The following is a 72089-nucleotide window of genomic DNA, read 5'->3' on the forward strand; positions in this document are numbered from 1 at the left end:
GTTCCAAAAGTTGAAGCAATTGGACATGATGAAGCCGATTCAGATAAAAATGCCAAACCCTCTGTCAAAGAAGCTTGATTTTTCTCAAAGGTGCGCATATTACTCAAATGCCCCAGGGCATGACACAGAGAAGTGTTGGAAGTAAAGAAAGCAATTCAGAAGCTTATTGATGCAGGTGACATTGTCATGCAAAATCCAGATGCAACAGACACTAGCCAAAGTAAGCCGCCTAGTCGTAATGAGAGGCATATGTCGAATATGACTTGTTTTGAAAAGGAATATGAGAAGTCTTCTGAGATCCTCAGAGGTCCGCGCGTTGCAGAGTTATCAGTGCCATCAGAAGTGGCTCTTAAGAACGAGCCCGCGAAGGGAACCCATAAGCAATTTGTTAAGAACAACGAGATGGAAGTTGGTGGAGGTCCCAGTAATGTTGATGCCGAATTCAGTGGCTAAGATGCCGAACTTGGCAATTGGAAAGACACTCCTTTCTTGGTTGGTCAGGGAGGAGTTTTGGTGGTTCATTTTGTTATCATTTCTGTTGTCAGGGTTATTTGCAGGGTTGTAATCCGGATATTGTCTTGTGTCAAACCCTCTTATCCTTCCATTTTTGTCATAATGGTTTGTTTAGTATTGTCTAGGTTCATTTTAGGTTTGTTCCTAGGTTGTACCCCAGTTGTTTTATTTGTTTTGTTATTCAAACCATTTCACCGTTACTCTAATGCAAATCCGGTCTTTTATTATTTCTAGCCATCTTTTTGTTTAGTTCTTTTATCATTTTGTTCAGAGCCAATTCTAGTGACATGACATGCGCACACAGTTTGGGCCTAATCTTAAAAGTTAATCATAAAACCATTGAAAGGTGATCGGAACATTTAAAAGAAATAAGGACGGTTTGAGATTATTCGGAGCTCGAGTCATGTGGAACTGGGACAAGTAAAACATAAAGAAAACTGTTAAAGGCAGGATTCGCCAAATTGACATGAGGGTCGAGAGTGAGAGTGTTGCCCAACGGTACTTTAGAGATGATAAATGAAAAAGTAAATGTGTGAATATAATTGTCAAGTCCAACACCATCAGAAGAGGCTACAAATCTTTGTTTAATTGTGTTGTTTGCACTTGGCATGTTTTGAATATTGGAATGACGAAGGCATTTTATTCTGCTATCTAAACACTTTATCCTTTGTTAACCCTTTGAGCCTTATTGGTTTTCTTTCATACCCTCGTTCGGAATCAGTAGCAACGACTAGAAAACACGAGCATGAAAAAAAAGGAAAAGAAAAAAAAGAAAAAGAAAACAACAGAAACAACAAAACAACAAAAAGAGAAAGGAGAAATGAGAAAAAGAAAGAAAAGAAAAGAAAAAATGATAACAAAAACAAAAGAAAGTCAGAGGAAAACAAAGGAATTGGGAACTACATTTGACCTGATTCCTCAAAGAGGATACGTAGGCGCCTCACAGCTCGGTCATAGTGTGCATAGTCTAACATAGTATAACAAAAAATAAAAATCCCCAAGCAAGAAACTGGGGCAGAAGTTGTGTTTGATCTGGTTCCGAAGGTTGTAAATTTTGAACCAAAATTGATTCGTTTTTGAGCCACTAATACCCTTTCTTTCTAGCCCTATCCAAAACCCCACGTTACGGTCCAAAGAAAGACCTTTTGACCAATCTTCAATAAATGCCAAGTTAGACAAATGAGAGAGTCTTACCGGCGAACACTCTGATCTCCAGCAGAAAAGACTCTGATCCCAATAGAAAAAAAATATGAGAGGGTTTAGCGGTAGCACCCCAATCCCCAGCTGGAAAGTGATACAAATGAGAGAGTCTTACCGGTGAACACTCTGATCTCCAGCAGAAAAGACTCTGATCCCAACAGAAAAGAAATATGAGAGGGTCTAGCGGTAGCACCCCAATCCCCAGTTAGAAAGTGATACAAATGAGAGAGTCTTATCGGTGAAAATCTTCACGGGCACCATAAGGCGATGAAAGCTGAGAGAAAAAACAAAATGAGAGAGGCTAGATAGTGAAAACCCTTCGGGCACTACAAGTCGAATAAAGATTGACAATTAGATGAAAATCACCAGACGAAAGTGGTGAAAGGTGATTAACGACGGAGGATAGGCCATATGTGCATGTCATGACCATTAGAGTTGGTATCCGCATTTGATAGATTTTTATTTTATAGTTTCCTCATTAGAGAGTCATCTCTTTCCTTTGTCTTTTATTTTGTTCCTTTTTATATTTCTCCTATCATAGAAAAAATTCCCCAGTAGAGTCTGTTTGGTCAGAACAAGTGAGAAATGACTTCAAAATCTACCATCAGTTTTCCAATTATGCAAGACGAGATCTGACTAGTACATCCAAGTGTTATAGTCAGTAAGGAACAAGCGCGAGGCTAGTGTCAAGAAAGATATCCCCCAACAAGAGGGAACTGACAAAAGGATGGACGAGTGTCAAGAGGGATATCCTCGCCGAAATCAAAGGTTATACACCTCAAGGCCAAGACCCGTGGACAAATCAAGAAAGAACAACGCGGAGAGCAATGGGCATGATTTGGGAAATTCATATGAGACTAAAAGGTCGGGGAAATGCCAGTTTCCGAGCTATGCCACAAAAGAAGAGGGATATCTCCAGCAGAAAAGGTTGTTTTCAGTGACACGAATAAACAAAGAAAGTGGTTAATCAATGAACATACAAGATCTTCAAGTAAAATCAGTTGTCATGAAAATACATAAGGTCAGATAAGGAGACTGGGAAAATGGTTAAGAGGTTTGGGAATAAGGAATCGTCAAGAAGGTCGGAAGGTATCAGCCCAAGCTTCAAGATGGACAGACAACGCATAGATGGAGAATGATTGATGACATCCCCAGCAGGAGTATCGCAACCAACAACCACGTTTTAAACTGACCAAATTTTCTTTGATTTGAAGCAGGGACAGGGAATGCTACCGGTGACGGAAAGATGCGCCACAAGAAAGATTGTCAAACTGGGGCAGAAAATTTTCGTTCATTTCGAAAATTTTCGGGAAGTATAACAAAGGTTTGGTGAAAAGCGGTATCCCCAATAATTTTTCGGGAAAAGGCAAAACGAGTTTTAAAGGGAGGTAGTCTTCGAAGGAAGAAGATAACAAAACAAAGAAAAAATAATAATAAAAAAAATATAAAAAAAAATAATAAAAAAAAAACTAAAGAAAGATTTTTTTTTTAAAAAAAAAAGAAAAAAAAAGGAAAGACCAGTTTTGCAAAAGGAAACAGTTTGCAGAGGAATGAAACATCCTACTTAAAGGAAGTAGTCTTGGAAGGAGTAAGATAACATATTTTACTCAGCAGAGTTATCCACAGCAGTGTTATCCCCAGCAGTGTTACTCAGCGGTTTGCAGTGTTATCCCCAGCTGATCATCGAGATGTAGAAGCATCCTCGACAGATTTTCGACCAAGTTCCAAGAGGATCGGACAGCACAGAGTGGGGAAGGAAGAAAAGGAAAATTCATCCCCAGCAAAATAATCCCCAGCAAGTTTTGATAGCGTAATGAAACATAGAGCGGGGAAGGGAGAAAGGGAAAAACCATCCCCTGCAGGAGTGGCACGACCACTCACCATGTTTTAACACTAACAAATTTTCTTTGATCTGAAGCAGGAAAAGGAAAACTTATTAATGGAGAAAAACATGCCACAAGGAAAAGCACCAAAACTGGGGCAGAAAATTTTCTGCCATTGTCGAAAATTTTCTCGGAGGAACGAGGAAATCAATTCACATTTTAAGGGATAGCAAAACAACGCGATTTTAAGAAAAACAGCCGGAGGTAAGACAATTTCAAGTTTTGAAGATGGGTCTATCCTCCCTCGAATAAGATATTTTGGGTTCATCCGCCCTCGAATAGGATATTTTGGGTTCATCCGCCCTCGAATAGGATATTTTGGGTTCATTCGCCCTCGAATAGGATATTTTGGGTTCATCCGCCCTCGAATAGGATATTTTGGGTTCATCCACCCTCGAATAGGATATTTTGGGATCATCCGCCCTCGAATAGGATATTTTGGGTTCATCCGCCCTCGAATAGGATCTTTTGGGTTCATCCGCCCTTGAATAGGATATTTTGGGTTCATTCTCCCTCGAATAGGATATTTTGGGTTCATCCGCCCTCGAATAGGATATGATGGGTCTATCCGCCCTCGAATAGGATATTGAATCTATTCGACCCGAGTGGTCCGGCTTGTATAAACATTGCCAAAACATATATTTTCATAAAGCATTGCCAAATGTATTTTTTAAAAAAATGTTGTTGAGGTCAGGAGCCCCCCTGAAGAACAGAATGACGATTTATTTTTAAAGTTGTTGTCGAGGTCAGGAGCCCCCCTAAAGAACAGAATGACGATTTATTTTTAAAAAAAAGTTGTCGAGGTCAGGAGCCCCCCCTGAAGAACAGAATGCCGATTTATTTTCAAAGTTGTTGAAATCTCGCCCGCCTGAAGAAAGGAATGGCGATTTATTTTTAAAAAACATGTTGTTGAGGTCAGGAGCCCCCCTGAAGAACATAATGGCGATTTATTTTTAAAGTTGTTGTCGAGGTCAGGATCCCCCCTGAAGAATAGAATGGCGATTTATTTTCAAAGTTGTTGAGGTCAGGATCCCCACTGAAGAACAGAATGGCGATTTATTTTCAAAGCTGTTGAAATCTCGCCCGCCTAAAGAAAGGAATGGCGATTTATTTTTAAAAAAAATGTTGTTGAGGTCAGGAGCCCCCTAAAGAACAGAATGGCGATTTATTTTTAAAGTTGTTGTCGAGGTCAGGAGCCCCCTTGAAGAACAGAATGGCGATTTATTTTTTGAAGTTGAGTTGTCGAGGTCGGGAGCCCCCCCTGAAGAATAGAATGGCGATTTATTTTCAAAGTTGTTGAAATCTCGCCCGCCTGAAAAAAGGAATGGCGATTTATTTTTAAAAAAAATGTTGTCGAGGTCAAGAGCCCCCTGAAGAACAGAATGGCGATTTATTTTTAAAGTTGTTGTCGAGGTCAGGAGCCCTCCTGAAAAACAGAATGGCGATTTATTTTTAAAAAACGTTGTCGAGGTCAGGATCCCCCCTGAAGAACAGAATGGCGATTTATTTTCAAAGTTGTTGAAATCTCGCCCGCCTAAAGAAAGGAATGACGATTTATTTTTAAAAAAATGTTGTTGAATTCAGGAGCCCCCCTGAAGAACATAATGGCGATTTATTTTTAAAGTTGTTGTCGAGGTCAGGAGCCCCCCTGAAGAACAAAATGGCGATTTATTTTTAAAAAAAAAGTTGTCGAGGTCAGGAGGCCCCCCTGAAGAATATGATGGCGATTTATTTTCAAAGTTGTTGAAATCTCGCCCGCCTGAAAATAGGAATGGCGATTTATTTTTAAAAAAAATGTTGTTGAGGTCAAGAGCCCCCCTGAAGAACAGAATGGCGATTTATTTTTAAAGTTGTTGTCGAGGTCAGGAGCCCTCCTGAAAAACAGAATGGCGATTTATTTTTAAAAAACGTTGTCGAGGTCAGGATCCCCCCTGAATAACAGAATGGCGATTTATTTTTAAAGTTGTTGAGGTCAGGAGCCCCCCTGAAGAACAGAATGGTGATTTATTTTCAAAGTTGTTGAAATCTCGCCCGCCTGAAGAAAGGAATTTTTTTAAAAAAAATGTTGTTGAGGTCAGAAGCCCCCCAGAAGAACAGAATGGCGATTTATTTTTAAAGTTGTTGTCGAGGTCAGGAGCCCCCTGAAGAACAGAATGGCGATTTATTTTTAAAGTTGTTGTCGAGGTCAGGAGCCCCCCTGAAGAACAGAATGGCGATTTATTTTTCGAAGTTGTTGAAATCTCGCCCGCCTGAAGAAAGGAATGACGATTTATTTTCAAAGTTGTTGAGGTCAGGAGCCCCCCTGAAGAACAGAATGACGATTTATTTTTAAAAAATGTTGTTGAGGTCAGGAGCCCCCTGAAGAACAGAATGACGATTTATTTTTAAAAAAAAGTTGTTGAGGTCAGGAGCCCCCCTAAAGAACAGAATGGCGATTTATTTTCAAAGTTGTTGAGGTCAGGAGCCCCCCTGAAGAACAGAATGGCGATTTATTTTTAAAGTTGTTGTTGAGGTCAGGAGCCCCTCCTGAAGAATAGAATGACGATTTATTTTTAATGTTGTTGTCGAGGTCAGGAGCCCCCCTGAAGAACAGAATGGCGATTTATTTTTCAAAGTTGTTGTTGAGGTCAGGAGTCCCCCTGAAGAACAGAATGGCGCTTTATTTTCAAAGTTGTTTTGAAGTTGGGAGCCCGCCCATATAACAGAGGAATACATTTCAGTCTTTAAATATCAAAGTTTTGAAGTTGGGAGCCCGCCCATATAACAGAGGAATACATTTCAGTCTTTAAATTTCAAAGTTTTTAAGTTGGGAGCCCGCCCATATAACAGAGGAATACATTTCAGTCTTTAAGTCTCAAGTTTTGAAGTTGGGAGCCCGCCCATATAACAGAGGAATACATTTCAGTCGTTACATCTCAAGTTTTGAAGTTGGGAGCCCGCCCATATAATTGAGGAATACATCTTAAGTCAGTAAAGCAGAAGAATACAACCGGAATCCCCAGCGGGAAACAACAAAAATCCCCAGCAGAGGAAGGAAGTCCAAGACTCGATGGAAAAATAATGCGAAGCTCCCAAAAAGGACATAAGCAGGTCGAGATCGACAGTCAAGGGAGAATACAAGACAAATCAGAAGTAAAGAAATGCCAGAAGAGTCGCCAAGACATCAAAGCAACAAGAGACACAAGAACATGATTGAAGATCTAGATAAGATTTTGTAATTCATAGACTATGGTCTAGTCTAACTTTGTGTTTTCTTTTAGCACGGTGTAATAAGGTGGTCGGCAAGCAGTAATAACAGCATGCAACAGCAGTAACATTGCAGTCCCATGGTAGTCCCAGCTATCAAAACTTCCCAAACTACATTAACCTGATTCCCTTCTAGCCAGGGATATGTAGAAAACCTTTGAAACAAAGGTTCGGTTAAATCTTTTTCAAAAAAATGTTTCACACGGAGTACTCAGATGGGCAAAAATCGCTCACTTTATCTTTGCACGAAAACTCTTCGTGTTTTCGGACAAAGAGGGGCAGCTGTAAGCACGTGATTTTTGCCCTATATGAGAATTACTCCCAAAAAATTCAAATAAAATAAGTTTCCTTTGTGTGCAATTTTTGAATTTTTTGTGGCACTTTTGGATAATAAAAATATAAAAATATGTCGCGTTTGCATTTAATATTTAATTAAGTTTGTTTCACAAAATAAAAAAATCATAAAAAATAACGTTCGTTGCATTTTTAGCATTTAACGTCCAAATTGTGTGATTTTATCGTTAATTGCTATTTAAATGTGCGATAATTGTTGTTAGAAGTTAATTAGTTTTTATTAGATAATTTTGAGTTTTATAATTTAATCTTAGCATTTTTAGCTTTATTAATTAGGAAATTGAATAAATAGAAAAGAACAAAAATAGAAAAAGACCGGATTGGCCCTTTTCTTCAATTTTAAACCACAGGCCCAAAGATACCCAACCTTCCCCTACGACCCGGTCATTTCGACCCGGGTCGACCCAGTCCATAACCCCAAAGACCCAACACCCCTATCTCCATATCTTTCATTTCACAAAAACAAAACCCTAAAACACTAAACTACCCATCCCCCTCTCTTCTTCTTCTTTCTCCTCCTCCTGCTCCAAGCCCCACCTCCCATGGCTGCCCCTTCCCCTCCATCCTCACGTCCAAACAGACCCCTCACGTCGTCATCTCTTTCTTCACCTCCAAACGACCCCTCCAATCGCAGGAAAAAACCAGTCGACCCCCCCTCCCCGGTCCGCCATTGACGAGTTGCGTCAACCCCAAGCTCCACCGCTGTCGCTGCTTCTGCTCAACTCATGTCCCATGGCTGCCCAAACCACCACCATCTACGCCAAGCAACACAGCCACACACAATCACCATGGCTGTTGCGTCATCTCCCTCAGCTCACATCCAAACGAACCACCATAACACCATCGCTGCTGCTGCGTTGCTGCTCCTTCTTCTTCGGCAGCCACTACTGCTGCTTCATCCATGAACGTCGCCTCCATTAACAATCAGCAGTCCCTTCGTCGACCTCCCATGGCTGTTGCTCCTTCTTCTTCGTCGTCTCCCTCAGCTCACGTCCAAACGAACCCTATCTCTTGCTTTGCTGTGAACCCTTCAGCAGTTTTCATAGGGTAAAATGAGCCTAGATACTGCCAGAGCAGAGCTTGCCCTTGCAGTCTTGTACTTGAACAAAGTGGGGAAAGGGACAAGATATGTAGGGCTATACAATATGGTTCAAAATGCCTGAGTAATGGAGAGCCTGGCGCTGCACAAAATGTCGACAAATCAACTAGCTTAGCAAGGAAAGTGTTTCGTCTTTTCAAGTTTATCAATGATCTGCATGGTCTTATTAGCCCAACTGCCCCAGGAACCCCACTTCCTCTCATCTTGTTGGGAAAGTCAAAAAATGCATTGTTGTCAACTTTCTTGTTTCTAGATCAAATTGTGTGGCTTGGAAGGACAGGCATTTACAAGAACAAAGAACGCCCAAGAACCCACCCTACTCCTTCCACGCACACACACGGAGGAAAAGCAAAGCAGTCCGGTTAAAGTCCAGCAAAGTTCTGTCAAGGTCTCGTTTGGTTTTGTTTGAGTCCGTTGTTGTGCGTCGTTCGACGAGGTCCAGTCTGAGTTCGTCAAGGTTAAAGAGAAGGTGGGTTTTCATTGAAGTCGAGATCCATTAGGTCGTTAGCAGTCTTGGTTCGAGTTCGTCATTGTTCATTTCCGGTTAGTGGGTTTTAAGTTTCATTTATGTCCGTATTTTGTTTGATATTCTCGGATTTGAAATCAATATATGTTTAATTCTTTTCTTGTTTGTCGTTTATCGTTTTTTGATTATTTCTTCAGATTGTTTTATGTTCTTGTTTAGTTTAATATAGAAATTGTTGGTTGTAATGTTGTTAGATTTAATTTGAAGTCCAATTGATTATTGAGTTTAGTGATTTGAATCTGTTTATTTGTTTTGTTTAAGTTTAATTTAAATTTGAGCTCAGTGATTTGAATATACTTGTTTATTATTGTTGTTGAATCTGAAAATAGGTTTGTTGTTAAAAAATATTGTTCAGTCAAAATAATTCCAGTTGTTTCTTTGTTGTTCATCATTTAGTTTGAATTTGTTGTTTGAATTTGATTAGGAATTGGTTATAGCTGCTGTATTTTGGTTAGAATGATTAGGTGAATTGGTTGTAGCTAATGGGGGTAGAATGGTAAATTACAGTATTTCCAGGGGTAAAATGGTAATTTCAGTAATTTCAGAGGGGTATTTTTGGAATTAAAATTCTGAACAATTATTTATTTTGAGTGATCTGTCCATTAAGCTAATAATATTAAAATAAGGTATTAAAATAATATAGTGGGGGACAAGACATGTGGTAGTGGGGAATTAATACATTATTTAATATAGTGGGGGACAAAGCCTGCGGTAGTGGAGAATAATAGAATTAATTAAAGAAAAGATATGGGTTAGTGGGAACTAATGTATTTGTTTAATATAGTGGGGGACAAAACATTAAGTAGTGGGATTAAAAAGGGGGATGAGTGGAGGATAGTGGGATTTAATTTAAATAAGGAGAGTTTGGCTATAAATAGAGGGGCTAGATTGGAGAAAAGGAGGATTCCGAAAATAGAGAAAAAAAAAAGATTCCGAAAATATTAGGGAGAATTCCGAAAATATTAAGGAGGATTCCGAAAATATTGAAAGGGGATAGGGGATTGGTTGAATATTGAGAAACAATTTCGAAGGAGATTCGAAAGAGATAGTAGTATACACCCGATATACAATCCGCATACACTAGATATACAGAGGGGTCAAGATTTAAGAGTTAAACATTAAATGGTCTTTCAATCTAAAAATGATTCACTTTGTTTCTGCCCATTGATTGTTGTTGGTGTTTCGGGATTTTCATTTGATTTGTTTCCTTAAGTTTGGTTGGTTATTTGCTACTACTTCACTGGTTGTTGCTAGATTTCTGCTCGGTTTTTAAATCTGTTGTTGGGTGTTGCTGTTGTTGTATGCTACTACATTTCTGCTGATTTTCCTTTTCTTTTGCTTCCAATATCATGTACGCAACTGACACGCTGGTTACTGTAAACTGAAACATGAAGCATGAATATGAAATGAAGAGTTAAAGTTCTGAATTTATCTTAGTTATATTCTGAATTTTATTTGTATATGTACATTATTTAGCTTCCTAATATCATAATCATGTAGTTGTTTAATATATATAATGGAAGATCTGACAGTAGCTTAATGGACGAATTGTCTATGTATTGCTAAAAAATAAATAAATTGTGTAGTAACTCTGTCCAGTTAGTTCGTTATTGTTGGATGATTATCATGTCTCAAAAAGCATGTTAGCTGATTTAGACTATTTTTAAACATTCAATAGTTAGCTCATTAAACGAATAAACCGTTTCGGAACTTGTAGGAATATTGTTTAGTTAGATACTATTGGTTAATTTCAGCATGTAAATGGTTTAGGATTAAAATTAGATTGCCAAGTTTTTTTTAAATTTGACAAATTGTGAGCATGCTTAGTATAATGTAACTAGGTAGTAACATGGGAATGAGATGACCCAGGTCCAGTTTTGTGCCATACACGTTGGGCCTGGGTCCACGTTGGCCAATGGGATGTCCATATTATGTTTACATTCTGATTTAACAAATTGTGTTCGGAAACCGACTATAACAACTCGTAAGCATGTAAATAAATTAGGACCTTTTCTCTTTCATTTTTTAGAGACAAATTTAATAGGAAAAATGTAGGCACTTTAGGATTATCCTTTTAAAATAAATGAGATGAGCCTCGCCCAATAAAACGCACAAATTGCGGGGCCCTCGATAAATGTTTAATTGAATACTTAGACTTCGGGATGGGCCGTTTAGCAAATTTCACGGCCTTCCCCCAAAGTAATAAAGCATTAGACTCTTTAGGCACGATTTTAATAATACTACATCCCTAAATTCGGGTGCGCATTTATGTGACCCAAATCCAAATCTCAATGGAGTCAAAATGTGTTAACAACCACGGGTGCATTGATTGCGACGTGGTTTGAAACTCATTTTCACGACGTTGCAATTCTATAAAAAAAATAATAAAAGCGGTTTAAAATTGATAAAAGCACATAAATTATAATATGTATTAAAATCATATATTTAGTCATTACAACAGTTTAAGCGACCGTGCTAGAACCACGGGATTCGGGGGTACCTAACACCTTCCCTCAGGTCAACAGAATTCCTTACTTAGAATTTCTGGTTCGCAGACTTCATTTGGAAAGTCGAATATTTTCCTCGATTCGGGATTCAATCGGTGACTTGGGACACCATAAATCTCCCAAGTGGCGACACTGAAATAAATAAATAAATAAACCTCGTTTCGATTGTCCTTTAATTGGAAAAACTCCCTCCCGCGCCCCTTCTCGGGCAGCGCGGGCGAAAAAGGAGGTGTGATAACGGTCATAGGTTCATTCTGGTGACCATCGACTATTTCACTAAGTGGGTTGAAGCTAAAACTTTCAAGTCGGTAACTAAGAAGGCAGTGGTGGATTTTGTTCACTCCCATATCATCTGTAGATTTTGGTCCCAAAAGTGATCATCACCGATAATGGTGCTAATCTTAACAGCAATTTGATGAAAGAGGTATGTCAATAGTTTAAGATTACACACCGTAATTCCACACCATATCGTCCCAAGGCGAATGGAGCAGTTGAAGCAGCCAACAAGAACATCAAGAAGATACTGAGGAAGATGGTAGAAGGATCCAGACAATGGCATGAAAAATTACCATTTGCATTGTTGGGTTATCGCACTATTGTTCGGACTTCAGTAGGTGCAACTCCTTATTTGTTGGTATATGGAACTAAAGCAGTAATACCGGCGGAAGTTGAAATTCCATCCCTTCGGATTGTCGCTGAAGCTGAAATTGATGATGACGAGTGGGTCAAAACCAGTTTGAAGCAGTTGAACTTGATTGATGAAATGAGATTGGCAGTTGTGTGTCATGGCCAGTTATATCAAAAGAGAATGGCGAGAGCCTACAACAAGAAGGTGCGCCCCAGAAAATTTGAGGTGGGGCAGCAGGTGTTGAAACGAATCCTGCCACATCAGGCCGAAGCAAAAGGCAAGTTCGCCCCGAATTGGCAAGGACCATTCATTATAACCAGAGTGTTGTCCAATGGCGCTTTATGTTTAACAGATATCGAAGGGAAATGCGTCGACATGGCTATCAATTTTGACGCAGTTAAGAGATATTATGTATGATTTCTTTTGATTGTAATTGTTGTTTGTCTGTGGTTGGCATTTATCGGAGAATGAAATGACGGAGACAATTCTTTCTTCTATCCAAACACTTTAACCTTTGCTTCCCCTTTTGAGCCTTATTTATTCTTTCATATCCCTCTTTTGGAATCAGTAATTAAAATGAAAGAAAAATAATGATAATAAAAACAAAAGAAAAGTCACAAGAAAAACAAAGGAATTGGGAACTACGTTTGACCTGATTCCTCAAAGAAGGATACGTAGGCGCCTCACGGCTCGGTCATAGTATAAAAAAAAATAAAGAATCCCCAAGCAAGAAAAACTGGGGCAGAAGTTGTATTTATAATTTTGGGAAAGAAAGTTTGATTCCAAGAGTTGTAATTTTTTACCCATCAAAATTATTTTGAGCTTTTTGATACCCCTTTTCCTTTTAGCCAGACACGAAAACCCATATTGATGTACCAAAAAAACCTCTCAACCAGTATTCGGAGAAGTGCCAAGTCATGCAGACGGAAGTCGGGGATAACACCCAGATCCCCAGCAGAGAAGAGGACCATAAACTGGAAATGAATTGATAGCCGAAAAGAATCCCCAGCAGAGGGAATCATATCGGCAACACTCCAATCCCTAGCTGAAAAATAAAATAAAATGAGAGAGTCTTATTGATGAAGACCTTCACAGTCACCATGACGCGATGAGAGTTGAGAGAAATGAGAGAGTTTTATTAGTGAAAACCCCTCGAAGGGCACTATGAGGCGACAAGGCAAGATTGGCAGAAAGGGTCCACATTTGGCAAAGAGTTGAGTGCTTGTTTATCCCCAGCCAGATGAGGTCGTCCGAAAGATTGATTGATACAAATAGAATGGGTTGATTAGTCCGGAATGCACGACATGATCGTTGGGATCGGTTATATCTCAGATAAGTTCTTTTCTTTCCTTTTTCCCAGCATTTGTTCAGAAAGACTGCTTCTTTTTCGACCTTTTGAAATTATCACTTTTTCATTTCTTGGTTTAAAAGACTTTACCTCCCCAGCAGTTTGTTTTTGAAAAGGATTTTCAGAACTTACTACCAATGGCCAAAATGGTGCAAAGCAAAATGCGAATAGGACAGGCCAAAGATAAGGCGACAAAGCGAAAAGAAATTTGTCGTAAGACCAAATGACGATGGGTCTAGATCCCAAGAGGACCAAATTTCCAGGGGAAGTCGGAGAAAAACAGAAAGAACAACAGTTAAAAAGTTATGGATCAAATTCCAAGAGGATCCCCAGCAGATTTGCGAGATATAGGAACAACTCCGACAGATTCTCGACCAAGCTCCACAATGGTCGGACAACACAGAGCGGGGAAGGAAGAGAAACGAAAAACCATCCCCAACAGGAATATCAGCCCCAGCCAACAATATCATCCCCAACAAGTTTTATAACAAAGCAGGGAAATGAAAAGGGAAAAACCATCCCCAGCAGAAGTGGCACGACCACTCACCCCGTTTTAAACTAACAAATTTTTTTCTTTGATTTAAGGCAAGGGAAGGAAATATTATTGACAGCATGAAGACAAGGTCACAAAGAAGATTATCAAACTGGGGCACAATTTTTTTTTCTCATTACGAAAATTTTCTTAAAATCAGATAGTCATTTGGGAAAGAGAGAAGATAACACAAGTTTTGAGGGAAATAAAATCCCCAGCAGTATATGAGAAGGGAGATATAAGTTTTAAAAGAAAATCAATCTTGGAAGAAGCAAGATAACCCAATGTTGTGAAAGCAATGGCCTTTGAATCAATATCATCCCCACCATTGTTAAAAGGAGGAAGATAATTCCCCAGCAGTGTTATTCCCGGCAGGTTTCAGGGAAGTGAAAGCACCAGCTTTAAAGGAAATAGTCTTTGAAGAAGGAAAATGACATATTGGTGAAATAAAATATCGGTGTTATCCCCAGCAGTTTTCAGAGGAATAAAACACCAATTTTGAAGGAAGCAGTTGTTGAAGTCAGAAGCCCACCTGGAGAATGGAGGCTGAATTATTTTTAAAGCTATTGAAGTCAGGAGCCCGCCTGGAGAATGGAGGATGAATTATTTTTAAAGTTGTTGAAGCCAGGAGCCCGCCTGGAGAATGGAGGCTGATTTATTTTCAAAATTGTTGATGAAGTCAGGAGCCCGCCTGGAGAATGGAGGCTGACATTTTTAAGAAGTTGTTGAAATCAGGAGCCCGCCTTGAGAATGGAGGTGTTACATTTAAAAAGTTGGAGAAGTCAGGAGCCCGCCTCGAGAATGGAGGCCGAATTATTTTCAAAGTTGTTGAAGTCAGGAGCCCGCCTGGAGAATGGAGGCTGAATTATTTTGAGAAAGTTGTTGAAGTCAGGAGCCTGCCTGTAGAATGGAGGTTGTTAAATTTTAATTTGGAGTCAGGAGCCCGCCTGTAGAACAGAGGTTGTTTATTTCAAAAGGTTGAAGAAGTCAGGAGCCCGCCTGTAGAACGAAGGTTGTTATATTCTAAGGCGGAGAAGTCAGGAGCCCGCCTGTATAATGGAGGTTGTTAAATTTTAATGTGGAGTCAGGAGCCCGCCTGGAGAACGGAGGTTGTTTATTTTTAAAAAAAAAGTTGAAGGAGTCAGGAGCCCGCCTGTAGAATGGAGGTTGTTATATTTTTAAATTACTATTGAAGTCAGGAGCCCGCCTGGAGAATGGAGGTTATGTCATCTTTCAAAAGTCAAGTTGGAGTCAGGAGCCCGCCTGCAAAACATAGGAATACATTTCAAGATCAAATTAGAAGTCAGTAATGAGGAGGGTTACGACAAAAATCCCCACCATAACAAGCTTTAATGTAGGAAGCAGCGTCCCCAGCAGACAGAGCGGAATGATAAAACTTGTGTTCAGAAAAGCAAAAGGCCAGTGTCATCCCTAGCAGTTTTCGAAAGAAAAGCACCAGACGAAACACAAGCCGACAAGAAAGCAAGGCAACCAGAGCAAGTGGAAGATAGATAAGATTTTGTAATTCCTAGTTTAGTCTAGCTTCTTGTTTTCTTTTGGCACGGTGTATTAAGGAGATCGAAAAGCAGTAGCAACAGCATGCAGCAGCAGTAACGGCAAAATTGTAGTTCCATGGTAGTCCCAGCTACCAAAACTTCCCGAACTACATTAACCTGATTCACTTTTAGCCAGGGATATGTAGGAAACCTTTGAAGTAAAGGTTCGGTTAAAAATTTTCAAAAAATGCTTCACACGGAGTACTCGGATGGGCAAAAATCGCTCGCTTTATCTTTGCACGAAAACTCTTCGTGTTTTCGGACAAAGAGGGGTAGCTGTAAGCACGTGATTTTTGCCCTATGTGAGAATTACTCCCAAAAAATTCAAAATAAAATAATTTTCCTTTTGTGTGTAATTTTGAGAATTTCGTGGCATTTTTGGATAATTATTTGTATTTGTCCGTGCATGTTTATTTGTTAAATTAATAAAAACAAAATACAAAAAATATGTCTCATTTGCATTTAGGATTTAGTTCTACAATTAGGAGCAATTAAGTTTGTTTTACAAGAACAAAAAATCATAAAAATAATGTACGTTGCATTTTTAGCATTTAATGTCCAAATTGTGTGATTTTATCGTAATTGCTATTTAATTGTGTGTTAATTGTTATTGAGAATTAATTTGAACTTTTATAAATTAATTAAGTTCTATAGGACAATTTAGGATTTTTAGAATTTAGTTTTAGCTTAAGAAAAAATAAAATAAAAAAAAAAAGGAGCATGGGAAATAAGAAGAAAATCGGATTGGGCCACCTTTTAATTTAAATCAACCAGGCCCAAACCAAATAAATTCCTACCGGTCGACCCGACCCGGTCCGCCCCATAACCCCAAACAAACACCCCCCCCCCCCTTCTTCCATTTTTCATTTTTTTTGAAAAAAAAAACAACCTAAAAAACCCTAAAAGCCATCCCCCCCCTCTTCTTCTCCTTCTCAAAACCACCCCCTACTCCTACTCCCTCACATGGCTGCCCCTTCTTCCACCTCTCCAACTCCAACTCCAAACGACCTCACCATCCATGGCTGCCCCTCCCTCCTCCGCTCACCACTATCCAAACCCCCCGTCCGCCATTGACGAGCAACAGCAGCTTCATCTCACGTTGCTGCATCGGCCAACCCCCCCCTCCTCGTCCGCCATTGACGAGCAGCAGCAGCTTCATCTCACACTGCCTCGTCGTCCACCCAAACCACCCATCAACGACGTTTCCTCGTCGTCCACCCTCGACCAGTTCACGACGCATCCATGAACGACCACGTTGAGCTCAAACCATCGTCGAGCTCCAGCAGCTTCACCTGCTGCTTCTTCTTCTTCATTGTTGTTTCTCCATCTCCTCATCCCAAACGACCAGCAGCTCGACCAGCCTCACGCAGCAGTGAATGACCACGTCGAGCTCAAACCATCGTCGAGCTCCATGAGCTTCACCTGCTGCATCTTCTTCTTCATTGCTGCTGCTCCATCTCCTCATCCCAAATGACCAACAGCTCGACCAGCCTCACACTGCTTCATCGTCGTCTTCGTGGTCGAGTTCTTGTTCGTCTTCGTCGTCCAGCTTCATCGCCTGAAATCAACCATAAAACATACAAAAAATTTCGGGCAGATTTGTTTCCGTTTGAGTTCGTCATTGGTCATTTCCGGTTAGTTTGTTTAAGTTTCATTTCTGTCCGTATTTTATTTGATATTCTCAGATCTGAAATCAGTATATGTGTGATTCTTTTCTTGTTTTTGTTTTTCATTTTTTGATTATTTCTTCAGTTTGTTTTTATTCATTCGTTCTTGTTTAATTTTAATATAGAAGTGCGTTAGTTTAATTACTTAAATCCTTTATCTTGGTTGTAATGTTGTTAGATTTAATTTGAAGTTCAATTGATTATTGAGTTTGGTGATTTGAATTTACTTGTTTGTTATGTTCAATTTGTTACTGTTATTGAATCTGAAAGTATGTTTGTTGTTAAAAATGTTGTTCAGTCAAAATGATTTTAGTTGTTTCTTTATTGTTCATCATATGGTTTGGTTCCCTGAATCCTTAGTCTTTGTTTTGATGATATTTGACATAATCTGAGTTTCTAGCTTAAATTTGTTGATGAAATTTGATTAGGAGTTGGTTATAGTTGTTGTATTTAGGTTAATTGATTAGGTGGATTGATTATAGCTGATGGGGGTAGAATGGTAAATTGCAGTATTTTCAGGGGTAGAATGGTAATTTCAGTAGTTTCAGGGGCATTTTCGGGATTTTAAGTTTTAGTAATTGATTAATTTGAGTGTTATGTCCACTAAGCGCTAATATATTAAAATAATGCATAAAATAATACGTAGTGGGGGACAAGACATAATGGTGGAGAATTAATACATTGTTTAATATAGTGGGGGACAAAGCATGCGGTAGTGGGGCAATAAGGAAATTAAATAAGGAAAAGATATGTGTTAGTGGAAATTAATACATTGTTTAATATAGTGTGGGACAAAACATTAGGTAGTGGGATTCAAAAGGGGTATGGGTAGAAGATGGTGAGATTTAATTTAAAGGCTTCTGTTTTTTGACATAAATAAGGGAAGTCTGGACAGAATTAGAGGGGACTTGAAAAAAAAACCTTGGAGAGTTAGAATTAGAGAGTTTAAAAAAAATATAACCAATTAAGGATTTTATCATCAAAAAAATTCAAAGCTTAAGTTGAAAAGAAAACCGATTTGTCAGAACTTAAGAAATTCAGTCTTTGAGAATTAAAAATTGAAAGTGAAGCCTTTCTTTACTACTGAGGATCAAAATATTGTTACTGCTTCTGTGGTTTGCATTTGGGTACTACTGATTTTCAGATTGGTTTTTTCCTGGGTTTTCTTTTGGTTTTGGAGTGTTGTTTCACCGAATGCTTGGGTTTCTGGTATTGGTGTTGATGTCGGGTTATTTTTGAATCTGTTATTGGATGTGGAATCAGCTCTGTTGGTTTTAAAATCCATCCCCGGGTGTTCAATTTGCTACTGTTGTTGCTGATTGTTCTTGTTGTTTTGCTACTGCTGATCTTCCTTTTCTTTTACTTCCAATACCAGGTACATGGCTGTAACCTTGTCGATATAGTAAGCTGAAATGTGAAAGCATGAATACATATGAAGAATGGAATTTTGAAGTTTTAATTTAGTTTTTTCTTTGTTTCTTTTACTGATTGTATTTAGGCTATTTCATATATTAATATTCTGTAAATTTCTATCGCTTTGCATAACTAGGCATCTTGTAGTGATGTATTAAATAATACTCTGCTTTAGTTTGGATATTAGGTAGTATATGTTTAAGCATGCTCATTACTGTCAAACTGTTTAATAATTGGAATAAGAGGAAAATAACATAAGTTGGTCTTTAGTGAATCGGCTCAGCAAAACTGGTTAGTTCACTAGCTATGAAGGTTTTAATATTGTCAATAGTAGGTTAATCGTGAATATGTAGCTAAATTTAGTTAAAGCATGAATTTAAATTAATTTCGTGAATTAGGCATTATGGCATGATTTGAGTTCAAACAAGACGAGTTAACGTTTAAATTTAATAAACTTTCGAATATGCATCAGTAATTAAGATTGATTCTAATTTCAAATAGCTGTAAATAATTAATTTCAACGTTCAAGTCATCTAACAATGCGAGTTTAATCTAGTTATAGGATAATTAGTTTCTTTTGAATATATTATTTGTCGATTTCATATTTTATTTATAATTTCAATTTTAGTAATATTCCTTTCCGATTAACATTTGTCTTAACCTAGCATTTAATATGTTACGCCTTTTTTTAAGCATGTAATTAATTAGGATTTTCTCTTTTATTTTAGAGACGAATTTAATAGAAATGTAGTCACTTTAGGATATCCTTAAAATAAATGAGGCGTGCTTCGCCAAAATAAATCACAAGTTGTGTGGGCCTCTATACGTGTTTGTAAAGTTACTTAGATTCCGGGACGGGCCGTTTAGCAAATTTCACGGCCCTACCCAAAATAATGATACGCTAGTCGCTTTAGGCGCGTATTTAATAAGGTTATCTTCTTAAACTCGGGTGCACATTTATGTGACCCAAATCCAAATCTCAACAGAGTTGAAATGTGCCAACAACCACGGGTGCATTGATGTGACGTGGTTCGAGATGTATTTTTCACGATGTTGCAATTCTCAATAAAAACAATAATAATAATAAAAGCGGTAAAGAGTTTAAAATTCGCACATATGTTCATAATTGTATAAAATCAGACAATCAAGCCGAATATGACAGTTAAGCGACCGTGCTAGAACCACGGAACTCGGGAATGCCTAACACCTTCTCCCGGGTCAATAGAATTCCTTATCCGGATTTCTGGTGCGTATTGATAAACAGAGTCATTCTTTTCCTCGATTCGGGATTCAACCGTTGACTTGGGACACCATAAATCTCCCAAGTGGCGACTCTGAATTAAATAATAAGTCTCATTTCGATTGTCCTTTAATTGGAAAAACTCTCTTTACGTCCCTTTGCGGGGGCGTAGGTGAAAAAGGAGGTGTGACAATAGGCAAACAATGACTATGTGATTTGGAACATTTTTAATGTACACACATTTATCATATTCATTTATCTTAAAACCATTTGACAACATTGTTTGGTCAAATTTCGCATGCCATTGTTTGGGTGCTTGTTTTAGTCCGTAGAGGGACTTAACAAGTCTACATACCTTCTTTTCTTTACTTGGAACTACAAACCCTTCAGGTTGTTCCATGTAAATTTCTTCCTCCAAATCTCCATTTAAGAAGGTTGTATTTACGTCCATTTTATGAATTTCAAGATCATAAACTGCAGCTAAAGCTACTAGCATTCGTATGGACGTTATTCTCGTCACTAGAGAATATGTATCAAAGTAGTCAAGACCTTCTCGTTGTCTATACCCTTTGACAACAAGTCTTGCTTTAAATTTATCAATAGTGCCATCATCTTTCATTTTTCTTTTAAAAATCCATTTACACCCCAAAGATTTATTTCCAGGAGGAAGATCAACCAATTCCCATGTATGGTTGTTCAATATGGATTCTATTTCACTATTGACTGCCTCTTTCTAGAACAATGATTCCGAAGAAGACATAACTTCTTTAAATGTTCGAGGCTCATTTTCCAATAAGAAAGTCACAAAATCTAGTCCAAACGAAGTAGACGTTCTTTGACGTTTACTACGTCTTGGATCCTCTTGATAAAATGTACTTTCTTTTGTTTCTTCCTGAGGTCGTTTAGATCCTTCACCAAACAACTCACATTCCTTTTTATATGGATATATATTTTCAAAGAACTCAGGATTATCTGATTCTATAACCGTATTATTATGAATGTCAGGATTTTCTAATTTATGAACCAGAAATCAATATGCTTTACTATTGGTCGCATATCCTATGAAAACACAATCAACTGTTTTCGGTCATATTTTTACCCTTTTAGGTTTAGGAACTTGTACTTTTGCCAAACACCCCCACACTTTAAAATAATTCAAGTTGGGTTTCCTTCCTTTCCATTTTTCATATGGAATGGATTGTGCTTTGCTATGGGGTACTCGATTTAGTATTCGGCTAGCCGTAAGAACAGCTTCCCCCCACAAGTTCTGTGGCAATCCAGAACTTATCAATAATGTGTTCATCATCTCTTTTAATGAACGATTCTTTCTTTCCGCAATCCCATTGGATTGGGGCGTGTAATGGGCTGTTGTTTGATGAATAATTCCATATTCTAAACATATTTGTTCAAAAGGAGATTCATATTCACCACCCATATCACTTCTTATCATTTTGATTTTCTTGTTAAGTTGCGTTTCAACTTCATTTTTGCATTGCTTGAATGCGTCTATTGCTTCATCTTTACTATTAAGTAAGTAAGCATAGCAATATCGAGTATTGTCGTCAATAAAAGTTATGAAATACTTCTTTCCACCGCGAGATGGTATTGACTTCATATCACAAATATCTGTGTGAATTAAGTCTAAAGGATTTGAATTCCTTTCTACCGACTTATAAGGATGTTTAACATACTTAGATTCCACACATATTTGACATTTTGATTTTTTGCATTCAAACTTAGGCAATATTTCCAAGTTAATCATTTTCCGCAAGGTTTTATAATTGACATGACCCAAACATACATGTCATAAATCATTTGACTCAAGTAAGTAAGAAGAAGCTGAAGTCTTATTATTATTGTCAACAACTATTACATTGAGCTTGAAAAGGCCCTCGGTGAGGTAACCTTTTCCTACAAACATTTCATTCTTACTTATTACAACCTTGTCGGATACAAAAACGCACTTGAAACCGTGCTTTACAAGAAGTCCAGTAGAGACTAAATTCTTCCTAATTTCGGGAACATGAAGGACGTTGTTCAAAGTCATGACCTTGCCAGAAGTCATCTTGAGAAATATCTTCCCATATCCTTCAATTTTTGCTGTAGTAGCATTTCCCATAGAAAGCATCTCTTCGGGTCCAGCAGAAGCATAGGCAGAAAATGCTTCCCTCATAGCACAAACATGGCGAGTGGCTCCAGAATCAATCCACCACTCCTTAGGATTTCCTACCAGGTTGCATTCAGAAAGCATGGCACACAAGTTATCAACATCATCATGTTTTTCTACCATGTTTGCTTGACCCCTTTTCTTGTCTTTCTACCGATCACGACACTCCGTAGATTTGTGTCCGATTTTCCCACAGTTGTAGCAGTTTCCATTGAACCGCTTCTTGCTTGGGTTGTATTTCGGACCAAAAGCCTTCTTTCTCTTTTTGTTATCTTCAACAATATTTGCTCCCATTATTGTTGAATTTCCATGGCCTCTCCTTTCATCAGCTTTATTGTCCTCTTCGATTCTCAATCGAACAATGAGATCTTCAAGGGACATCTCCTTTCGTTTGTGTTTCAAATAATTTTTGAAGTCCTTCCACAATGGAGGCAACTTCTCAATTATTGCTGCTACTTGGAATGCTTCATTGATGACAAGACCTTCATCAAGTAGATCATGAATAATTACTTGCAATTCCTGGACTTGGGTAATAACATACTTGCTATCTACCATTTTGTAGTCCAAAAATTTTGCAGCGACGAATTTCTTCATCCCGGCATCTTCAGTTTTGTATTATTTTCAAGCACATTCCACAATTCTTTTGATGTCTCCACGCCACTGTATACATTATACAGATTATCATCCAGTTTGCTAAGAATATAATTCTTGCACAAAAAATCAGAATGTTTCCCCGCCTCAATCACGAGAAAGCTTTCATTCTCTGGAGTTTCATCTGGCAGATCAGGAACATCTTCCTTGATGAACTTCTGTAGACATAACGTAGTCAGGTAGAAGAACATCTTCTGCTGCCAGCGCTTGAAATCAATCCCGGAAAATTTTCCAGGTTTTTCTGCCGGTGCTAAAGTCGGTGTTCGGCTTGTTGATGCGTTGGCAGTCACCATCGGAACAGCTTGATTTCCGTTGTCATTCACCATTTTTTCTGGAAAAAATGACACAAACTAACGTTTAAAACTGGAGTAAAAAATCACGTAGATTTTAATCTCCAACAAAACGCCACGAAGGCTTTAAAACTGGAGTAAAAATCACGTAGATTTTAATCTCCAACAAACCGCCACGAAGGCTTTACTCTCCAAACGGGAGTACACAAAAACCACAAAGGTTATAGTTTCCAGAATAATAAAAGTAACACAAATACAGAAATTAAAATTATTAAATTCCTTAAGCTTGTTATTATTATGCCTGTATTTGTAAATAATGATTTTGGAAATTAGAACGTTAGATTATAAACGTAAATATAAATAAAATAGAAATTAATTCGAGCCCACTGAATTCACAGTGTTTCCTTAAGGAACTTAATCTCCTCCTAGTACCCAAGGTTATGGATTATTTCCTCCAAGGATATAACGAATTACACACTAGTGTAGCGGTACTTCAAACCCCAGTGTTTCAGCGAATACAAAGTTCGGCAGCAAATCACACTTATAGATGCTTTGTTTGTAGTTTAAAACAATGCAGAAGAACAAGGGAGGAAAACTCAGAAGTTGAATGGAAATTCTGAGAGGAAGGAATGCAAATTATAGCCAACATTGAGTTTTCGGTGAAGAGAAGATCAATAGCTCTCAATTTTGTTTCGGTGTGTCTTCAACAAGCTGCTTGCACCATCTATTTATAGTGCAGTTAGCTGCTAAACACGGACCCGCTTCCACTCATTTAGTGGAGCACTTGGCCATGGTGGACGGAGCACCAGGCTACTAACTAATGGAGCAATCACTTGTTATTATGGAGCAAGCATTTGGCAATGGTGGGAGACGCATAAATCCACGGATTGGAACATATCCGTTACAAACACGGATATTATTACGTTAATATTTACTATTAACAAATAAATTTGGTCCAAAAAATTAATCAATCAATCGATCACTTGACCAAATCCAAATCCTAAGTCGAAGCCGAGCCGAGCGAGCGAGCAACGACGACGGCGCGAGGCTTGCCTTCTTCCTAACTCTTTAAGAGCTACATGAAGTGCATTTGTATATAAACCCACCAAACTCCTTTTCCTCTACCAATGATGGACAATGTCTCATTAAAATGAGAGGGAAACTTAAAATTTTACACAAAATTTTCATTTCCCTCCATTTCCCATGCACCCTCTTTTTAATACCTTTCTATATTAAAAAGAAACTCAACAACTGTCAGCATAGCAACATGTAAATGTTGAGTTATTCATTCTTGATCAATCAGAAGTTACAAAATAAGGAGGAACACCGGGAAGGATTCCTAAGTCAAACAACAACAACAACAACAACAACAACAACAACAACAACAACAACAACAACAACAAACCCAGTGTAGTATCACAAATGGGGTTTGGGGAGGGTATATGTGTACGCAAACCTTATTCCTGCCTTGTGAAAGTAGAGGGGTCGTTTCTGATAGACTGAGAAGGATTCTTAAGTCATATATAGCAATTACGGATACCTTCTAATCAGAATTAAGAGGCATAAGTTGAAATCAAAAGCTACACTCTAGTATACTAAGTACTAGGTGTAACACGGGTGATTTATGTCACTCGAATTTTGCGTGGGGTTCACCTCCGTGCGGCAGTCAAGCCCAGCCTTGACTTCAGCCTTTCTAACACTTAGTTTTATGTTTAGGGACGTTTGCACTTAGAATGAAAATAGGCAGCAAAAACAGTAAATAAATGCACACACGATATATAGGAATTTCTTCCCAACTCGTATTAATATGTGAATACAAGAACACAATAGTCAACCCTATGGACAAGACAAAGAATTCCCTAATTCCCTGCCCAAAATGATTTTCCCACCCTTAGGAAATGACTTAGACGAATTTTTGGCTACCCAATGCCTTAGACTAAGTTTCTGCCCCGTTTTGGACAACCTAGGCAAGTATTTATAAAGCTACAATCAGTTGACAAGCCCCAACTGATGGGCAAACAAGTTAAGACAAAGTACAAAAACGTGGGCACATTTTTAGGTTATGATCAGCATGTCTTGGAAGAGGTTGCAACTGCCAACTGCTTCTCATGTGCTTTGCACATGTTTTCCAAATGTTGCTTGTGCACAGCATTTGCCTGATTTTCGCCCAGCTGCTTTGTGCCAAGGCTGGCATTGCGCCCAACCTTTCCTTTGACACTACTCTGCGCCAATGTCATTGCCACAGCTCATCGCCCGCTGACTTATCCGCACACGTTCATTGTCACAGCTGCCCGCTCATATCAGTCGCCCCCAACTTGATTAAATTTGCCTGCATCATTTGCCATTGTTTGTCCCGCCTTGCCTTGCCATGTCTTTGCCCCTGCTTGACATGGCTTTTCCTTGCCATTGATTTGCCAATCCACACATCCAAGTAAAATGCGCCTTGCTTCCATTCAAGGTGAGTTTGTCGAACCCCGCATTGTCTGTCATGTCGAGCAGCACATCATGATGTTGCCCAATTTTCAGGTTGTGTGCCAAGGCCATCATGAAAATCCTTGTCACAACCCACACCTGCCGAGGACCTTTGTCAAGGGGCTAACAAACCACCCCCACCAGAAGAATTCGTCGTCCTCGACGAAGCAGCTTCCGCATTTTTTAGCACCACCATAGGCCCTAAATATGTTGTTGCTTGCTCATGTTCTTCCTCGTTTGGCTTATCTTCATTCTTTTCTTCAGCAAACAACGCTGAAAGCCGTTAAATTCTTGGACATCCCCTCGCTATGTGTGGTCCTTTGCAAATAAAACAGCCATCAAACTTGTTGTTGTGTCCCTTGTTTGTCGAAGGTCCAGCACATTGTTTTCCCTTCTCATTGCCATTGCCCTCAACAGCATTGCCCTTGTCGTTTCCGTTTTTCTCCACTCTTTTGTCTTGTCCTTGTTCTCGTTTCTGGACTTTGAAGTAGTAGAGAAATCAAAACCATCTTGTCTCAACCGAAAATCACCCAACGCATCCGCAGCGGAAATGGCACTAGGAATGTCTTTCACATTCTGCCTTCGTAGTTCCATTTGTGCCCACGACTGCAACCCGTAAAGTAAATTATGCAGCTTGTCTTCCTCAGACATGTTGCTAATATCCAGCATCAAAGAACTGAAATCTTTGACATAATCCCTGACCATTCCAGTTTGTTTCAACTTCTTCAAATGATCTCTAGCAATCCAGCCCGCATTGCTAGGAAAGAATTGATCTTTCAACTCTTTCTTCAGCCCTTCCCAAGAGTCAACTTCGGCCTACCAGCATTTACATCATCTGCCACGCGCGCACGCCACCAAAGCTTTGCATCGTCCACTAAGTACATAGTCGTAATGGCGACCTTGTCTTCATCTTGCACTTTGACAGCATGGAAGTACTATTCTATATCCCACAGGAAATTTTCGAGTTTCTTGGCACTCCTTGCGCCATTAAACTCTTTAGGCTCCGGAATTCTAACCTTGGTACGATCTGCCCCACGTTGTGCTTCATCATTTCCAACAGCACGACGTAGCAACCCATTTTCCGTTTTCAGATTTGTGCACTCCTGGCTCAGCCTATTCATCTCGGCCTCAAGATAGGCGAGACGAGTCACGATAGTCAGAAATTGATCCCCATCAATAGTTCCGACGAGTGCCTCTAATGCAGCAACCTTTTCCCTCAATTCTGCGTTGCCACCAGCCATTCTTCACAAAATTCAACCACTGAACGTTGTGTCTTCGCCCCGATCCAGCCACGCTCTGATACCAGTTGTCATAAGGGTGATTTATGTCACTCAAATTTTGCCCGAGGTTCACCTCCGTGCGGCAATCAAGCCCAGCCTTGACTTCAGCCTTTCCAACACTTAGTTTTATTTTTAGGGACGTTTGCACTAAGAATGAAAATAGGCAGCAAAAACAGTAAATAAAGGCACACACGATATACAGGAATTTCTTCCCAACTCGTATTAATATGTGAATACAAGAACACAATAGCCAACCCTATGGCCAAGACAAATAATTCCCTAATTCCCTGCCCAAAATGATTTTCCCACCCTTAGGAAATGACTCAGACGAATTTTTGGCTACACAATGCCTTAGACTAAGTTTCTGCCCTGTTTTGGACAACCTATGCAAGTATTTATAAGGCTAAAATCAGTTGACAAGCCCCAACTGATGGGCAAACAAGTTAAGACAAAATACAAAAACGTGGGCACATTTTTAGGCCATGATCAGCATGTCTTGGAAGAGGTTGCAACTGCCAACTGCTTCCCATGTGCTTTGCACATGTTTTCCAACTGCTGCTTGTGCACAGCATGTGCCTGATTTTCGCCCAGCTGCTTTGTGCCAAGGTTGGCATTGCGCCCAACCTTGCCTTTGACACTGCTCCGCGCCAATGTCATTGCCACATCTCGCCGCCCGCTGACTTAGCCGCACACGTTCATTGTCACAGTTGCCCGCTCATATCAAGTCGCCCCCAACTTGATTAAATCTGCCCGCATCATTTGCCATTGCTTGTCCCGCCTTGCCTTGCCTTGCCATGTCTTTGCCCCTGCTTGACATGGCTTTGCCTTGCCATTGTTTTGCCAACCCGCACATCCAAGTAAAATGCGCCTTGCTTCCGTTCAAGGTGCATTTGTCGAACCCCGCATTGTCTGTCATGCCGAGCAGCCCATCATGATGTTGCCCAATTTTCAGGTTGTGTGCCAAGACCATCATGAAAATCCTTGTCACAACCCACACCTGCCGAGGACCTTTGTCAAGGGGCTAACACTAGGTAAGTTATATATTATTGTAGAAATTAGTCTTGTAGACATAATTCCTGTAAAGTCAATTACAAAAATTTATACTAAGTACTACACTTGGAAGGGTCATGCCAAGATACATTGACATTTGTTTTCAAACTAAAAAGCAAAAGAAATGAAATGAAGAATGTATTTGAACTAATGATGTACGGTGGGCCGGGCTGGGATCGGGATCGGACCGGGCCCGCGGTCCTAACGGGCTAAACGGGCCTGGTGGGCCGGGCCTTAATGGTGCAAAAAGCCCGTGGCGAGCCGGGTATGGTAAAAAAACCCTTGAGCCCGGGACCGCTAAGCCCGGGACCGGCTGGCGGGCCTGGCCCGGTCTTACCGGGCCTAAGGTAATATATATAAGGTAATGTATATACATAACACACAATATATACTACAAGAAAATATATAAGGTAATATATATACATAACATACAATATATACTATAAGAAAATATATAAGGTAATGTATATACATAACATACAATATATACTTCAAGAAAATATATAAGGTAATGGATATACATAACATACAATATATACTACAAAAAAATATATAAGGTAATGTATATACATAACATACAATATATACTACAAGAAAATATATAAGGTAATGTATATACATAACATACAATATATACTACAAGAAAATATATAAGGTAATATATATACATAACATACAATATATACTACAAGAAAATATATATATACATAACATACAATATATACTACAAGACAATATACAAGAGAATATATATACATAACATACAATATATACTACAAGACACTATATAAGAGAATATATATACATAACATACAATATATACTACAAGAAAATATATAAGGTAATGTATATACATAACATACAATATATACTACAAGAAAATATATAAGGTAATGTATATACATAACATACAATATATACTACAAGAAAATATATAAGGTAATGTATATACATAACATACAATATATACTACAAGAAAATATATAAGGTAATGTATATACATAAGAGTGTACTTATTTGTTTCGCACTACTATGAAGTGCTTGAAGAAAATGAAGAAGGCAAAATATTAAAATGCAAGAACTGTGGAAGAGTCTTAAATTTTCGTTCAGGGTGTACCACAGGCATTTTAAGGAGGCATATAACGTATTGTGTTGATGGTATTTATCCGCAAATTCGTCTTTAAGATATTTCAGCAATTTGTGTTATTTTAAAATTATTAGACGTATTTATGCTTCATGTTGTACTTTGTTATTAATTTATTATGCATGGCAATTTAGTTTTACTATTGTTTTGTTAATTTATTTTTTCGTCAAGCACTTTAATAATTAGATTTCTACATATATATTACATATATATTATTTATATAGCCATGATATGGTTTACAAGAAACTGCCTAAAACAAAAAATATTTTAAAAAAACGGAAATAAAAAAGCCCGTTAGGCCCGCTAAGCCCACGAGCCCGGCCCGTTTAGTTCAGGACCATATGGGCTTAGGCCCGTCACGGGCTGGTTCCACCCGTTGAGCCCACGAAGCCCGGTACCGTGAGGCCCGGGACCCGCCAGAGTCCGGGACCGCCAAGCAGGCCTGTTAAGCCCGGCCCGTTTGGCCCGTTTAGGCCCGGGCCCAGGCCAGAATACAGCACTGAACATTACTCTTAACATTTACATGTTGTTAAGCTGGCAGCCTTGTCCCAAACCAGCTGTACAGACGAACTGTCTTAACATATTATTTTAGTAGATGAATTGTTATTAGACCTGAACTGTAACAGGACATTCCTCTGTGTTTTCCTGATCAAGAAGATGTTTTCTCAATGTCGCTCCTTCTTTATCTTGGTTAGCAATTTTTTCCTCTTCATTTTTACCCCATAAGACTAGGTAAACCCCTGCTGCAATCAGAATCCCCCCAAATACCCTGCATACAATTAATTGTCAATAATTCACTTTTAATCCAAAACACGAATGCGCGCTGAAATTTATCAAGAATCATAACATATGGCGATCATTCTTTTCCCATTTATGGACTTACCCGCCTGAATACAACCGATTACCAAGAAATACAAAGGCCAAGACAGCAACTACTACTGTTTGCAGAGGCTGGAACGTGGCGGTCAACACTGGCCCTCCTTTCTGAATGCACCAAGTCACGAGAGAATATACAACTCCAGAAAATATAATACCCTATAATGCAATCACAGTTTGAGTCGACATACTAATTATACGCTCATTGGTGCAATCATGTGAAACTAAAAGGATAGAGGATGATTTAAGTTTTAGGGATCTTACAACATATAGAATCGTCAAAACCTCCTTGCCAGACTGAATTCGCCAATTTCTTGGATCCCTTTCTGTAAAAGCAGTTACAACTAGGAGCTGGATTACTCCAAAAAAACATGGAAATGTGGTAAGTGACAATTTTGCGGGGTAATTTTTCATCATAGGAACCTGCATATTTTACCATGTGCCGTGAGACGCTAATTGATGGTATGTGTATATACATAGAGGTATTAATTCTGATATAATTAAGTAGTAAACGAAAGTGGACCTCCTCGGATAGTTTAAGCTTTTAGATGAGGTACTCACAATTCAACCAGAGTTATGTCCACAAAAACTGTGTTAACTGCTAATTCTTTTTCTATTTACAGCAATAATGGAGCCAAAATGGTCCCAATTACTGGTAGTATTTTAACAATGCAAGTGATCTCGAGGGCTACCTGAAGCACCATATAACCAGCATATGATAAGCACTGAACAATAAAGTAAACACAACCCAACGTCCTATTCAGCATTTTCTCTGGAGAAGTAGTTATATCTGTAGAAAAACCACTTCCCCCTAGAAGGGGAGGGCCTTTATATAGGGTGATTATTGTGGCACCTCCAATACTTGCTATGGTTCCAAGAATTTTTGCCATGCCATCCCTCCTCTTAATATGCACTTCTTCTAACCTGAGGTACATATACAAGCATATACTTTACGTATACTGATGAATTTATTAGTATGAAATAGTAAAAAATGAACAAATACAACCATCTAATTAGATAGTACGGTGTACGTGCTATTTCATAAACAGCTATGATCTTATACCTTAAAACAGAAGCCATGACAAAAGTAATTGCAGGAACTGAGTTTTGCATAGCTGATGCATAGGTAGGTGATGTATAATACAACCCTAAGATATAAAGTGATTGGTTTGCTGTGACTCTGTGAACCAGGAAACAAAACTCTGTTATTAGAGCGAATGGAAAGTAATAAAAGCTAGTACTAATATTTAAAATTTCTTTAAGAAAATTGGTCAGTAGAAGAGAAATTATACTCTACTTGCTTACCCTATTAAACCGAGGAAGAAAAACTGAACCAATAGGGAAAATGTGAGGGGTGGTCTATCCTTCCTGTATAAACGAGAACACAAGAACTTAAAGTTATACATCTCAACCAGATTAAGAAAGGAAAAATAACAATACGTTCGTAGTTGTGGCTGGAAATTAGGTATCATTACTCACTTTTCTAAAAAATAAGCAAAAGGTCCTAAAACAAGTAAAGCAGTGATGTTTCTGTAAAGTATAAAAACAATTTTGCTGACACCAATATTGAGAGCAATTCTTGAGACAATATGCAATCCTGCAGAGCAGAAAACCATGACAAACAATGCTGCAACAAGCTTCAGTTTTCCAGGTGTAAATTCCATAATCTTTGGTTCTTGTAATTACTTCCTCTAGGGAAGATTAACTAGCTTACCTTGTATTCCTTATTTACACTGTACACACCAATGAAAGATGTCATTTTCTGCAGAAAGAAAAATGCATACTCTGGGAACTGTAAGGTCCAAATCATTCCAAACCATTCTTAATTGACTGATGTACCTATAAAAGAATTTGATTGGAAGATATCCATTCTTGGACGAGTGGAGGAGAAACTTTTGCTATTTCCCCGTTGGTCCTTGATCATTTTCTGTAAATATAGGAGTTTCTCCTCCGTTGAAAATGCACCAACAAAGAGAGCGAAAGCAGTGAGAAGTATCACAAACAGAGATCAAGATTTAAAGTTTATAGGTTCCTACGTACAATTACAATCAATTATTTATAGATAATTTAGTGAATTTTTTAATACATCTACAAGATTTGTGCAAAAACTACTGGGTTTAACCTATACTGGTCACAAAAGATATTAAAAATAGTTTATGAGAAAAATAAAGAGTGAGAGCGTTATTAATTTTGCGGTATAAATTTTGAGAGCGGCATAAAGGGTGAAAAATCAAAAGTGGATTCTTTATTTTGAGTGTAATAATCTCTTGACCATTTTGCTCTAGTGAATTATTTTGCTCCTCTCGAACCGCGGTTTTTTCCTTATTCAAAAGGGTTTTCCAAGTTAAAATCTTAGTGTCGTTATTACTCTTTTTTATTTCTTTTTGGTGCTCGTTATTATTCTCAATACATTCAGTAAATATTATTTCTATCTGTTATCTTTTCCAGCCATTGGTATTAGAGCACAAGTTTTGCTCATTAACATAAATATTTTTTGAGGCCAGTCGTACTATACTCGGCGAGAAAAAAATGACTTGAGCAAAGTACGAGGTAGCAAAACTTCAACGGTGAGAGCGATTTCTCGACAAGGCAAAGAAGGATGAGGGATTTGCTCATTAATATAACATAAGGCACTAGAAGGCAATTTGCTTTACTTTCTTGGCATAATCCATTGCTTTAAAAGAGTATACAAAAGCTAGCAGATGTGCACCTATAGAACAAGGATGATTTACCTTTTCCATTCCCATGGGAAAGAGGGTGGGCATCTACATCCTTTCTGATCTGCCTATCAGGTAAACACTAGTATTACTCCAACATAGCAATATCATGATTGCTTAAACTATGAGACAAGTAAACAAGCTCCTCATCCAACTGCATCATGTAGATGGAACCATTTTGGGCAATTTTGTCTGAAGGATGCAACTGAACTACACCACCAAGGATTGTGGCGGGATGGCTAGGACCCCTCCACCCTTAACCAGAGGTTTCGGGTTCGAGTCCTGAAAATGAAAAAACTCGTATAGGGAGCACTGCCCCCTTTAATGGGCCTTACGTTGCGCGAATCCGGATTAAACAGGGCCTCAATGAGTGTACCCGACACCAGGTGAAAAAAAAAAAGATGCAATTGAACTACAGCAAAATGGTTAAGAAATGATTCTATCCAAGTTAATGCATCTGATAAAATATCATAGACAAGAATAGCACATGACTAAAAGATGGCCATCTGATTGTTATTTTTCACTTTCAGTGTATCATAGGATCATGGTAAGCAATGCAAGTTAAAGGAGAGGCAAAATCAAAAACTATAGAGTCGGTACAGGAATTGTTTGAACTTATCAAGGAGCAGATTCGAGGGACAAAATTTTTTGACAGGGAGCAGATAGGCTACCTGGATATAGTGATGGGTTGGAAATCTCTGTGGCTCAGTGCAATGGAGGAAGTAGGAGAGAAGAAGCTATTGTTACCACTTTTCTCTCTCATGTTTTAAGGTAAATCGAGCTTTATTCTGATGGTTTTATATTGATGTTACTGTGACATTTATGTAAAGAGTCCCTCCCATCTGCCATATCAAGAGCAGATGATATGTGAACCAAGATGAAACCGAGGCCACCAACAATCTCGATAGTAAAAATATCATCAATAACACCTCTGAATCATTTGATTCTGCTACAGTTACAGTATTATATCTACAAGCTAAGAATATCTGCAAATAAGAAGCTAATTCTATACCCTTGTAATATAGTTTCTAGAGACTTCTTCATTCTGAGAATAAGATCTACTAAACATAAGTGGAAAACCTGAAACGGTGAAGGAGACAAAGGCTTTCTATAAACATTGACAAATTTTTCTCCTAATTCCTTTACATATAGCTTATACTTCACAATTTCATCAGTATAGTATTTCGATTCAATGTCATGTGCATTGAGAAAGCCAAACTATAAATACATACAAAAGCTTTTAGGAATAGCCAACACGTCGACAACGGACCCAGAAAGCTGTCCCTCCACTCCGTCCTCGAGCAACAGCTATTTCCTCATCTATGTAAAACCAGATGAAAAATGGATCCTTATCCTTATTGCTCGGCTCTCTTTCATCTTTTCCCTTAATACTGATATTAAAGGGATTCAATGGTCCAACTTTTATCCGAAGCTGCTCAAATACGAAAGCAAGAATCCTATTCTTCCATGAAAACCTCCCTTCAAATGTCAAGAATCCAAGAGGCCCCAAGAAAACACCATTTTCGATCCTCTTTGCCTAAAATTTTGTTCAAACATGTCATTCATCTTGTGATTAAAAGAAAAAAGCATCTATGCTCCATAGTGAAGTTGGAGTTCATCGTCTAAATAACTAAAGGAAACTGACATTTTAAGAGAATGAAGGTTGCTTATATAGCACCAATAAATATCATGAATAGCAGTGGGTATGCACTTGTTTTCCTTAAAGTTTCTCTTTCTCTTGTCTTTTAGTTATTGAGCAGGGAAGTGTTTTCTATCATTTTCTTTTGTAGAAGATCTCTAGTATAACAATTGTACACTAGATACACAAATCAGAAATGGGAAAATCGGTTAACAAAATACGTTTATGAAATTGAATTATTTGATTTTATCTCATCTAAAAGTTACATGATAGCTACACAAATGCGGTGACATGTACATATTCTCTTGTTTTACCTTCTATATTAAGAGTAATCTCCTTCATTAACATTAAAAGACAGATAACAAAGACAAGAAGTAAAGCTTACAGCTGCATCAAATCTCTGAATGGCTGTAATTGGGAAATATCTACCTCGTTCTAAACCTTTCTGCAACAAAAAATGCAATAATAATAAGGCTTCGGCATTTACAAACCTCAGCAGTAACTTAACGAAGCACAAAAAGAGAAAGAAAACAAAATGCATTTACAAACCTCAGCAGTAAAAATAAGCATCCACGTCCTCCCCGGAGATTCGGTTCCACCAAGAGTTTCAAGAAACTTTGAAGAATCAATTTTTGCTTTCTCAATCACAGAGAAAGCAGCCATGATCTCCTCTGCTGCAACCTTTCTTGTTTTGGCTGCATTTTTCAGTACTCTTACACTCTCTTCAACTTCCTAAATAAAGTTTTAATTCATACAACCAGTAGGAAAACCAAAAGTAAGTGCCCAGTAAGAATTATTATCCAAATTGCTCACAGTAACTCAGTTAATAAATTTGAACATACTAATCAGCAAAATGGTGTTCTTAAAAAAGGAGCTTTAGCAAATTAATTAAGCTAAAAAGTCAACAGCTAGCTGATATGAGCCTACGTGAGTTGGATATCCAACTCACGGTATACTACTTTTTAAATGGTCTTAAATTTGGGTCAGAAGCGGACCTAAGTTACGGGTTGAGGGGTCACGGGACCCCGTTAGCCTCGGCAAAAACTCTGTATATATCTTATATATATCTGTACATATAGAGATGGGACCCCTCAAATATTTTATTTGTGACCCCATAAAATAGAAAGGGGAATGGCAGAGGTTGTTGTTCGGGTGGGTTTTGTTTCATCCTTTGTTGGATGACGCGGGTTCGATACCCAACTTCAGCGTCTTCTCCTCCTATCTGTTTTTGTTCTTTTTTCTCCCTATCTGTTTTTGTTCTTTTTTCTCCCCATCTATTTTTGTTCTTTTTTCTCCTCCTTTCTATTTATATTTGATAGCAAACTACTTTATTTTTTATTTTTATCTTTTTTTGAATTCAATTATAGTTTACTACTAATACATAATAGTCAATTTAATTAATTTTATTCCTTTTCAAATATCCCCCTTAAATTTAAAAGCCTCAAATTGCACAAATTGCAACATATCGCTCCCCTTAAATCCTATCTATTTTTGTTCCTTTTTCTCCTCCTATCTATTTTTGTTCTTTTTTCTCCTCCTTTCTATTTATATTTGATAGCAAACTACTTTATTTTTTACTTTTATCTTTTTTTGAATTCAATAATAGTTTACTACTAATACATAATAGTCAATTTAATTAATATTATTCCTTTTCAAATATCCCCCTTAAATTTAAAAGCCTCAAATTGCAAAGTATCGTTCCACAAATAGAAAAATACAAATCATTTTGGCACAAATCTTCTTCAACAGCTACTTTGACACCGTCTCGACAATGGCAGCTAAGAGAGACTCTTCTTCAGTTCTTTGACTATTAACATACTCTTAATCTTAATTTCTTTAGTAAGTTTTTGATAATTTAAAGTTTGAGCGCCCTTTTGATCACTGACCCCCTTTTTTAAATTAAAAAACTAGAAATTTCAAAGTGCGAAACATGCATAATCAAACACCTTCCTATCCCATAGAACCTATTTTGCGAAAAAAATTCTCTCTCTGTGTGGTGCTTTCTTTTTCTTTAGAACTTCTTGTTTATACTTGTATGATAAGTCATTATAATCATTAAGTTTTCAAAGAGTTGCACTCCGAATTTTATCGCTAGTGATAAGCATACGGTGGTACCCCGTCGTGCTCAAATCCTAGGTCCGCCTCGGATTTGGGTAGGTATATAACTTTTGAAACTTGTGGTCTTAAATATTGTTGTAATATTTGTGTTACTACAAAGCTTCTCATTAAAATGAAAAGTTTAAAGTTAATTATTTCTAAACACAAATGCGGCAACCTTTATTGAACGAACTAATAAAGAAATAGCTTCAAATAATTGGAATGGAGGGAGTAATTTTTTCCGAACAAACATATATTACTGAGTTCAAATCCTTTTAGTAAAGGAATACTCAGCACCCACTGGCTTAAAAAACCTAAATTAAAAATACAAAAGAAAATGAGAATTATACCTGATTGGGTTGTTTGTTTTCCTCTTCTTGAATAAGAATGGAAGCTTGAGAATTTTGGTCATTTTCGTCAAAGGTTGCTCTGGTTTTAAGAGCTGTGAATCTCAGAGAAGTTTGTAACTTTGAGTGATTAAAAGGAACTCCGAAACTGCAGTTGAGAGAAGCTTGAGAGGAACAAAAAATTCCCCAACTCAAGGGGATGGAAGAAAAGAGCAGCAGCATCTCATAAGTGGCTGTAGTTAGTCCCCCACTTTTGGTTTCTGATTATATACCTACTGTTATTGCAATCTATACGCGCTTCTTTTTCGTCCTTTTGTTTTTTTTTTTCCTTTGGAAGTGTAGTTCGGTTCGGCCGGTTATTTTATAAAAATTTGTATCATATTAATTTTTTAGTTATTCTATTATATATAATCAAAATTAGACTTTTTTAAACCGTCTCAATCATGTCGGTTTCTCCTCAGTATCGGTTCGATTCGGTTAATTTTTCGTATTTTTTAAAATATCATGTAAAATTCACTAGTTGAAGTAGAATGCAATAACATATGTTCTTTTATAGGACGTAGCAAAATTCTCTAGATATTTTTACTGTTTAATGGGTGATGAATTAAAGAAAAATGAAAGATGGCTAGAGTATAGATCCATTAACTATTCTACAATAGCTTAAAAAGAAACAAAGCAAACGCAGAAAAAAAAATATAAATCACACGAGTGGAACGATATTAATCAAGCTAGGACTCAAGAATAATGACTATAGAAGATTAAATATTTAAAAAGATAAATCTAAATTATATGAAAGGAAACGTATTCAATACATTGTAGTTTGCTACTCATAATCGCTAGAATACTTGTGTCTTATTAAGATATTTGAAATAAATTAGTTTAAGTAGAAGTAGCATAATAGGCTTTAGGAATTAGTATTTTTAATTTAATTACTTGTTGGCTTGTAACAGTTTTCATAATTCAAAAGCCCAAAGAAAAATTTAATGCATTATTATTTTTAAACTTACTATATAAATATATTTTTCACATGTAAATGTATTCAGTACGAATCGGTATTTTTTCGGTTTATTTTTATAAAATAAAAAACATACCCTAATTATCGGTGTGGTTATAGATTTATATAAAAACCTACGATTTCTTTAAAAGAAACCTAAAAATCAGTTCGGTGCGGTACAGTTCGGTCGGTTTAGTCGGTTTTCGAATATCCATTGACACCCCTAGATACAACCAACAACAACAACAACAACAATTCAGTGTATTCGGAGTCCGGGGAGGATAGTATGTGTGCAACCTAATAGAGTTCGAGGAGGATAGCATGCATGCAACCTTACCCTTGTCGTACGAGTTTGGGGAGGATAGTATGTATGCAATCTTACCCTTGTTGTATTACCATAAGTAAAATATGAGGAGGGTAATATGTACACAATCTTACCCGTGAAGGGCACAGAGGTTGTTTATAGGAATTTTTACCTCCTATAGCAAAGGTTGATACTTTATTTATTTTAAATAAATACCCTTTTAAAAATTATATTCCATAGCTATCTTTTGATTTTTATAGCCAAATATCTATTTATGGTTACCTCTTACCCTTAAGCCATAAAATATTCTTTCTATTATTTTTCTCTCTCATTCTTTCAGATTTTTCTCCACCCTCTCTCTCAACGCCAGTCTTTCTCCATAAATAAAATCACTATTCTCCACTGATTCATCTCCATTGTCTCGCAAATTTTCATTGTCAGTGGGGCTGGGGCTCTGAATCAATGTCGTAATCAAACCCTAGAGAGAAAGATCTGAGATAGGATCCCCTCCATTAATATAATATCCAGTAATTCTCAATAGATTAATTAGATGATGCCATGTGTGCAGCTGAAATTTCAATGCTAATTCTTTCTTTATAATGTTTTGTATTTGCTTAATTAATAAATAATACTTAGAAAATAAAAACAAAAATGGACATGATCAGTTTACGCCATTTTCTTCACTTTCCTCTACTAACTTTGTTCCTTTTTCAAGCTTGTGATTTTCTTTACACACATTATTACACTTTCACATTATTTTATAATACCTAGAATCTCATTTGCTTCATGTTTCTAGATGCCAATTTTTTGAATATTCACTTAGTAGAAGAAAATTCAATTGAATTTTCAGAGAAAACATACCTTGTTTCTGCATAGATATGATGAGAATTTTCTTAAATTTAAGATTCACAAATTGATCTTTGTTTGAAAAAAGAATGAGCTGCACCATCTTTTGTCTCTTTATTAAATAAATAAATAAATAAATAAATAAATAAATAAATAAATAACAGAAACTATAATTCATTAATATTGCAAATAGAAAACTCTAAAACCTACAAAGTAAATCCAAGCCTTTGAAACTTCAATTGCACACGTGGCATACATCTTGGTAGCTATTGAGAATTACTGGATATTAGATTACTGCAGGGAATCCCATTCCGAAAGATCCACCCCATTCTGATGGCCGTTGCTTTGCAATGAAAAAGGCGAAAGCAAATCAGGTAACCCCGAAGAAATCAAGGGCATGAGAAACGACTATTGAGCATTCTACAACAGAGCATAGCAATGCAAATGAATATTCGATCGGTGAGAATGGAATTGCATGATGATTTAGTAGTGGAGATCATCTCCCACTTGCCCTTGAAGTTTGCAGTTCAATGTAACTCTTTCTCTTACCATCCTCATTGCTACTTTTCTTCATCTTCCAAATTCGCAATTACTATCAAAAAAAGACAATTTATTATTGAAAATAAGGATTTTTTTTCGTTTTTGCGCCAAATTTTGAGAGTTTCGAATCAGAATCGCGGCCCTCTTGACGAGACGACATTAGGGTTGTTCTTGAACAAAGATGACGGAGTTTGGGGCTGAGCAACTTGAAGAGTTTGTTACCTTTTTTTCATTGTATTTCAATGTATCTCGCTATATTCTATGTATTTCATTGTCTTTTTTTCATTATATTTCAATGTATCGCACTGTATTCCATGTATTTCATTTTATTTACTGTCTCGCTATATTCCATAAATGTATTCATATATTTTTTTTAATTAATATAATTTATGTATTCAGATGTATTATATAATTTCTCTAAAGATTGCTATGTTTTTGGGGTGTTTTTAGTTTGAGAATCTTTTTTATAACTGAAAATACAAAATTTGTGTGTTATAATTGAGTTTGAGTTATATTAGGAGTCTATTATATTAATTGATTCACTCGTTTAAAAACAGCTAAATAGACCATGAATTGCGCCATTTACGTTATTGTATTCACAAATACATATCTTGAATATAGTCGAATAGAATAACCTGTCCAGCTATAATCACCTATTTCACGCTGTGACTACAGTCGAATACAATAATCTGTCTAGTTGTAATTCCCTGTTTCACACCGAGAAATGCTACTGTATTCATGAATACAGTAGCTTAAATACAATACACTCTAAAAAACATAAAAACATTGTTATAGGAAGTAATATAGTAAGTGGTAGCTACAACTAGCTAATAGTAATCACTAAACAATAGTGGTTTGTGAGAATTTCTCTTGTTTCTAATAGACTCTCTTATGAAGTGATATGTAATAAAAATCTAGTTTTGAAAATTAGTCGTGTAAAAAAAAAACTAATTTGAAAACTAGTGATGGTCCATTACAATCCCTTATAATAGAATTCAGTTGCAATGTCCGTAGCCTTGAATATCATTGCCCGTACTACTATGTTTAAAAGAAGAAGGCTGACCACAACAAATTCAATGTAGATGCAATTTTTTTCAAATATTATTCAGTTATCAGTTATACATATAATTCAGTAGAAGTCAACCATTTAGGTTGTACGCACTATTCTTGTGCCATATCAGCGTATATTGTACAATAGGCAAATTAGAGTATTTCTAGAACCATTTTACTATGGATAATCCTGTTAAACTAACATGATCGTTTCTCGCGTAACGTTCAGATTTTGATATGCTGATTCACACACTACTTTAAAAATGTTAATTTCGTAGGCGTCATAATTACATCGTAAGTCATTTACCGTTGAACAGAAGGCGTCCAATTAATTTACAGAAAGAGAAACAATGGCATATGCATAGAGTTCGTTACAACTTGACAAAAACCCGTTTCTATTAGGTTTTCCTTTTCTTGTTTGGAATTAACAAACCAGAACTGATGATTAATCACAAAATGTCTGACTTCGCTCAATCTTGCCAGTGTCTCATTTTTTGGTTCTTTACTTTTTTTATAATCCTGATTTTTTTTTTATATATATAACCATAGTACAAACCAAATAATGCAAAGAACTTTCCACTCTTTTGTAACTTATTTCATATAAAATGAGAAAACAAATATTCACACCAGCAATATATGTTATATTTGGCCAAGCTTCTCTAATTCTAGAAGCATTTTTTTCAAAAAAAAAAAGTACTTTTTTTTCAAAGTTGAAGTATTTAGAAACTTTAAAAGAAAAAAAAAGTGTTTTTGAAGAGAAAGCAGAAAAAAGTAACTTCACTTCAAAAGCACTTTTCAAAAAATACCCTTAGAAACATTTTTTAAAAGCTTGGCCAAACACTAATTGTTGCTCAGAAGTGCTTTCAAATTAATTAGCCAAACACAAACAGTTTCTCACCAAAAGTACTTTTGAGAAGAGCACTTTTGCGAAAAAAACATTCTCAAACTAAGTTGATTTTTGCAGCTTGGCCAAACAGGCTATACAGGCTATATATGTGCTTGCGAAAAAAACATTCTCAACCACTGCATACGAAGCAGGATCTAACACTAATCAGGTTCAACGAACTTGAAAACTATATCAAAGACCTCACTTTTAAAAAAAAAGGACAGCACGGTGCACAAACACATTCCGTATTTACGCGGGGTCCTTGAAAGGGCCTCACCCCAAGGGATGTGATGTAGACAGCCTACCCAAATACAAGCACTAGTGGTTGTTTCCACGGCTCGAACCAATTACATACAGGTCACACTAAGACAACTTTACCGTTGTTCCAAGGCTCCCCTTCCAAGAATGTAAAGCTCTTGATATACGGAGCCATTAGTGACTCCAAGAATTCACTAGCCTAAACAATAAAATGTCAACATTCCCCGTGTACATGGGAGCAAGACCGGCCAGTCCAAAACAAGGAAAGGTGTGGAGTTGGGAGTCGCGAGGGTTGGAGAACAAAGGACTTTGAGAGGAAAGCATGTTGATTCCATATACTATAAGATTTTGTTCTGCCCTTGTTACATACCCATTGTATATAGGAAAGGATGTCTAATATTATGTCAGAGAAAAAATATAGGGCCTGGATTTCATAAAGATCCATCTCAATATCTTAGTGCAAGGTGTATAAGCTCAAGTTTCGCCAAAATTTTAGTGCAAAAATCGTGATGGGCAAAGTGTATAACCAAATAATCTCATATTGGACACTGTTCTAGATAACAATACATCATTCGATGCTAGTAAAAAGTAACAAATACCAAACAATACCATGCTATGCAGACTCCAAACTCGTGAATACTTGTGTGCGTATCTGAAAGATCACCAACTTCTCTTCCAATAAATGCTGCTGAGAACCATAAGTTTCTGGTGTTGCTGCTTCTTTGTCGGTGCAATTAAAACCTTTTATGCTCATCTTGCCTCTGAAGACTGTTCAAATAGTAAAGGGTCGTGTGAGTGATCATCAGCTTCAAACTGGATTGTAAAAGCAACTGTTCCAGGAATACATCGATGAATGCAAAACTTAAAAACTCAAAAAAGGCTCAATCCTCTTAACTTAGTTTGATTAGATAATATCTAGAATGTCACAACTGGAAGCATGGCTATCTTTGTCGTGTCTACGCTCCTATCATCATTCATCAACCAAAAAGGTTTATGTGAAGTACCAACAAAAAGAAACCATCTCCACCTTTTAAGTTACCAGGTTGCTTATGCATTATCAGCAACAGTAGGCAGTGCAGTAATCTTCCCCACAGCAACAGTTTTCCCTACACAAACGGCAGTCATTATGATCACATGTTGCATGACGTGCAGAGAAATAAAAACAATAAGCTTACAGAGCACAATGGTTCTTACCTTCAGTGCGAAGAGTGAATCGTCCAAGTTGTGCAAAGTCGGAGAACTTCTCTACACATATCAGATTATTCACCTGGCATGATAATTTGGAAGAATTAACTTCGAGGCAAAACACAACTAAAGGACCAGGTTTTCAAAAAATTTATAAGGGAAGGGTGAAAGAAACAGGACAACGGAGTTCAAGGTAAAGAAAAGATTTTATCCCCTAACTAAATAATCTTTCATCATTCTTCATTAGATAGGCCAGACAAGCAGCATAGAACACATTCTGCTATACTATTAATTAGACTCTCAATCAAACAAGATAATTAACAGTTTCAAGAGATAGAGGAATTCACAAACATTTGCGTGAGAATGGTGACTTCTTCTGCAAATTCAAACGGTAACAAAGAGGGAACCACAAACATGAAGACAGCACCTAAAGAGTCGAATCCAAGAACCAATTCTTTCCTTTCTAAAGGTCCACCAGGTACTATTAAATACTATTTGAAGAAAAAGGTCCACCAGGTACTCAGTTAGACAGCTAACCTGAACACGGCATAAAACAATAGCACCGTTCTTTACAAACAGAGGTTTTTTCTTCATAGGTTTCTTTGTCTTCAAATCAATCTGCTGCATCAGTTCAACAATCTCACATTCCTCAACAACAGAATGGATGTGCAACACAGCTTTGTAGCCAGCAGTAAAAATAGCCTGAGCCAACATGGAACTTCATTAACAGACTGGTTCCACATGTGCAATTTTGAACCCAAGTGAGGTAATGAAATGCTAAGTTAAGAGTTGGATTCATACATTGTCCAACAGCTCAAGGATCTGTAACTGTGCAACAAACTCAGTAACTGCATGTATTGGCTTTGCTGCAAACATGAAACTTGTCAGAAATAACAAAAAACATGAAAGCCATACATAACAAAATGATAGCTAAAAGAAACAACTTGAGGTTACAATATGAAACCACATTTGAATTGTTCTAAACCAAGACAAAGCATTTACCTTCCTCTCTTATCCTTAACCCCAAAAACTTCCTCTTATTCTAAGTTGCTCGGATACGGGTGCGACACACGGGTGCGGATCTAAAGATCGGATCCTTCGAGATGTAAATTCTTAGATACGGGGATATGGATCCTAGTATGGATACGGGTGAGGGAATCCGACAAAGTAATTCAAAAAAATAAAAATATAAAAATATAAAAATATCTCTAAATTATCAGAAATTTTGTGGAATACTTACGTATAGCTTGTAAAGTGTGAATTTCTTTTTTATTCTCAAGTTGTAGATAAGTAAAGGATTGATTTCCCAGATAATGTATGATATTTTCTTCAAATTTACCCTAATTCCGGTTCTGATTTCAGGAATCAAATTGAATTTCCTCTCGAATTTTTCTGTCCATCGTGGGCAAAGTACCCAAAATTGTTTTACCAGATCCGGTACGGATTCCATACCCACCCCATGCTAGTTTTGTGTCGACACGGGTGTGGCACCTAAACTGTCATGTCCGGGCAACTTAGCTCTTATCTTTGTTATCAGGGAACATAGTGATTGACTACAGATGTATGCTACCTCAAGAACAGCTACACATCAATTTTTTTTGTGTGCTTTTTCCGGATAAATCTCAATGTTAGTTTGCAATCAAATTACTCCTACGACATTCTTTTATATGTTGCACATATTCATGCAAGTCTTTGTTCTAAATATCAGCAGCGCATCAGCTTCCCATAGCTCAATACCCAACTAACCTACCTGCTTGAATAAAGTGCTGTCAAAAGCTGTAACATTTGCACCCTCAGAACACGTCTTATCTGGCAAATGGTCTCAAGACTAAAATTTACAAATCCCCACAAAAGTGATTAAAACCACAGGCTGAATGGTGGACAGTCTAGAGAGAGAAAGACTCCAAATTTTTTGAAGGCAAAACACAACGTTAGAATTAAATATACTTCTTTAGGTAGCTCACTGCTGTAACCTGACTTTACAGGGTGTTAATGGTACTATTGACGTAACCAGGGACTAACATGAATTGTAACTATGTTTTGCTGCACTCAGTGTTTCTTTCTTATGTCAAAAAAATTGACCTTATTCATAAAAAGAATGTGGTTACAACCCCCAAAATCCATATTTTTTAGGGTGCATGGAAACATGAGGATTGACTAGGAAATATATAACAACTACGACTTAATCCCAAACTAGTTGGGTTTGATTATAAGAATCCTCAATATCTATTTTGCTCATTTGAAACAATTTCAATAAATATATTTTTTGTCAAGAAGAAAACAGCAACAATTTTTTTTGTAAGTCAAATAACTTCATTTGATTAACCATGATGGAATCAGAAATACTAGATTAGTGTACATTGTACAACGAATGTGCTTTAGAAACCCCAAAATTCTATCCAACTAGACACTAGTAATACATGATGGTATTTCCTCTTTACACCCAAAGAAACGAATGAAATGGAAGACAAATTTTTACTTCTTGGGTGAAGACCTCTCCTGGAAAAGTAATTTTTGTTTGACACATACAGCATCATCTAAAAACAGAACACCCTTCGTTTCTTAAATTCTCAAAAGTAAAGATAGTTAACCGCTTTGTGCACCCAAGTGAAAAAAAAGCTATTTTTGCATATATTTTTTTTAGCAAATAAACTGTAACATAATTGGCAGCCCATTACCAATTACTGTAGCTGTTATGTTATGTGCAACACCACTTTCTTTTTTTTTTTGATAAGGTATGTGCAACACTACTCTTTCTCAAAACAGGTAATCATATATGCATATTTGTTTACATCACATGGTCGATAATGGTACAATATTTCCTCTACTATTCAACTTGTTAGCAATAGAAACTGTGACAAATAATTGACATATATCAAGAAGATAATGAATGCTAATTTCATTATAACGAGCAGATAGATTAATGGGAGAAAACATACCAACACTGCACAAGACAAAGCCTGACAAAATGTCATCTTCCTCTACTCCAGATAACCTGACACGTACGTTTTCTCCAGGACCAACATGCCTTACTTTGTCTTCATCACAGAATATGGCAAGAACTTTTACAGCAGCCTATAAATCAGCTGGTGAGATGAATTTCCTCAAGTATTTCATCAATCACAAAACACAATACAGTTAAGGTATAAAAGGTCCAAAAGATAGCACCTTATTTGGCATAACCAGTAGATTGTCACCTTCACGTATGCTCCCAGACTCAATTTTACCCATAACGACAGTTCCCATGTCTTTGAATTTGTCAATAATAGGCATTCTGCAAAGAAAATGGAAATTGAAAAACAAGTAAACAACTTGGCAAAAGTTAAGAAGGAAATTAGGAGAAAAGAAAAGTAAGAGAAGTTGCTTATCATCCGGTGAAGGAAACAAGAAAGATAATGCATTGAAAATAAAAGATTAAAAATATATTGCAAACAGAAGTATAGAACTTGCAAATCTTACTCCTTTGCCCCTGCAGTAAATTTACTCTAAGTTTAGATTTTTCTTTCACATTTAAAGCTACAGTGCAAATAGAGCATTAGAGCTTGCAAGTCTTACTCCTTAGACCCTCTTTTACTTCCCAAGATTAGGTTCTAATTTTCTTTCACATTTCTACTTTCGCTTCAATGCTTTGCTGGTGTTCCCGCAAATCAAGCTTCATAGATGAAAAAAGGTAGCAGGCAGTACACAAACAAGTTACTTGGACTCTTCAATAATGCCATTGAGTACGTGTCGGATCCTCCAAAAGTAGTGGATTTTGGAGGATCCAACACGGGTGCGACAACATTTTTGGAGAGTCCGAGCAACATAGAATATAACTTGCAAGTCTTACTCCTTTGCCCTTTCTTTGCAATTTACTTAAGTTTAGATTTTCCTCACACATTTAAAGGTACTATGCAAATAGAGCTTGCAAGTCTTACTCCTTAGACCCTCTTTTACTTCCCAAGATTAAGTTTTAATTTTCTTTCACACATTTCTGCTTTCGCTTCAATGCTTTGCTGGTGTTCTCGCAAATCAAGTTTCATAGATGAAAAAAGGGAGCAGGCAGCACACAAACAAGCTTTATCACTCTACCTAAGGCCAAAAGAATTTTGTTCTCCGCAATAAGAAATGAAAAGAGTATCACAGCCCACAAGAACAAGCGTATAACAAACATTTTTATATTGTGATTCGTTAAAGACTGTCAAGCAAAATTAACCAGAAAGTTAGTGCTGAATTAGGAAATATGGGTAGAGCAAGAAAACAGAAACAGGAAGATGCCACGGGATTAGCAGAATGGGTTCTAGAAGTACCTTAATGGACCATTAGGATCTCTGGGTGGAACTTCAACAGCATCAAGGGTTTCAAAGAGACATGGACCATTCCACCATGGGCATACACTTTTCTCCATTCTAGTTTTCAGATTTGAACCCAAAAGCCCAGAGATCGGAAGGAACTGAACATCTGATATTCAAGCACAAAAAAAACAGAAATCAAACATCTGCAACTTAGCTAATATGTCGATTCTTTAAACAAAGTAGAGAATAACAGTCAACAGATTCACATTCAAGATGTGAAGATAAATAGGATTCAACATTCAGCTCTTTCAACATTCATCTCTCTCTCTCTCTCCTTGTATTCCACTTCATTCCCAGTAGAAAAAGAAAAATACAGAACACATAAGACATTAGTTAGAAAATAATGGCTGGTGGCTCAACATGCCAAAGAAAATCATCCAAAAGAGTCTATTCTTGGCTCAACATGCCAAAGAAAATCATCCAAAAGAGTCTATTCTTTTCCAAGATATTTGGAACATATTTAAAAAGTACTCCCTATGTTTCATTTTATGTGACCCTGTTTAATAGGGCATTGAGTTTAAGAAAGGAAGACTTTTGAAACTTGTGATCTTGAACCTGCCATAACACTTATATTGCTATAAGACTTTTGAAACTTGTGGCATTAAAAATGTCATAACATTTGTTGGGATATAAAAGCCTATCATTAAGGGTAAAATGGAAGTTTATTAAATTGCTTCCATATTAAGTAAGGGTAATTTGGAACGGACTCCTCTCTCCTCTCTCTATATATATATGTATTCCACTTCATTCATGGTAGAAAAAGAAAAATACAGAACCCGTTAAGACATTAATTAGAAAATAATGGCTGGTGTCTCAACATGCCAAAGAAAATCATCCAAAAGAGTATTCTTTTCCAACACATTTGGAACATATTTAAAAAGTACTCCCTATGTTTCATTTTATGTGACCCTGTTAAACCGGGAACGGAGTTTAAGAAAGGAGTACTTTTGAAACTTGTGATCTTGAACAGCCATAACATTTATATTGCTATAAGACTTTTGAAACTTGTGGTATTAAAAATGTCATAACATTTGTTGGGTTATAAAAGCTTATCATTAAGGGTAAAATGGGAGTTTATTAAATTGCTTCCATATTAAGTAAGGGTAATTTGGAACGGGCTAAAAAGGAATTAGATCGCATAAACTGAAAAGGGAGTCATCACTTTACTTCAACTTAGATAGTCAGCTTGAATCAATATGTAGGTAAAGTTTCTTCTTAAAAAGAATACATGTAGGTAAGTTGAAAATGTAATTTCACCATATCAAGTGGATAAGTGGCTCGAGAAACAAGTAAACCCTAGTTACTTTATACTGGAAGGCTATAATAGCAAGATCTTATGTAAAAAAAAAAATTCAAAAAAGTACTCAGTGAGAGGGTATGTAATCAGGTTTCATAACAGATCATTTCAACGCATCTAAATCACAAACAGCACCAAACAAAGAGGCAACCTGCATCTTTACCTTTCTTGACATTGTACCCAGACGACCTCAAGAATGGAACCATTTTTGACTCGATCTCATCGTACCTGCATGAATCAACTGGATCAAAATTAGTTGCTAGAATATATCGGATATTGATGATAATGCACAATTCAAACAGTAGACGGAAGATCACCTTTCTTTAGACCAATTGACAGTAGGATCATCCATCTTATTTACAACAACAAGAAGCTTTGTAACTCCTAGAGTCTTGGCCAGTTGAACATGTTCACGTGTTTGCCCACCTCTTTCATATCCAGTTTCAAATTCACCCTTTCTAGCAGATATAACCTTCACAACAGAGCAGACAATGATCAACAACTACTACTACTCAATCCCAAACTAGTTGGGGTCGCCATATGAATCCTCACTGTCAATTTCGCTGTATTTGGACCCATTTCATTCCAATATTCAATAATTTGGCAAAAAGAGTTTCATATATAGATTCAATTCACACATCAAAGACTAAACCAGTATAGGCAAAAGTTCTTACCAGCACGCCTATATCGGCTTGAGATGCTCCACTGATCATATTGGGGACATAGCTCTTATGACCCTGGTGACAAATGGAGCATAATAAAAAAGTAGATGTAGAGAGAGAATGGAAGCAAAAGTTGAAGAGTACATAGATTACCAAGAAAATTACAATTTACATGAAGTTACAGGCAGAATATATTTGTAATATTGACTTATAATAGTCATGATAATTGTTTCATGATAATTGTTTCTTTGCTCCAACATTTAAAAGTTTGTTTCGAAACACTATCTATTACACCTCAAATCATTATTTATCATTTCTTTTACTTTTTTCTTTCTTCTTTTTTTTTTTTGGGTAACTAACCAGCTTTTATTAATCACCAAGTAAGAATATACAAAACCATAGTTTAACTAACTCAATAAGCTATCTAAATATCTACAGATCATCAAACCACAACAATCAGCTAACTAGAAAAGAAAAGTCAGCAGTATGCTCCTAGTTCTGATTGTTGCTCTCACATTACAGACATATGCAGCATAACGACAGAACCCTGGAAGAAACTCCAATCTTGGCCTAGTGTCAATCAGTCTATTAGTAGCTCTCTGGGATTCTAATATGGTTTCATTAATAAAATGAAAAACTAAAACTTGTCCTAACCTTTTCGACTTTCTTCTTACCATGCAGTAACTATAGGATCAAAGGCTCAAAATGACAAAATTGTAAACCAAAAGGGAAGAAGATTTAGAACATTGAAACACTGTTGAAGACAATCTCAAGAAAATGTAAAATAGGAGATGAACATCAAACTTTCACGACGACACAAAAGGAATTCATTAATGATTTAGGATCAGCATGAGACTTCTTTCTAAACCCAATTTCCACTTAATAGTGTAATTACTAAAAGAAAAGGTTTAAATAATACAAAATAGACTCTACCGCTGAGTTATATCCCTTCCCCGCCCCATCGAGAAATAGAACTGACTAATCCTAAGTCAAAGGGTCGAACTTTTGTTTAACATTTCCGGAAAGACCGCCTATTTGTCCAAGGATTGCCAAGCAGACACTCGGTTTTTAGATAAAGGAAAACTTTCTATAGATCTTTGAAACCATGGGGCAAGCAGCACCCATCATGCACATAAACTCATCACTTAATACTCATACCTATTCTTCCTGCGTACAAGGTAAACCAGAGAACGAATTAGGATTCAAAGTTACCGGGGCATCCAGAATTGTAAATCTTGTAGTATCTGTTTCAAAATGTGCTCTTCCTACTTCAACTGTTATTCCCTGAACAGAAATTCACAAACAAGAAACACACAAATGCCACTCGTAAGCAACTCCCACCAATCCCAGCCCAAGAAAAGGTAAGCTATATACCAATTTAAGTACAAAACAAATAAATAAAGAAGACAATACCTTCACCCTCTCCTCTTCATTTGTATCCATTATATAGGCCATATACCTAAAAGAAAAAAGTGAAAAGTGAAATTAAGAAGCTAAAGGAATAGCCAATAATCGATTAACGACAGAGACCAGAGAGTCATTCCAATGAAAATTTATCTTCGTTCTTTAGTAGGATTGTACATCCTACACAAACCATATACAACTTCTACAAATGTATGGATGATGCAAGTAGTTTATTAACAAAGTGGTCTGGGTTAGCCCTTGTCCACTTGTCATTGGTAATCAGTAGATTATGATTCTTACAACCATAATTCATCTAACTGATGAGATAGTATAAAAGAATCATGGTAAACCAAGCTTCATATTGAGAATCTTATCACAGGTTTTCCTAAGAACCAGGAGAACACCATAAATTGTGCAAAAAACTATACACAAGCTCCACCAATTAAGGAACACTGAAAGCATAAGTTGACTATAGTAAGCTAGTAAAACCTTACCAGCTCTCTCTGTTTTTATCCTTTGCTTCTCTCTCGTACTTCTGTATAGTACGGTCATCAACTTGACCACTAAGTAATAGTATTTGTCCTCCAATTGTTGACTTTCCAGCATCTGCAGGTGATACGGAAAACTCTTAGTTATGAATTTTTTTTTATCAGGCTTCGTAATAATTATATGATGTTCCTAAGCTAAATAATTAGATTTCATCTTGCCAGTTACCTATCAGCTTTGGGAAGTCAGTGCCAACTTTCACATAAGAAAAAGAAAGTGATCTTGCAATCTACAAACTGTGCATGCAGAAATGGCTTATACTAGTTTGAATAAGTTGCACACAGCTTACCTACTTTAACCAAAATCTCAAACATCACAGTTTTTTCTATTCCACACACGCCACACCGATATCTCAAGCAACAGCTAACTTGTGATGAAAGCAAGAATGGGGAAGGATTTAGAGCAGATAACTTTCCCTTAATAAAGAAAGATCCCCAAACACTGGCGTGCAGGAAATACACAAATTGCCAAAACATATCAGTCCTAAATTATAGAACGATGTCAGTACAAGAAAAAAATAGTATAGTAAACACTACTGAACCAACAGTTATTTAATACTCCTTTTCCTCTTCTAGCATATTATTTAGTTTGCTTTACTGTCCTTGCTATTTCGAAGAGCTATAATCGTCAAGCTTTACTATGATGACAATCATGAATCAAGCGGATAAAGAGTAAATCAGAAAATAATAAGACTTACCCACATGACCAATAAATACCACATTCAGGTGTCTCTTTTTATTGACTTCAACCTCATCTTGAATATCTTCTGGGGGTGAAGCTTCTTTGCCAGCAACACCCTTTGGCTCAACATTCTTTGGCTCCAAGTCCGGATGTGATTCATCTTTCAACTCTGAAACCAACAAAACAAAGTAAACACTTACATAACAGTTTCATTAATATGGTTTCAGTAATCTAAAGAAAATCATCTTTCTCCCAAACAATCTAAAGTCTAAATAAACCAAAACTTTCCTCTCCCTCTATTTCTTTTTCTTGATAACTTAAACACATCAAAATTCCCTAGGAGTAATGTAAAAGTAAGCCGATAATGAGCTTTGGAAACAAAAGAGTCTAGAACAACTCTCACTGAAGTGTGGCTGGCTGCTTGAAGATCTCAAAAGGAATTCTCTCAAGGTTAATTTTCATATATTCACTACCGTAAATGACGCACATCACCGGATACAAAATAGTTTTTCTGGCAATTTAGTGTCACACTAATAAGCATAGGGCATAGCCTTCCAGATAAATCTTCTTCTAAGCTAAATCAATATATATTCTCTCGCAGAAAAGAATAGAGAGAGAGGCACAAGTGGCAACAAATATCTCTTTTGACCAGTACAGCTATCACCACGCAACATTGACATCTTTCTGCAACTCAAAGCCACCACCATTTTAGGGCAGATGACCAAGCCACTTCAGTTCATTTCAGCGTGATTCTTTTCCAAACAGTCACCTCAAAAAAAGACTTCCCCTATAAATTATTTAACCAGAGTCCAAACTCTAAAATATACAGGCAGAAATTAACAGGGTGCCCATCATCCAAAAGTAACACTGAACCATCATTAGCGTCAAAATAGATACATAATCATCCAAAATAGCATTGGTGAAGCAAGATATTGTTACAGGAGAAGCATTGTTTTAAAAAGCGGAAAGTGCAACCAGGCAACAAGGTTCTTCGGGCTTGAAGCGAAGCGAGAAATGAAGTGCACACTTCTCTGAAGTAGAGTACACAGTTCCAGAAAATTAAAAAATACCAAACATATGTGAAATTTAGTACTATAATACTCACATTGCAACCAAAATAAGTGATTTCAACATATAACAACAACCCAGTAAAATAAGTGATTTCAAAGTTGAGATTCAAAGAGTCAGCCTCTTTTCATTTGAATCGCGTTGCGATCATTGCTTAAACCGCACATTTCTCTGAAGTGCATGCCGCATGGCCTCATCCATGAGCGATAACCCCATCGCTTTAAGCGATGAAGTAATGGCTTTTAATAACACTAAGAGGGAGGAACAACATGAAAGTAACGTTGAGTTCTACGCCCTAAAAAACCGGTACAAGTGTACAACGCGTATTCGAATTCGAATGGTTCCCCTTTTCATCCCCTTCTATGTATCTCCTTGCCGAAACTTTTTTCCCTGACGCGTATGAAAAAAACTTCTCTCTGAAAGGCTGCTAAACAAAAAGTCTGTCAGCCAATCACCTCTTCCTCTAATTGTTTCGCCCAGTTTACCCTCATTTTTTCTTCTTCCCTTTTCCATTATTAAAGCATTTTTTTCTGGCTGATTCTTTATGAATCAAAAGCAATCTAAACTTCTTATTTGGCATTGATATTAAGGGCCTGCTACTGCGTCAGATAACAACTAGGCCAAAAAATGCTTTAATGATGTGGATACCCCAGTCAAGAAGATCAACAAGAATCACTAACAACATAAAAGACTAAGCTCAATAAGAACCAGGTGGCACATAACCTGTTCACGAATCTACCTACCATCTTCTGGCATATCCGGTTTTTCAACATCGCCTGCCTCCCTCTCTTCCGCCATGGCACTATCCTCTACCATTTAATAAACATTCAAAAAGTCATCCATAAAGTTCCCAATATTATAAATGGAGGATATGAAAGCAGGGGGGAAAAATATATCTATATATAACAAACGTACAAGATACCAAAAAGAGATTTCAGAAAGACTATCAGCCGAAAATAACAATTGAGTCTAACAACCTTTGCTAACTTAAAACCAAGAAAAAAAAAAGAGAGAGAACTTTTTCTCTTGTTTTGGAAGAAAAGGTTGTTAAGTGTTGAAACACAAGCAATGTTTACAAGTTCTTGAAAACTTGTTGATTGTTGAAAAGATAATAAGTGATCACGAAAATCTTGACTTTGGAACTCTTGTGAATATTTTCTTGTGTGCATTACGATCCAAAGCTAAAAGCCTCGGATCTGATGAAGCCTATTGAAAAGACTGATCTGAAGGACTCTCACATTGTCACACGTACTTAACACCCCCCCACCCACCCAAAAGAAACAAAACAATTTTTTTTTTAATAAAAAACGTCACTACATGATCGCATCTAAATATATGAGCGTCAAAACATTTTTTCACAAAATTTCGATGCTCAAGGTTTAGCTCCCCCCCCCCCCCCCTTATCCACCCCCCCCCCCCCAAAAAAAATCTGGGAAAAAGTCTAACACGCACCTCACGGCCCAAAGAAAAAAGAAATCATCTCAATATACACAACAATAAGCCTTTATTATATTAAACCACACGAAGTTTCAATGTTGTGTGTAACAATTACAAATCCTTGTAGAGGGAGGGATCAATTTAAAGGCTTAGCTATAATATCCTAGCATCAGAGCCAAAGCAGTGAGGAAACCACATCCAAATATACAAGTAAATAGTCACTCAAGAACAAGCAAAGGACAAGAACATTAGTGAACTTGCTACAAACCTCCATTAGTTTTTTCAGGTTTTATAGCTTCCTCGGGTTTTCCGTCTTCCACGTTAACCATCACGCTATCTTCTGCTAACATTCAATCACATATTAGACAATTCAAAACCATGCTTCCTCGCAGTAAAGACTTATAAGCCATTACTGGTCAGCTCTAATGAAAAGGGGATGAACAATCTATGGCTACTTAATAAATCATAAAAATGCTATAATTAACATTATACCGGATGAATCAAGCTGCAGTGCCTTGATGTCCTCTTCAATATTATCTATCACATCAAACAACCAAAAAGCATAAAATCCATTAATCAACCAAATACTGAAAATTACTGAGTATTACTACTATATAATTATTGAGTTCTCCTAAAGTAAAGGACGGACTTTCGATTTTCACACAAAATAAACAGCTTCGAATCTAAAAGTAAAAATCCAGTGAAAATTAGATGCAACAATAAACCCTAGGGTGCATTAACGATAGAGTAAATGAAGATCTGGCACCTAACATAGAAATTCGCAGTGAAATTAAGTACATACCCATGGCAGTGAATTGAGTAAAGGACACTTAGGGTTTTTGCTTGCGGTAACAAGAAGCTGGACAAATCCGAGGGCTGCTTATGGAACTCAACTGGTGGATGCTGTCTTCATTTGCAAATTTATATCGCTCGTTGAAACCGTAACTTGGGGTTTTAGGACCGGTTCAGATTTTAAACCGGCCTGTCAAACTAATCTTTTTTACTTTATTTTCTTACTGTAGTAAACAATTAAAGTATTTGGGATACTAAAGGAAACATGTAAAAGCATTTGCAATGATATATCCAAATTAGTGTTTTGTTATAAAATTTGGTTTATTATTTCTGCTTCACATATAGAGAATTTGAAGCTTGAAGAACTGATTTGACAAATATTTCAAAATTCAAATGAAATAAAATTATGATTTTCACACAAAAATTTTAACTTTCTTTTCAAGTGAAACTCTATGTTCAAATACAGACACTTTTAACGCTCCTTAAAATCCAAACCGAGAAAAATAACCTGGGCCTCGATGATTATAAAAATAGTACGGGCTATCTAGTTTCGGATTGGTCATTGAAAAATAGTCAGCATTTGCAAAGTTATTAAAAAATAGCCACTATTTTGCTGAAACACGAAAAGTTCCGGCATAATATATTGGAGATTGGTGCACAGGTGTATGAACTTCCGGCATATCATGTTGGAACTTCAACACGTAGAAAGTTCAAGCATAATATACTGGATATTGAAGCACCTGTGTATGAACTTCCAGCATATTATGCTGGACCGGTATATTATACTAGAACTCCAGTATATTATGTTGGAAGTCCAGTATACTTCTGCTGGAATTTCAATATATTATGCTGGATTATTTTTCGGATTTTGAACAGTGTTTTCGTTCAGATTTATCTTTACATGAAAAGTGGCTAAATTTCGATTGCTTTTGAAACTGTATCTATTTTTGAATGACCACTTGTAAATCTGATTATTTTTTAATTTCTCCCTCGCTGATTATCACCTTATATTACCGATTGGGCCTCGGTTTTCAGTTGAACATAAATAGGTTGTAATAAAGAGTTCAAGCCCAAACAGACTTTACTATTCATGTTCAGCTCTCTATATTATGTACTCGAATTCAAAACCTAAATGTGTTTTGTTGGACTCAAAAGACCGAAATAAGCGAGGGGAAATTTAGTGACCAAATTATATATAGTGCCCTTTTAAAGGACGCTTTACTTTAACGTCTGTTTTGGACGTTAAGGTATAGCATCTTTTAAAGGGCGCTTTATATAAAATGCCTTTTAGAAAAACGTTATACATGAAGCTGATTAGATGTTCATGTATAGCGTGGTTTAATAAAAGCGCTCTCTCTCTCTCTCTCTATCTATCTATATATATATATAGATAGAGAGAGAGAGAGAGAGAGACTTAATAAACCACGCTATACATCTTCAAATACCCGTCCCCTTATCCGTCCCCCACGTTCAACAAATAGAAAGCTTCCTCCCCCCCCCTCCAATTTTAAAATCGTTCCAGCGTCCCCCCCCCCCCCTTAACGACCCAAAAACACACGAGTGGATTCTACCCGTCCCACAAAAAGTAAAGAGTATTGGTCCCACATCCTAGCTAAGGCCTTCTCTCATTGTGGTTGCTCGCTTCGGACTAAAATCTTCAATTCTTCAACTTTCCAAAAAACATAAATCGATGTATTTCGATATAGTTTTTGTCGAAACTCGTATAAAATGCATATTAGTTATTTTAAATGTGTTCTATATTGTTTTGTATTTTTTCGATTAAATTGGTATGTTATTTTTATCTGGACTTAGATATTAGTGTACTAAAAAATATGTAAAAATTGAGAAATTATTATTATTTATTAAAAAAATATTAATAAGTTACTTTTTACTGTTGTATATATATATATATTCGTGAATGTTTTCTGATTATGTGTATTTGTTGTTTTTATCTAGTTTATATTATTTATTTGCTTAAAGACTAGTAATATAGTGCCATTTTAGGGTAGTAAAATGTAGTGCCTTTTAGCATAGTAAAATGTAGTGTCTTTTAGCGTAGTAAAATGTAGTGCCTTTTAGCGTAGTATCCTTGTAGTTTAAGTATCTCGTATACTCAAAAATACGTTAAAATAATTGATATATCAAACACAAACTCTGTCCAATTATAGTCAACGATCGTAAGAAAATAACATGAGAAAAGAACAATATTTTTCAGATATCTTGGTGCTACTGGGCCGCAAATATCGAGCCTGGAACTCATATGTGAATATTTAATAATTAAATATTGTATAATTATAAAAATTAATTATTTAATTTACAAACAACAACAACAACAACAACCCAGTATAATCCCACTAGTGGGGTCTGGGGAGGGTAGTGTGTACGCAGACCTTACCCCTACCCTGGGGTAGAGAGGCTGTTTCCAAATAGACCCTCGGCATCCTTCCCTCCAAGAACTCCCCACCTTGCTCTTGGGGTGACTCGAACTCACAACCTCTTGGTTGGAAGTGGAGGTTGTTTACCATCACAACAACCCCTCTTGTCCACAATTTAATTTACAAACAAACATATAAAATTATAAAACTAACATGTAAAATAATAAAACTAACACATACAAAAATTCAGGATATCTTGGTGCTACTAGGTCTCAAATATCAAGCTTGGGATCCATATGTGAATACTTAATAATTAAATATTGTATAATTATAAAAATTAATTATCTAATTTACAAACAAACATATAAAATTATAAACTAACATGTAATTAATGTTGTTTAATTTATAGTAGACGACATGGAGGTGTCGTCTATGCATCTCAGACCTTCCAGCAATAAGCTACTGTCGTTAAAGGGTGATCATAGGTCCGTCCACATATGGGAGGGAGAGTTACTGGCTCAGACTCTCCGCGTCAAGAGAGTAGACGACATGTGGGACTTTTTGAAGGGCAAAGTTCTCCATCCCCATGTAGTCAGACGCCTGCAGGATAGGGGCTTCTACAGGATTTTGGAGATCGGGTGACTGTAGCTCGATTGGTCTTTGGTCACGACCCTGATAGAGTGGTGGTGACCGGAGACGCACACATTCCACTTGCCCATTGGCGAGACCACCATCACACTACAGGACGTAGAGGTTATATATGGGCTGCCCGTTGATGGACACTCTGTTGCTCTGTCGCAGGCCATGAGAGAGATGATAGGTGTGTTGTACCTGGACATGCTGCAGCAGCTCACTGGTTTCCGGCCACGGGATGAGAATGTATTGGATGGGGCCAGTCATCTGCAGTTGACGACTATTCGAAACTATTTGGAGATATTGCATCCGGACATCAATGGCGATACATCGGATCTGCATATTCACCGGTATACGAGCTTGTTGCTACTCCTTATGTTTAGAGGGGTCTTGTTCCCGAACATTTCAGGGAACCTAGTTAGCTTGAGATTTCTGCATCATTTTGAGCGGCTAGATGATTTACCTTAGTACAACTTGGGTGTTGTTGTTCTCGCCTACGTGTGCAGGCACATGTGCCGGGTGAGCATGGGCACCTAGCGCGACGTTGCTGGATTTTTGATGCTACTACATGTGACAACATATTCGAATACTCTATTCATTATAACATACCTCGTAAAAATATATCTTAAATTTTACGTCAACTTTTTATGTTAGGTTTGGGCGTGAGAGCAGTTGCATGCAGTTGCAGCCGCCTCTACCACCATTAGCTCCGGATGTACCACCTTCGTTTCTCCCTCTAGCTAGGAGGTGGGTTCTCCAGTGGGGATATACGCGTGAGTACGAGGCTTGGCATAATCTTCACTTGTGCAAGGATATGTTGGATTTGATGGAGGGTGCACATGTAAATGTATAGCTAAGTTTACTTGGCATAGCTTCACATATGTTGCGTATACTCACGTTTTCTGTTGTTACTAGTTCATCTGGATGCCATATAGCGACGCTGGTAGCTGGCTTGCCCGATTATTGCTCGGCCGGCCGACGTATGTGGGGCTCTTCCGTTCCGTTGATGTGCCTTGATAATGTGGAGCATAATGTGACCGAGCGGGCACTTCGCCAGTTTGGCCATCCGCAGCTTGTACCAACATCGTCCACCTGGTAGACCAAACATTTCCAGCGGGATGATCGTTCTAGGGTGGACCAGGCATATGTGGCATGGCTAGAAGCGCAGATCGATACTTGGGACTGGCGACTTGACCTCATTCCTCTCCCCCCCCCGAGTGGGACGGATACTGAGCATGATTATATGGGCTGGTACCGCAGCGTTACTCGACTTTTCGTCAGGAATCCCATTCATCGAGCTGGCGGTTGGTACGTTCCATATGTCGGGAGGCATGAGGCACTGGTATGTTATTTGGTATTCTTACTTATAATTGTAACCCAGCGTTCCGTTATTTATATTTTACATGTTGTGCAGGCTATTGGCCTACATTTATTCCACCAGTTGGGACTGCAGATGCAGCAGCATGCCGGCGAGGGAGCGTCCACTTTGCACGAGTATGGCCAGCAGGTTACAGAGCTAGCTGCCCAGACACTGCGGCGAGCCCGAGAGGATGAGCGCTTAGGACACGACCCTGCTTATGTGGCACCAGAGTAGTACCATCGAGGTAGGGCTGTCACACGAGGTAGGGGACAATGAGGTAGAGCTTTCCCACGAGGCAGGGCTGTCCCACGGGGTCGTGGGGGCCGGCGAGAAGGTGGTCCCTAGCAAGGGGGCGTTGAGGCACATGTTGAGGATGTTGGAGCTGATCTGTTGGGTGACCTCCATGAGCCAGACGATCATCACAACAACATGTCGTCATTCAGCCTTCAGCTGTAGCTCACTCCAGGGACTTTACAGGTGACCCCGTCAGATCCATTGTTGATCACAAGTGCGAGCATTACTAGAGAGGATTGGGATCAATAATTTCCAGGCCTATCGACCGTTGTTGAGGATCGACCAACCTGAGATATGGATAGTGGGCGCCGACTGAGTTATAGCTCATCATCGAGGGGTGTTGGGGATCATTCACAAAGGCAAGTATGTTTGTATTTCTATCAAATTTAAATTTATTTTTATCTCATTGATTCGCCATAAATAACTTTATAATTTTCTTATTAAGGCTTCATCCCCGCCCGTCACGGAGGCCACTTTGTGCGATGCTGACCTGGCTGCGACGGATGCTTATATTCAGGAGCTCGACGAGACCATGGTAAGACAATTTAATTTTTTTTGACTTAACACGTACATTACTAATATATATTTTCATATACTGAGTTGACTTATTCTTCTGTAGATTACTGCTGCACCGACGGCCCCTTCTACCGAGACTGCTAGCACTACTAACGATCATGCTGCAGCGCATCGACGTAATGAGGATGATCCTGATAGTGTAGCCGGGCGGGATGAGATGTGCCTCAGGCCAACGGCTGCATTGAAGCACACAGGTTGTGGGACATTTTATAACAATAATTTTTTATGTTTACATTATATGCACATTATATTTTTATTTTCCCGTTTTTTCTTTATTTTAATACTACAACACAAACATAAACATAACAACTTAACATAATTTAAATTTAGTACAACTAATGAAAATACATGACACGGAAAATATAAAGATAAAATACTACACTCAACACATACAGCTCATTGTTTAGTCACTACCACCTAGTTTTCTTTGCTCTAACCACTTAAATTTCTCTTCCAGCCTATCATTTTTCTTCTTCTGCCTATTTTAGTTTCTCCTGCAATGCCATAATTTCTCGTTTCATTTCAGACTCACAATGTTGGTATTCAGAGTTCATAATCCAAATATACTGCAAAGATTCTTTGTAGCATTCCTGCTTAATGGGTTCATCATACCATCCCTCAAAACTGCAATAATTTCCGTCATTGCCTCCAAACCTATTTACACACATCCAGTATCTGCACCCAACATTACTTCATCATAACGTTTGCCACAATAGCACATTGGTTGATCATTGCGTCCAGACATTTGTTAATGTAAAAAAAACTTTGCTTTTTGGAAAGCTTTGCTATTTGTTTTGGTTAAGTGCAGATAATAACTAAAATGCGCTAGTTATTTATAGGTAAGGCAACAGACATAACGTAGTATTCAATCGCGCTATGCTCCACGTGTTAAATATTCTTTCGGATAACATACAACTTTTTGCAGGCGGGCAGCTTTTCAGGTCGACAAGACAATACATATAACATAGTTTTTAACCGACATATTCTTTGCGTGTTATAGATTCTTTCGGATACAATACAACTTTTTGCATGCGGTGTCACACCTCTTTTGTACCTACACCCCCGTAAGGGAGTATATGGGAGTTTTTTCAATTAAAGGACAATCGAAACGAGATTTATTATTAAGAATTCAGAGTCGCCACTTGGGAGATTTATGGTGTCCCAAGTCACCGGTTTAAATCCCGAATTGAGGAAAAGATTGACTCTGTATTACAGTCCGCGAACCAGAAATCCGGGTAAGGAATTCTGTTAACCCAGAAGAAGGTGTTAGGCACTCCCAGGTTCCGTGGTTCTAGTACGGTCGCTCAACTGTTATATTCGGCTTAATTATCTGATTTTAAACATTTTTGAACCTATATGCAAATCCAACTTTAACTGCTTTTATTCATTTTTAAGAAGATTGCAACGTTAAAACACGTCTCGAACTACGTCACATAAATGCACTTGCGGTTCGCAACACAATTTCAGCTAACGTTAAGATTTGGATTTGGGTCACATAAATGCGCACCCGAGTTTAGGAAGGTAATTTATTAAAATAACGCGCCTAAAGCAAATACGCATTTGCAACTTTGCGAAGGCCGTAGAAATTTTCCTAAATGGCATGCCTCGAATTCTAAGGATTAAAACTTTTAATCAAGGTTACGAAGGCCATAAGCTACTTGCGTTATACGGTATAGCTCACCTCAATTCAATTTAAGAAGACTAGTTGATTAAGATAAAACTTAAAGGGATTCGCCACCCAAACTTATATAACAACTAACTGAAGAGTTAAAAATTGACGAAATGCCACAGGCTCAAGTAGTCGAGAGGTAAGCAATCTGATGACAAAGGCCTTCGAGCTTGGGCCCAAAATGAGCCCAATTTTGGTGTTGAAAGGATAGCCATGAGCATATGGTATGCAATCTAGCTCTGATTTTGAACTCCGTAACTGGGCCAGCTCTAGGCCCAATTTTCAGAAACTATGCATGTACAAATCAATTAAATACCAATCAACCCAAAAAGCGCATGAAAATATGAGATCAAACTAGCGATTAATTCCGGGTTTCAATTACCAGTTGTGCTTCCAATTTCATATGACATACATTTAAGTCCAACCCATGATGAGAAAAAATCCGGCAACAAGAAACGCATTACTTGGCTCAGAAAATAAGCCCAAGTAGAGAGTCCAGGGGTGGATGAACCACACCTAAAACGGAGGCTAGGGGTTCGCAGGTCGAACCCATACAAGAAAAGGATGGCCTTAGGAATTTTAGAAGCCTCACAACTGAATTAATGGCAGACTAACATGCAAGCAGACCCTTTCCAGATAAATCCTCATTCAGAATAAACTACGATTAAAGCTTAAATTGTACAGAATATGTCTTAAGCCACCAAACCTCTACCAATCTTAATATGTATATCAACATGTTTCATTACGTAGTCATACTGAACCTCAAGAAACCTACCTAAATGTTACTGTCAATACAGACCAAAATATTTCTTTAACTACATCCAATTTCACACAAGGCTGATAACTAAACAGAAAAATCAAACCATTTAAACATCGATTCCATACTATAACGTCTTATTCATGATCGATGCACCAATCAGAATCTTTCTAAAGCTAAGTATTATAGCTAACATGAAATTGACAGAAGGAGAAATGAGAGTCAATAACAAATAGTACAAATCTTCATCACGTTTCTAGATCCAAACTTCAGATTACAATTAAGTGATATCCATAGTGCTGAAAATACCTGGAAAAGAGGGTAAACAATGAAGAAATGAGATTCAGCAAGTTCAAACAATCAGCAGTACAACAGATAACCTCAGATTTAAACCAACAGGTGTCGAGATCGACCCCAGAAAACCGTAGAGTATCTACTTGTTCAACCAACTTTACATCCAACTCAAAACGAAATCCATTCTTCTTTAAACACTCGAATGAACTAAACTAGACTTGACAGATTGAAAATTTGAGAAAAGAAAAATCGAAACAAGAGAGATTAATGAAATAGTGAACTAGGATTCATTTCAGGAATTCGAAATCTAAGAAATTACCAAGATAACTTAATGAAACAATAGTTTCTACAGCTGCCTGGTATTTTCAGAATTTCTCCTCTCATTATTTTTAGAGTATCCGGATCTCCCTCCCTCCTCTTTTAGAATATCCAATTGCTATGTATATCTTAATGCTTATCTCTCTCTCTCTCTCTCTCTCTCTCTCTCTCTCTCTCTCTCTCTCTCTCTGCCTCCCTCTCCTCTAATGTTCTCTGTGTATTTATATTCCTAAAACTCATCATTTTCCAGCTCTTAAAAGCAATTCAACAATTAAGGAACAATTTCCCCCCACCACCCTCTGATTTTTAAACACTAGAACAGGAATCTCAGTACCCCATTACCCCCCTTTCCTATTATTCTATTCAGCTGGTATGTGCAGCCTGATATTTAAATTTGGCGTGCCATGACAACCCATGTTGCTTCTGGTTTTCCACTAGTAAAGGCATTAATCCAACCTATCATTCCTCGTTTTCATTAGTTAATTCAAAAGGTTGTCAATCCTAGTTTTATTTAATGAGTTTTCCCTATCTCATTTTCAAATTACTCCTTTAAAGCCTAATCATTTGATCAAAAACCCTGAAGGTTCTGACGAAAATCAGCAAATACCTCACACATGAACAATTAAATTGGCAAGAAATAATCAGTGAATGAACCAGAAGTTTAAGCAAATTCAAACAAAGCATAGAAGGAAAGACCTAAACAGACGCAAAAGACAAACAAACAATCAAAAGAAAGTGGCAACTTACCAAGTAGATTTGAAATTGATACTGACATTCCAACTCACCCCAAAATAATGTTAATCGCTCGTTCCTTTTCAAGAACTAGCAACCATCATTATCTGGTGGTAAGTTGTCCTTGAAAAGTTCAGAAAAACTCGAGAATAAACACTCCAGGGTTCAGACATTAGATTGAAAATTCGAGACAATTGAAAGAGATCCGAGGGGAGCTATGCTGAGGTTCGGAAAGAGGGGTTCATGGGGATTATATGGTGTTGATTTGGGGTTGATTGAGTAAACTAAGGTTCGGGTCCGATCTTCAATCTGAAATTCGAGGGATTTGGCTAAGATTTGAAGGCAATGGTTTGGGGATTTGAGGTGATGAGGTGAAGGAGAATCAGGGGTGTTAGTTTGGGGTCGATTGGAGGTGGCGCCGCCACCGGAGAAAGTTAGGGCGGCGCTAGGGTTCATCTACTCGAATTGATATTCGACGGGCTCCTGGGATGTTCGAAGGATTTGGAGCAGGGATTTGGGAAGAGGAGATCGAGGGGGTTCTGGGGTGTATTTTTGGGAGGGATTGGACCACCAGAACCGCCGTGAGGCGATTTCCGGTGGGCGGAGGGCGGTGGTGAGACAAGGTCGTCTCTAAATCGATGAGAAAGACGAATGGGAGGGGTTCTGATTTTGGGGGGTAGGGGTCGTTTGAGGTTTTTTGTATTATTAAAATGAGGTGATTAATGTGAACCGTTGGATGATAGAAATCCAACAGTTGTGATCAAATGGGCACGGAACGGAGTCGTTTTGGTTCTGGGGTTGGATCAGTTCAGGGATTGGGTCGGGTTCGGGTTGTGGGTGAGATTCTGGACCGTTTGATCTCATCAAATCAAAGGTCCAGATTGAGATGCTCGAAACGACGTCGTTTGGTTGAGGCTGGAGACGGACCGGGTTAGGACGGGTATGGGCTGGTTTTTTGGCTGGGTTTGGCTGAGTTTTGGTTTTGGGCTTGGCCAAAATTGAACTTGGCCCAAATTTGACTTCCTTCTCTTTCATTAATTCTTTTCTCTTCTTTTCTTCTTCTTTTTTTTTATTTAAAAAATTAAACTTAAAAATCCTAAACTAATTATAGAAGACCTAAATTAGCATAAAAATATTAATTAACTTTAAATAACACCTATCACAAATAATTAAACACTTAAATTAAAAAAAATCATACAATTTGACCAAAAATACAAAAATATGTTATTTTTTGTGGATTTTCATTTTTTGGAAAACACCTAATTATTAATTAATTCTAAAAATATCAAATCTTAAATGCAAATGCTATATTTTTTTAATTTTTTTATTTTTATTTTATTTTTGATGCATCAATAAAATTAAACATGCACACAAATACATGCAAACAATCAGGAAAATCACATAATAATTCCTAAAATAACACATAATCAAAGCCAAAACCTAATTTTTGGGAATTATTTTGGAGTAATTCGTATGAGGCAAAAATCACGTGCTCACAACTGCCCCTCTTTGTCCGGAAACACGAAGAGTTTTTGTGCAAAGATAAAGTGAGCGGATACGAGCGATTTTTGCCTGTTTGAACACTCCGTGGGAAGCATTTTTTGAAAAATTTGACCGAGCCTCTGCTTCAAAGTTTTCCTACATATCCTTGGCTATAAAGGAATCAGGTCAATGTAGTTCGGGAAGTTTCAGTAGCTGGGACTACCATGAGCTGTGGTTTCACTCTTACTACTGCTGCTGCTGATACCGCTTGCTGACCTCCTTATTACACCATGACAAAATGAAGAAGCTAGACTAAGCTATAATCTATGCTTTACAATGATTTATTTTCAAACTTGGTCTTGTGACTGTTGTTGCCTTGTTGATTTGTATTTCCCTCAGTTGTTCCTTTGTTGCTGACTCGAAATGTATTCTTAAGATGCTTTCCCTCTCCTTCAGGCGGGTAACTGATTGCTGAACCTTTAAACGTCTTTCTTTGACCATTGTTGCCTATCCTCTATTCTACAGGCGGACTCCTGATTACTCGAAACTGACTTGCTTGTTCCGTTCGTTCTCCATTTGGGTGCCTGACTGCTGAACTTGAATCGTATTCCTTTGTTCTCCAGGTGGACGCCTGATTGCCTGAACTTGAATTGCTTCTTCCCTTCGTTTTTCAGGCGGGTTCCTGATTACTTGAAATCTGAATGGTATTCCCTTGTTCTCTAGGTGGGCTCCTGACTACTGCGCTTGAAAGTATTCCCTGCTCTCCAGGCGGGCTCCTGACTTCAAAATAGACAAACCAAAAATTTGGAAGCTAAAACTTAAATTATACTCCCTTGTTCTCCGGGCGGGCTCCTGACTGCTGCGCTTGAATTTGTTCCCATGCTTTCCAGGTGGGCTCCTGATTGCTGAAACTCGAACTGTTATTCTTTGTTCTCCAGGTGGATGCCTGATCGCGGATACTTCGACTGTTGTTCCTTGTTCTCTAAGTGGACACCTGACTACTAGTGCTTGGTTACGCTCTTATCTTTACATCTATTTTATTCTCCCTGTTCTTCAGAGGGGCACCTGACTTCAACAAAAATAGACAAAACAAAAGAAAATTTTCTGCCCCAGTTTGGTAGTTGGGCATATATGTAAGTGTAAAACGAACCACATTACCAAATATCAATAAGCATTTGAAAACTAGGTTTCGTTATCCAGGGGGTCCTGACAATTCTTGACAATTTTAAATCTAAGCTATATCTTTTAAAGGTGTGACTTCCGCTAAATCTTATTATTTAATGAAAACTCTCAAAGCTAGGTCCCATTGTTCAGGAGGGTCCTGAAAATTCCTAATTGAATCACATCTTAAAACATGCAAACTTTGAAATCAACTTATATTCCTTTGGGGTACACCTATGCCAGACCTTGCTTTTCACGATTGTTTCGATTTTTAAACTAGGTCCCATTTTTCAGGAGGGTCCTGATAATTTCCGACTAAATTGGGAAAAAGTGGAAAAAGATGGCGTTTCTGCTTGGGGAAAACGTTGAGGAAACAGAAAATCATAATCATTAATCTGGGAAAGAAGAGAAGTCAGAATCTTTGTTCTCATGGGGTAATGTCCAAAGTGTATCTCAAACATACAAACTTCGAAGTTCCACTTATAATCTTCTAGGGCGCACTCATGCCAAATTCCGCTACTCATGATTATTTTGAATTTTAAACTAAGTCATATTTTCTAGGAGGGCCCTGAGAATTTCCGTGATCAAATCTGTCTAGTACTTACTCTCCATACGGATGATTTCCCGAAACAAATTCCATTTTTGCCCCTGTTTCAAATCAAAGAAAATTTCGTCAGTTTAAAACGCGGTGGTTCATCGTGGCATTCTTGCTGGAGGTGGTTTTCTCTTTGTCATTCTTTGCTCCGTCAAACTACCTTGAACTGATCGAAAAGATTGTTTTGACCTTCTGACTGATCCTTAACTGCAAGATCCCCAACTGCTATTCTCCCCTCCTGACCTTTCTGCCTGAAGCCGTACATCTCCCACGACATTACTGAATCATTCCACAGTTTTAACTTTTGCTTACACTATAGGTCCCATTTTTCATCTTTGGCATGTTCTAGCTGCATTTTGCTTTGTGCAATTCCGAAAATGGTAGTAAGCTTTGAAATTTCTTCTTACAAGGCTAAACTTAGTAGAGCTTTAGAGAAGTAAAATTAACAGCAATGAAATGCAAGGATTTTAAGAATGAGCGGAATCCAATTTTGGATGACTGTTGGAGATAGGAAAAGGGACTTATCTAAGCGGAATCACCGGCACCAATGATCATGGTACGCATTTGGATTAATCAGCCCAGTCTATTTAACCAATCTCCTTTCCAATTGTTTTACTTTGTTCTCCAAGATTTCCACAACCCAATTTTACTTTCTGCCAACTTACGGACCTGGTTCGACTTGCAGTGCCCTGAAGAGTTTTCACCGACAAACCTCTCTCATTTGTTTTCTCTCAGCTTTCGTCGCCTCATGGTCCCCATGAGGGTTTTCACCAATAAGACTCTCTCATTTTATTTTTATTTTTTTTAAACTAGAGTGTTGCCCCTGATATGAATTTTCTTTACATTGCTCGACTTGGCATCTCTCGAAGAATCATCGGAAGGTCTTTCTTTGGACCGTAATGTGGGCTTTTGGATGGGGTTAGAAAGAAATGGTATCAAAGGCTCAAAATAATTTAATATGGGTTTAAAATTACAACTTTTGGAATCATATTTCTTATCACAAATCACAACTTCTGCCCCAGTTTCTTGCCTGAGGATCTTTTGATATTTTATTTTACTATGACCGAGCCAAAAAGCTGCCTACGTATCCTTAACAGGAATCAGGTCAAACGTAGTTCACACATGAATTTCCTTGTTGTTATACTTTTTACTTCTTTTCTTTTCTCTTTTTCTTTTCTTTCTTTTTCTCTTTTTTTCGTTATTGATTCCAAAAGAGGGGTATGAAAGAAATAAATAAGGCTCAAAAGGGAGAACGAAGGGTGAAGTGTTTAGATAGCAGAACAAATTATCTTCGTCATTCCAATCTTCGAAATAATGTCAAATACAAACAATCAACAATTATAACAAAGAAATCATACATAATATCTTTTTACTGCATCAGAATTGATAGTCATGTCTATGCATTTTCCTTCGATATCTGTTAAACATAAAGCACCATTGGACAATACTCTGGTCACAACGAATGGTCCTTGCCAATTTGGGGCGAACTTGCCTTTCGCTTCAGCCTGGTGTGGAAGGATACGTTTCAGCACCTGCTGGCCTACTTCAAACTTCCGGGGACGTACCTTTTTGTTGTATGCTCTTGCCATTCTCTTTTGATATAACTGGCCATGACACATTGCTGCTAATCTTTTTTCATCAATCAAATTCAACTGCTCCAAATAGGTTTTGACCCACTCAATATCATCAATTTCAGCCTCAGCGACAATCCGAAGGGACGGGATTTCAACTTCCGTAGGTATCACTGCTTCAGTTCCATATACCAACAAATAAGGAGTTGCACCTACTGAAGTACGGACAGTAGTGCGATAACCCAGCAACGCAAACGGTAATTTTTCATGCCATTGCCTGGAACTTTCTACCATTTTCCGAAGTATCTTCTTTATGTTTTTGTTGGCTGCCTCAACTGCTCCATTATATATATATATATATATATATATTATTTTTGGAAGCGCCTTGGGACGATATGGGGTAGAATTGCGATGTGTAATCTTAAACTGTTGGCATACCTCTTCCATCAATTTACTATTAAGATTAGCACCATTATCCGTGACGATCACCTTTGGGATTCCGAATCGACAGATGATATTTGAGTGAACAAAATCGACCACTGCTTTCTTGATTACCGATTTGAAAGTTTTGGCCTCAACCCACTTGGTAAAATAATCAATGGCTACCAGAATGAATCTATGCCCGTTGGATGCTGCCGGCTCAATTGGTCCAATGATATCCATGCCCCAAGCAACGAAGGGCCATGGTGCCGACATCGTGTGCAATTCTGATGGTGGAGAATGAATCAAATCTCCGTGTATCTGGCATTGATGGCATTTGCGCACAAAACTGATACAGTCTCGCTCCATGGTGAGCCAATAATAACCTGCTCGGAGAATCTTCTTTGCCAGCACATACCCGCTCATATGTGATCCGCAAACTCCTGAATGTACTTCGGACATGACAGTCGTAGCTTGTCTAGCATTTATGCATCTTAACAATCCAAGGTCTGGTTTTCTTTTATACAAAACTCCTCCACTTAAGAAGAATCCACTTGCCAACCGTGGAATTGTTCTCTTTTGATCCCCCGTGGCTTGCACTGGATATATCCCCATTCTGATGTACTCCTGGATATCATGAAACCATGGTTTGCCATCAAGTTCTTCTTCAATCATGTTGCAATAAGTGTCACACCTCCTTTTTGCGCGCCCGGCCCCGAAGGGTTTAAAAATGCGCGAGGGGAGTTTTTCCAATTTAAGTGACAATATTCGAAATGGGATTATTTATTTAATTCAGAGTCGCCACTTGGGAAAGGTTTGGTTTTTGGTGTCCCAAGTCACCGGTTTATCTTGAATCCCAAATCGAGGAAATTTTTGACTTTTCCAAATGAAGTATGCGAACCAGAAATTCTAAGTAAGGAATTCTGTTGACCCGAGGGAAGGTGTTAGGCACCCTCGAATCCCGTGGTTCTAGCACGGTCGCTTAAATTGTTATAATGGCTAAATATCTGATTTAAATACATGTTATGACTTACGTGCTTTTATTAAGTTCAAACCGCTTTTATTATTATCATTTATTTTTTATAGAGTTGCAACGTCGTGAAAATGTATTTCGAACTACGTTGCAATCAATGCACCCGTAATTGTTAAACACATCTCGACTCCGTTGAGATTTGGATTCGGGTCGCATCAATGCGCACCCAAGTTTAAGAATGTAATTTAATTTGAACCGTGCCTAAGAGTTTAACGCATTATTATTTTTGGAGAAGGCCATGAAATTCACTAAACGACCTATCCCGAGTTCTAGATATTTATTATGGTTAATCATTGAGGGCCCCGCAATTTGCATTTTTTTTTTAGCGAGGCTCGTCTCATTATTTTAGAAGAGGATATCCTAAAGTGACTACATTTCTATTGTGTTTGTCTCTAATAAAACGAAAGAAAGAGGATTACATGCTGATTACATGCTTGACCAACTTCGGATCCTTATTTGACTATCTGATTTTATGAGGCGTGAATTATTTTGTGCTTTATTTCATGGATGAACATGTTGTTAATTTGTCAGGGGGAATTAATATACAAGATCAATATAACTACTAAAAGCTTATGATAAATGTTCTTCAGATCCGAGTTTGAAACCCGCTTATTTAAATCAAGTCAATAGAATTATCCTATCGAAAACTATTGCTAATAGAGTTTGAACAGGATCATGTGAACTACCTACAAAGATTCAATAAAATCTAACATCATATCTGGCAAGATTAAGGGCATTCTATTCTATACATACAGAATATTAGTTGAAAGGTTACCTAATTATCTGTGTGCCAAAACACTCATACATGCCTTATCAGACAATCCATTAAGCAAATGAAATCACAATTTAGGGTGAACTAAGCTGCGATTAAGTACAAGGCTACCTAATGTGCTTCTTTTGTTGAATCACAAACTAAACAAATTACATAAATCTAATAGTATTCATAAAAAAAACTGTAATTGCAGCAAGCGAATGATTAAACTCCTGCATATCTTTGATTTCATGCTTTCATTGTTACATCAGATGCAAGTCTTAGTATGTACCTGGATATTGGATACAACAGAAGAAGCAAGGGGTCAGTAGAGCAATAGAAGCAATACCAAACAGCAGCAGTAACAGCAGGTACCAATAGAACAAAATCCCAGTGCAAGAGGCCACTAAAGCCAATGGAGGAATGGCAGAATGAAGCAAATTCCCAGTAGTATGGAATCAGAGATCCAGGCAATCCAATTCCAGGAGAAACAAACAATACAAATCCAAACAATAGACTTAGCCGATACTTGAAAGAAGACAGAACTGATTTGGACAGTTTGAACAAACTAAGAATCGAACAAACAGTAAGAAGAAAGCAGTTTCTGATTTTTGTGATATCCATCTCCCTATCTCCTTTCTTTTCAAAATCTAATGTCAATCTTCAGTTTTGAAATTATACTGAAGTTATCAAAAGAAATCTTTTCCAGTTTTCTGTTTTTTTTTTCAGAACTCAACTCTCAAAGATGTTTCCTCTCAGTTCCCTCCCCAGTTCTCTCTGTCTGTCTGTGTGTGTTAATATGTATGTCTTCTCTCTCTTATCTTTTCTATGTATATATGTGTATCTCTTTTGCTCTCCCTAATATCTAGTTCTTTCTCTTGCTTTTTTTTTTTTAAAACTGATGGAAGTCCTTCCCTTTTATAAGCCTTAACATCAGCCCTTTAATAGCCTGTTAGACCAAAAGCACACCCCCCATGTGCTATCTCTTTTCAGTTTCCACTTAGCTATTTAAGTATTAACCCCCCATCACATTCTCTGGCAGACTTACTCTTTTAAATGAGGTTTAATACTTCTTAAACTAAAGCAGGGTAATGGGTAGCAGAATATATCTGACAGCATATGCTGTCAAACTATTTTTAAATCAAAAAGCCCTTTATGCAGGAACCAGGCTGTGCACAAATGCACCTGTGGTGCACAAATGCACATGTTGTGCACAAGTGCACATGCCCTCCAATTCAGAACTGTAACTAAACAAAACATTCCTTTGGCATTTCTGATTCAAATTAACAACTATAAGTAAACAAACTCAGTTCCTAATTGATTCAAGCAAATGCTTAGCAGA

The 72089-nt window shown here is 37.5% G+C and overlaps 3 protein-coding genes and 1 long non-coding RNA gene across 10 annotated transcripts; 1 reads left to right on the top strand and 3 right to left on the bottom strand.

Moving 5' to 3' along the window:
- Positions 1-26769: 26769 nt before the first annotated feature.
- On the bottom strand, positions 26770-31350 carry LOC107790273 (WAT1-related protein At3g18200). Of its 3 annotated transcripts, none has more exons than XM_016612197.2 (8): positions 31122-31350; positions 30948-31010; positions 30706-30822; positions 30335-30566; positions 29907-29993; positions 29650-29801; positions 29379-29535; positions 26770-27569 (listed from the first exon to the last, which is right to left on the bottom strand). In XM_016612197.2, the coding sequence occupies exons 1-8, from the start codon at positions 31304-31306 to the stop codon at positions 27288-27290; spliced, it is 1275 nt and encodes a 424-aa protein (XP_016467683.1). In that variant the 5' UTR covers positions 31307-31350; the 3' UTR covers positions 26770-27287. The 3 variants fall into 3 exon arrangements, with proteins under 3 accessions (XP_016467683.1, XP_016467670.1, XP_016467693.1); XM_016612184.2 differs by having other exon boundaries at positions 29907-30065; XM_016612207.2 differs by having other exon boundaries at positions 26945-27580; positions 29907-30065.
- Positions 31351-32299: 949 nt separating this feature from the next.
- On the top strand, positions 32300-33313 carry LOC107790310 (uncharacterized). The gene is made up of 2 exons (XR_001649020.2): positions 32300-32434; positions 32890-33313. It is a non-coding gene; the product is annotated as an uncharacterized LOC107790310 (long non-coding RNA).
- A 130-nt stretch (positions 33314-33443) lies between these two features.
- On the bottom strand, positions 33444-36865 carry LOC107790299 (uncharacterized). Its single transcript, XM_016612219.2, has 4 exons — positions 36446-36865; positions 34548-34730; positions 34384-34443; positions 33444-33896 (listed from the first exon to the last, which is right to left on the bottom strand). Exons 1-4 carry the CDS (start codon positions 36662-36664, stop codon positions 33600-33602), a joined length of 759 nt encoding a protein of 252 aa, XP_016467705.2. The 5' UTR covers positions 36665-36865; the 3' UTR covers positions 33444-33599.
- Positions 36866-41749: 4884 nt separating this feature from the next.
- Positions 41750-54874, bottom strand: LOC107790262 (uncharacterized). 5 transcript variants are annotated; one of them, XM_075219012.1, is made up of 19 exons: positions 54737-54874; positions 54427-54471; positions 54203-54274; positions 53241-53306; positions 51446-51598; positions 50697-50808; positions 50212-50257; positions 50011-50082; positions 48811-48873; positions 48454-48608; positions 48300-48364; positions 46795-46945; positions 45674-45779; positions 45445-45580; positions 43307-43371; positions 43043-43207; positions 42515-42587; positions 42360-42426; positions 41750-42088 (listed from the first exon to the last, which is right to left on the bottom strand). In XM_075219012.1, exons 1-18 carry the CDS (start codon positions 54738-54740, stop codon positions 42368-42370), a joined length of 1608 nt encoding a protein of 535 aa, XP_075075113.1. In that variant the 5' UTR covers positions 54741-54874; the 3' UTR covers positions 41750-42088; positions 42360-42367. The 5 variants fall into 5 exon arrangements, with proteins under 5 accessions (XP_075075113.1, XP_075075111.1, XP_075075114.1 ...); XM_075219010.1 differs by having other exon boundaries at positions 42348-42426; XM_075219011.1 differs by having other exon boundaries at positions 41952-42088; positions 42325-42426.
- Positions 54875-72089: the final 17215 nt, after the last annotated feature.

Source organism: Nicotiana tabacum, chromosome 8, assembly GCF_000715075.1.
Source record: "Nicotiana tabacum cultivar K326 chromosome 8, ASM71507v2, whole genome shotgun sequence".
NCBI classification, from domain to species: Eukaryota; Viridiplantae; Streptophyta; class Magnoliopsida; order Solanales; family Solanaceae; genus Nicotiana; species Nicotiana tabacum.

Excerpts from the sequence above, each read along its gene's own strand:
- LOC107790299 (XM_016612219.2), bottom strand. The coding sequence starts at position 36,664 with ATGCTGCTGCTCTTTTCTTCCATCCCCTTGAGTTGGGGAATTTTTTGT. Across the intron at positions 34,444-34,547 it reads TGCTTATTTTTACTGCTGAG|AAAGGTTTAGAACGAGGTAG; the intron begins GTTTGTAAATGC and ends TTTTTGTTGCAG. Across the intron at positions 33,897-34,383 it reads TTCAGAGATTTGATGCAGCT|GCAAAGAGGATCGAAAATGG; the intron begins GTAAGCTTTACT and ends ACAAAATTTTAG.
- LOC107790273 (XM_016612184.2), bottom strand. The coding sequence starts at position 31,306 with ATGGAATTTACACCTGGAAAACTGAAGCTTGTTGCAGCATTGTTTGTC. Across the intron at positions 30,066-30,334 it reads CTGGTTATATGGTGCTTCAG|GTTCCTATGATGAAAAATTA; the intron begins GTAGCCCTCGAG and ends TAAAATATGCAG. Across the intron at positions 27,570-29,378 it reads AATGTCCTGTTACAGTTCAG|GTGTGGGTTGTGACAAGGAT; the intron begins GTCTAATAACAA and ends GGTCCTCGGCAG.
- LOC107790262 (XM_075219012.1), bottom strand. Across the intron at positions 53,307-54,202 it reads ACCTGAAAAAACTAATGGAG|AGGATAGTGCCATGGCGGAA; the intron begins GTTTGTAGCAAG and ends ATTAAATGGTAG. Across the intron at positions 46,946-48,299 it reads TGGGTACAATGTCAAGAAAG|ATGTTCAGTTCCTTCCGATC; the intron begins GTAAAGATGCAG and ends CTTGAATATCAG.